General features: G+C 35.7%; 5 protein-coding genes, 1 long non-coding RNA gene and 1 pseudogene across 7 annotated transcripts; 1 reads left to right on the forward strand and 6 right to left on the reverse strand.

The window, feature by feature from the left end:
- Positions 1 to 2,766: 2,766 nt before the first annotated feature.
- LOC121985066 (transcription factor bHLH78-like) lies at positions 2,767 to 5,101 on the reverse strand. 2 transcript variants are annotated; one of them, XM_042538332.1, is made up of 9 exons: positions 4,874 to 5,101; positions 4,043 to 4,660; positions 3,764 to 3,979; positions 3,631 to 3,696; positions 3,493 to 3,561; positions 3,350 to 3,424; positions 3,105 to 3,287; positions 2,936 to 3,016; positions 2,767 to 2,846 (listed from the first exon to the last, which is right to left on the reverse strand). In XM_042538332.1, exons 2-9 carry the CDS (start codon positions 4,607 to 4,609, stop codon positions 2,811 to 2,813), a joined length of 1,293 nt encoding a protein of 430 aa, XP_042394266.1. In that variant the 5' UTR covers positions 4,610 to 4,660; positions 4,874 to 5,101; the 3' UTR covers positions 2,767 to 2,810. The 2 variants fall into 2 exon arrangements, with proteins under 2 accessions (XP_042394266.1, XP_042394267.1); XM_042538333.1 differs by lacking the exon at positions 4,874 to 5,101 and having other exon boundaries at positions 4,043 to 4,246; positions 4,324 to 4,462.
- A 75-nt stretch (positions 5,102 to 5,176) lies between these two features.
- LOC121986844 lies at positions 5,177 to 12,252 on the reverse strand (annotated as a pseudogene).
- Positions 12,253 to 27,183: 14,931 nt separating this feature from the next.
- Positions 27,184 to 28,261, forward strand: LOC121987652. Its single transcript, XR_006113685.1, has 2 exons — positions 27,184 to 27,269; positions 27,818 to 28,261. It is a non-coding gene; the product is annotated as an uncharacterized LOC121987652 (long non-coding RNA).
- Positions 28,262 to 29,364: 1,103 nt separating this feature from the next.
- On the reverse strand, positions 29,365 to 30,198 carry LOC121986845 (rac-like GTP-binding protein 2). The gene is made up of 5 exons (XM_042540779.1): positions 30,108 to 30,198; positions 29,948 to 30,015; positions 29,799 to 29,864; positions 29,540 to 29,646; positions 29,365 to 29,431 (listed from the first exon to the last, which is right to left on the reverse strand). The coding sequence occupies exons 1-5, from the start codon at positions 30,196 to 30,198 to the stop codon at positions 29,365 to 29,367; spliced, it is 399 nt and encodes a 132-aa protein (XP_042396713.1).
- A 375-nt stretch (positions 30,199 to 30,573) lies between these two features.
- LOC121986846 (protein FAR1-RELATED SEQUENCE 4-like) lies at positions 30,574 to 32,999 on the reverse strand. The gene is made up of 5 exons (XM_042540780.1): positions 32,203 to 32,999; positions 31,287 to 31,473; positions 30,978 to 31,173; positions 30,811 to 30,901; positions 30,574 to 30,673 (listed from the first exon to the last, which is right to left on the reverse strand). The coding sequence occupies exons 1-5, from the start codon at positions 32,997 to 32,999 to the stop codon at positions 30,574 to 30,576; spliced, it is 1,371 nt and encodes a 456-aa protein (XP_042396714.1).
- A 7,213-nt stretch (positions 33,000 to 40,212) lies between these two features.
- On the reverse strand, positions 40,213 to 40,704 carry LOC121986847 (probable E3 ubiquitin-protein ligase ATL44). Its single transcript, XM_042540781.1, has one exon. It carries the CDS (start codon positions 40,702 to 40,704, stop codon positions 40,213 to 40,215), a length of 492 nt encoding a protein of 163 aa, XP_042396715.1.
- Positions 40,705 to 42,633: 1,929 nt separating this feature from the next.
- LOC121985067 (glycine-rich RNA-binding protein 4, mitochondrial-like) lies at positions 42,634 to 45,777 on the reverse strand. Its single transcript, XM_042538334.1, has 5 exons — positions 45,620 to 45,777; positions 43,610 to 43,759; positions 43,332 to 43,400; positions 43,016 to 43,122; positions 42,634 to 42,907 (listed from the first exon to the last, which is right to left on the reverse strand). The coding sequence occupies exons 2-5, from the start codon at positions 43,740 to 43,742 to the stop codon at positions 42,740 to 42,742; spliced, it is 477 nt and encodes a 158-aa protein (XP_042394268.1). The 5' UTR covers positions 43,743 to 43,759; positions 45,620 to 45,777; the 3' UTR covers positions 42,634 to 42,739.
- Between the last annotated feature and the right edge of the window lie 26,058 nt (positions 45,778 to 71,835).

Genomic DNA, 71,835 nt, shown 5'->3' on the forward strand with positions numbered 1-71,835 from the left:
TTCGATTGAGGGTAACTTCAGTGATTAAGTTATACTACTAGGTAATCGATTGAATGTCTTCCTTGTGCAGAATAATTGCTCTGATCTGTTTGGGAGTTGATTGGGCACTCGACTAAAGAGAGTTCAACCGACTGAATAGCCTATAGAATTTCAGAAATGGCTTATCCATTTATCCTAGAACTTGAGGTTGGTAGGAACTCTCATCCATCCAAAGCAACAAGAGCAGGGATATCGAAGTCATAGACAGCTTCAACAAGGGAGAATGGTCCACACTAACATGCTGTTTCTCGCCCCTTGAAGTAGATCGAGACAAATGCTGCATATCTCCTTTGAAATGGAAATGCCAATTCAGACATCCCAACCAACCTACTCTGCTCTTTGCAAACCATGAGGAAATCCAACATGCTAAGGCTCTTATCATGCCAACTATAATCCATGATTCAGACACACACTTTAAGGCTTTGTCTGAAATCAATGCCCTTGTGGACCATCATCTCTCAGACATCGTAGTGTGAGGATTTGGCTGTCATCATTCCATACGAAATCTTTCTGCGAAAGCATGTAAATTGATTGGCGATGCTTCATCTTCATGCACAAGCCAAACTGTTCTGAAAGCAACCGCCAACCTAACCACTGACAGGCAATCACACTGTTCCTCAGTAAGCAGAGGAAAGCAGAGCAGCAAGAAGGAAGGGTCTGGATGGCGATGCCAACCCACAAGTTGTAGACGCAGCTGGAGAGCACTTGGACACTGCAGGTGAAAGCAATGATAATATCTGATTGTTGAGACAGGGAATGTGAGGGGGCAAATCATGACAGCCTGGTCAATGAACTCTGTTAGGACTGTTCGACTGTCACCGCCAAAATTATTATTATTGCTCCAAACAAATTGTCCTCTGTTTTGCACTTTTGTGAGATGGAATTCTGTTTTGTTTTGTTTTTGTTTTGTGGTCACTTTGATGCTTACTCGATCATATCCTTCCAATATAGTGATGCTGATATGACAGGATTTTCGGAATGTATCCAGGAAGAGTATCGAGGATGTAATAGTAGTCTCGTATAGTCATCTTAAAGATTAGTCTTTAAAAGGTCAAAACATGAATCAGAGTGTTGCTGTAGAAATCTAGAAATCTACCTCGTGCAACGGAGCGATGACGTCGAAGCTTTCTTCTCGTTATCTAATTGACTCTCGGAAGAAGAATACAATATCTCTATGATATCTCAATATCTCTCCGATATCTCAGTCTTCATGATTGCTTCAAAATAGGGTCGGGTGCGGCGGGGTGCTGGGCGAACGATCTTGTCTTTTTGTCACATGATTGTTTCAAAATAATTCTCTTCAGAACGATACAGTAATTAAGACATAAAATATTATCATATGAAATTTTTTGATTATATTATCATATAAAATTTTAGAATCAAAATTTGATGTATTTAAGTATGCCTCCTCCCATGTTTTACTATCTGTATTAATGGTTAGTAAAATTCATGATTTATCTCCTCTATATTGGACTAAGGACATATTAACGGGAGTATTAGGAGCGAGTGAATTACTTTTTACCACATGATTACTCCAAACTAATATAATAAAAATTAGAGAAAAATAAAGAATAACATCACCTCCCTTAAGAGATGCGAGGCTCCTCGTGGAATGGCAAAGTGATTTCATAGTTAACTATGCATCCACATGTCAATTTCTAGTTGCAGCGCACTATGGAATTAATTTGCTCTTGTAGGAAGACAATTCTGGGACATTGGCGCTTGGCTCCAGAGCCACGAGCAATTTGTATTTCTGGATTTATCCTTACAGCCAATGAAAAATTTTTATGGGATAAATCAATAATCTTTAGTATTAGTCATTTTTGGATACAGGATTAAAAAAAAAAAAAAGTGTGAGAGATGATGTTTTCCCAAGAGACACGCCTCATCAAAGGCAGTTTGGATCTCTGATCCCGAATCTTTAATCTCCTTTTGGTTCCTTATCAAAACGACACACTTCGGATGTTGTTAAAATGATAAATTAGTATTATTTTAAACTTAAGTAGGTTCAGTATAGCATCAATAAAATATAGATATTTTATAAATGTTAGGAGTTGTTTTTAGTTTTTTTTTATAGAAATTTGAAAACTTCATTGAATTTGTGTTTTCTTTTATAAATTGATGCTGTTTTAAACTTAAGTATATTTAAATTGATGCTGTTTTAAACTTAAGTATATTCAACGTAACATTTTTTGCCGGAATTTAGACTGTAAGTTAAATTCGGAATTTAGACTGTAAATATAAATTTAAAAGTGTATCATTTAGAGAGATAGGGGTTCAGGACCCAGAGATCCGAACTGCATCAAAGGGCGTCACCCCCCTTTGTAACTTTCCGTTATTGCAAGTCTTATTCCGCAATAAGATCCACATGTACTCAAATTCAAATTCTCGAATCCTCAACTTCCGACCGAGAGACAGGGCACTCGGACTCAGGTGACTGAGCTAATTTGGGGTGGCCCGAATTTGGAATGGACCACATAGGCGCATCCTGTATCACAATTTTCTAAAAACACATATCTTCGGACCACCATAAATTTTCTCAAGTTTATGGGCAGAATTTAATTTGTATAGTAAAAGCAAATTAATATAATGAAATCTGCTCTTCCTCTGTTATCTTACATCACAAATGTGGCACTTAAAAATATTTGGACCACATTATGGAAGTATTACGATCTTACATTTATCGAAATAAGATAGAGAGAGTATAGAGAAAAATATTTTGGCTGAATATAAAGCTGGATCTTTCTACTGGAATCCTGGTTGTTTAGAGCTCAGTTTTCATTTCGGGGCAGCAGTGGTGAGTATCCCTACATTGAAATAAGAATTTGAAGTCAGTAATGAGGAATTCATTCATCGAGTTTAACCAAAAACTTGTTCTTGAGATCGTCGGTCCCACCATAGATGAAACAATTTCCTGGCTTTGCCCTATGCCAATCTGAACAACACTCTGGAAGTCGTCCTCCCAGAAAGCACCTAACTGAAAAATCGAAATCGCCTATGTAAGACTTAAACATACATAGTGTTCTTGAAGCTCGCAATCAATGAACTTCCGAGACGAATTATACCTGAGATGAAATGTTTTCATATCCATTAATGCAAGGCTGATGATGTGCATTGAAGTCTAATGTGTTGATTGAGCTGTGCAAATTCATTCTATCAGTCACGATACAAGCGAGTGGGTTGCTTTGTTGAGGCATCATCTCAAATGGATAAACTGAACTTGGTGCGGCGCCAAAAATTTGAATCATCTGAAAGTTTTTTACTATCAGAAGTTTCATAGGTGACCAATGACTAAGGCAACCGATCTTACATGTTTTGGTTGGAGATTCATCAAGTTGTTGAAATCTATATCTGGATTTACAGTGGCCAACTTCATCGAAAGAAACTACAAGAAGGAATAACAGGTTAGACCAAAAAGAACAAAATTGAAGGAAATTTGAAAAGTCTTTCTACCTCGACTTGGCGTTGCAACGATTGCACATAGTTTATAATCTCGTCGAGCATGACGGCTTTGCCAGTTACCTAGAGAAGAACAAAACAGATTAGTAAATCATATGGAACACTCTGCATCAAGAGTAAGTGTTAATTTACTTTGCTGCAGCCAGGCACAAGATCTTGCAGTAACTTCATTCTTTGACTGATCTTCTCTCTTCGCACCTATACATCACAGGAAACCAATTCAACAAACAGTTGGATTGAGAGAAAAAAAAAATTCATCACGCACTCTTTCAGCTAGACTATGGCTATCGGTCGCTTGGCCTCTTCTCGCCCTGACATGGATGTAATCCTTGGGAGGATCAGAGGGCTTGCCCAGCTTGTGTTCATCATTCCCTGGATCATTACTTTGCTCTATCTTTCGTCGGACTGATGCATTGCCAATCTCCGCATTGTTCTCGGTTTGCCGATGTCTCTTTGAGAAGCAATCTTCTTCATCTGCCACCTGAAGTTTAAATCTTTAAGTCTATAAGCTACATGGACAAAAGTTGAAGCATAATTTGCATACCATAGAAACAGCTTCCTTTTCTTTGCTCTTCGGGCGAGCTTTCCTCTTCCTTGCATTGCTCCCTCCATGGCCTCCTAAGCTTGCTTCTCTACTTGCAGATATTGTATCAGACATGGAGGTTTCTTCTCTGCAAATCCCTAATTCAGCAGTTTTCATCTCCAATTTCATGCCTTTTGGCCCTGGAGTTTGGCTATTGCTCTCCAACTGCTCAAGTTGGAAACCATTAGCCATCAGAGATTGACTAATTGTTGAATTTAGCTCAAAATCGCTGGAACGCAAACCGTTCTCGCCTTCAAATCTGAAAACCCTAGCTGCCCTCTCCGAAAAGCCCGGCGCCAGGTCGCTTGCGGCAGTCAACTGACCTAGCTTCGACGAATCGAACTCATTTGGAATGGCCGCTCTCTGCAACCCTAGCCCGGGCTTACCGAAGCCGAAGCCCAAACTAGGCGACTGCGACGACATTAAGGACCCCAGCACCGATCCAAACTGACCGGCAGGATCCACGGAACGACTCCACTTAAAGTTAGGGAAGCACTGCGGCAAACGGTCCGACGACCATGAACTCATCTCTTCCCGGTCAGAAACACCCAAAGATCCGGCCTTTATCGACCTTAAACCCTAAAACAGAAAATCTAGTGATCTCAGTTGGTAAAGTAGGAATCTTTTCGAGAGCACAGCTGAAAACTTCGCCCCAGGTCGAAAACCCCAGAAAGGTGGGAACTTTCCAGGAAATCGAGAACAAAAGAGAAGCAACAAAGGCGGAAAGGAGGAGAAAAGAGGGATTGAACACAGAAGGGAAGGTAAGGGAAGATGAAACCAAACCAAACTCACTTGTTGGCCTTGTCTTCACACATTGAAGGTGGGCAGTTTGTGCAACAGGGAAGGGAAGGTAAGGGAAGATGAAACTGAACTACTTGTTGTCTCTGTCTTCACATCCACACGAGACAATTGGACACTGCACAGCCTGAGAGAGAGAGAGAGAGAGAGAGAGAGAGGATATGGACGATGGATCAGGGAAAGATGTGGGGTATTGGGTTTGAGCTTCCCTTAAAGATGAAGGCAAAGGAAGGTCCCCAATTATTTAAAAGAAAGGGAAAAGGAAAAAGACAAAAGGGTCAGCACTTGGTGGTCGTGTCACACTGCCCACAAGTCCATGGGCGACTGATGTGCAGCCTGCAGCTCCCTTTCATGCACCACCGTTCCATTCCATGTATCATAATCTTTCCAGTTAACCAGTAACCAGTAACCAGTGCGTTCGGATATCAGATGAAGCCACTGTCTCCTCGTTGCTTTGGCTGGTGAAATCAGGAGCTGGAAGAACACAGAGTGGTACGGACCTTGCTTGTGATGAGCTTTAAGCATGCAAAAATGGAGGTTGACAACTCCTCCTTCCTTGCATGACATCAAATGACAAGCAGCTGATGAGTTGAGAACCAGTTTGCTCGTGTTTATCTTATTGTAATGGCATGCAGTAGCTTGGGATCGTTGCTGCGCACCACATGCAAAGTGCCATTCCACTAATTGACAACTTCCTGTACATACTGAACTATTTATTAAATTAGAAAGGACTTTTTATTGGAATTTTAGGTACTCATCAATCTTTTTCTTTGAAAATTTACTGAAATGATATTGGTGGCATCTTCTTCATCCGAGCTAGCAACTTTCTTAGATATTCTATTTACCAATACGCATCGTATACTTTCGTTTATAAGAAGGCACAAGATTTTTTCATTCTCAATTCATTAGTTAATCGATTGAACCAATAGATAGTAGACTTGTGATATTATATTAGTGTCATTTTGCGCTCTCTCTCTCTCTCTTTTCTACTGATTGACACTGTAATTAGTATAGTTTTGGCAAGCATACCTTGATTATAAATCTGATTTTATGTTAACGGTGAAAGTTGCATAATTAGTAGTGTTGCGGTTGTTCTCCTTCTTCCCGCTTCACTATCTTCTTCGTGGGTTCTGACCAATAGAGTTGGCTGCTCTGCTAACATACTCCTTGCATGGTAATACCAGTGAGAGAGCATCGATGTCCCGACGGATTATAGAAGCAAGGTTTGAATCCCTTGGGAAAGGGAATAAGTTCATCCCATATTAGAGGCCGCTCACTATCCACAAGACCTTAGGGTGGGCGCCTGATATGAGAACGTTATCGCCTTTTGCATCACAGTAGGAGAGCACTCCTTCCTACCACTACCATCGAGATCAGGTACGACGATCGTGTAAGATTATGAGTATAGTTGTCGAATTGTCAACTGATCATGCCATGTGCATTATTCCTATGTGGCCAAGTGGAGCGGACGTGGGTCCACATAGCCAAGTGGGTAGGGGCGCAGTGGAAATCTAAATTTATCTAGGATTAATTATGGAGATATAATAAGTTAAATAATTTAAAAATATAAATAAAAATATGATTATTAATTTTTTTAAAATTATAAAATAAAAATATTTAATACGGAAATTACTATTGAAGTTACTATTCGATTCTTCTAAGAATTAAACTTATTAATTATTATATTATTATCAATTTTTTTAACCAACTCCCGTTAAATGTAGATGATCATAAAATATATTAAAAACTCTTCTTCTATTTTGTTATGAAGAACTATTTTAATAAGTTTCATAATTGAAAATGCTCGTTCCGTTGTTGCTGTAGAAACGGGAAGAGTTAAAATAAGATGAATTAACCTATCAATTAAATAAATATATTATATTTAATATATAAGTAAATGATATAATTATAATGTATAAACTATAACAAATGAGAAAAATTACGTGTAAATCAAATTATAGGTTTCTGGCTTAATTATTTCAACTAATCTTCAACATAATTTAGAAATAGTTGATAAATTTTGAAATATTTCATGGCCAACAACATCATACTTATAGTGATCCAATTGTATTTTCAAGTGGTGTAAATCTTGTGTATCAAAATCAAGAGGATAGAATTTCTCAGCAAGTTTACAAACGTGATCAACTTTAAATTGAGTCAAAATTAGAACTCTAAAAAGTCTTTCCAAGTTATAGTAAATTGTCAATTTGATTACATCTACTACTGATATCACGTTTACCAGTAGTTATCATATGTGCAACTTCAATTCTTTGAGCAAAATGTAACTCAGCATAGCATTTAGGAGATGCATTAATGAGATTACAAATTGAATTCAATTTTGTAAAAAAAAAATAACCAAGTGGATACCTCTATTTCAGTAGCTACAGTTAATGGTAGTTGAAGTCGATGAGTGAAACAATGTACATAATATGCACATGAACATTCTTTCAAGAAAAGAGCATGTAATCCATTTCAAGAACCACGCATATTGCTAGCACCATCATATCCTTATCCCCGCATATTTTGAATATGCAAGTTATAACTGTTGGTACAATTTTTCCTAGGTCAAAATTGATCAGGTTGACTAAGCTTGAGTTGGCTCAAGCTTGAGTCTTAATGGTTGAATTTTGATGTTTGACGAGATATATAGATTGATGGTCAAAGGTTGATCAGAAGAGTCAAGTAAGTCAATGTTGATCATATACTTGACTGGGAAGTCCTAACGGAAGATTAGGCAAGGGCAAGACCAACAGAAATATTGGCAGAAGAAGAAAATCCAAGTGAATCAGTGTTGACCAGACACTTGGTGTGGGAAGTCCTAGTGAGTGAAGGCAGGTGAAAATCCATAATGAGTTAAGCTAGGCAAATGTGAAAGTCCTATTGAGTGAAGTCAGATAGATGGAAAGTTCTAGTGAGTGAAACTAAGCAGATGGAAGGTCTTGGTGATGTGAAACCACAAGCGCATGGTCATCATCAAGTAATAAAATTTATATAAGTCGATCCCACAAAGATTAAGGATCATGTAACGTCCTTGCCCGGGGCGGGCCCCACCCGAAATGAACAGGGAACATTATCAGAATTGCCCATCAGGTTGACAACTAGCTCCACAGACCATCGGAAGTCCTTTCAGCGTACTTTGTCCTCACTCGCACGCACCTTGGAAATCTCCCCGGGAGGTCACTCATCCTCAGATTTCTCCAAGTCAAGCACGCTTAACTTTGGAGTTCTTAAGTTTGAGCTTCCGAAAAGGAAGGTGCACCTTGGTGATATGGGTAGTATCATCTAACCTTTTAAGTCATACTTAACCAAAATCTCAGAACTAGGGCATTACAATCACCCCCACTTAAAGACGCAACATCCTCGTTGTGTAACCACGAATCACACCACAGACAAATCTCGGAATCTCCCTCTCTAGGTGGTGCCCTGGGTGCTCCTGCCATAGGCGCACTCACGGTTGCAAGGTCGCTCTAATACCAAAATTTTACGTCCTAACCCGGGCGGGCCCCACCCGGACTGAACAGGGAACACTACCAGAATTGCCCATCAGGTTGACGACTAGCTCCACAGACCACCGGAAGTCCTTTCAGCGTACTTTATCCTCACTCGCACGCACCCTGGAAATCTTCCCGGGAGGTCACCCATCCTCAGATTTCTCCAAGCCAAGCACGCTTAACTTTGGAGTTCTTAAATTTGGGCTTCCAAAAAGGAAGGTGCACCTTGATGATATGGATAGTACCATCTAATCTTTTAAGTCATACTTAACCAGAATCTCAGAACTGGGGTATTACAGATCAAATGCTAATTAGTTTTGCACTTCGAAGTTAGCTAGACGGAATCGGTAATCGTTTGTTTTGAGGTTTTTAACTAAGATATGAAAATAAAAGAAAAGAAAGATAACTGAGGAAGTATTTAATTCAGAAGATATTCTGGGTTGTTGGTTTCATTATAATGGTCAATGTTATGCTATGAATTCGCCCATTCCTAGTTCTCCACTTGTATGTTTGTAGGGCAATCTAAATTACTGCCGATTACCATCCTACGACGGTGTATCGGAGTACTTCTCCTGCTAATAACCAAGTATGCTATCAAGTGAAGAAGTAACTTAGAGAGTCCAGGTTTTTAGTAGAGTACCTTCTATCACAAGACCTCCCCTGGGTGTATGTTTCTAGATTACGTAGGTCAATTGCGTAGCATATGATTAGGGAAAGTCCACTAGGTCAAGTGATAGACTTATCCTTACATGGAATTGTTCTCCCTTAGGAGGTTACGTTCTATATAGAAGGATAGTTACCTTAGATATTCAACGTTAAACAAGTATCCTAAAGTCATGCCGAGTTATATCGGAACTTACACTCAAAAGAGGCAATAATTCATGCATCTATTCAATAAAAATTTAGGTTCATGCCCAGATATAGACACACAGCAATATATCTAGCTCAAAAATTAGATCTACGCATATAGAAATGCAATCTAGATAGATAAATTCATGTTCATAAAGAAAGCCAACTTGCTAACATTTCATCAAATAAAACAAGTATCCTACAAACTTCATCAAACAAGAAAATTGACAATTCAATAGAGTTTACAACATCGGCACATCACAATTACTTCCTACGTCCTAAAACAATATAAATCTACTCCATAATTAGAAGAACTATAATCCAAGAACTCAAAATCATAAGAATTTCAAAACCCTAAGGAAGGGGAAAAGAAACTTATCCTTTGTTGTCAGGTGAAGCCCTTGAATGCAGATCTTGGAGTGACGATGAGGATGGAGTAGTAGAACAACCTCAAATCTCCCAGATAACGTCTCTAGATGCAAGCATTTGACCTAAAGGCACTACAAGCAAAAAGCTAATAAACAACGCTTTAAAAGTGTTGTCTATGTGGCTGAAAAAGCGTTGTTAAAAGCACTGTTGTTAAAAGTCTGCTCAAAGACAACGCTTTAAAAGCGTTGTCGTTTGTAGCAAAGACAACGCTTTTGCAACGCTTTAAAAGAGTTATCATTTTTTACAAAGACAACGCATAAAAAAATGTTGTCTTTGTTAAAGACAATACATAAAAAGCATTGTCTTTGTTAAAGATAATGCATAAAAAGCATTGTCTTTTTTAGTAAAGACAACAGTTTCACAATGCATAAAAAAGCGTTGTTTTTTTAAGTAAAAGATAAGAAGTTTAAACTATTGTCTTTTAATACCAAAGACAAATAAAAGATAAATAAAAATAAATATTTTTCAATCAACAACATATTATTAAATAAACAACTAAGGTCAATATAGAAAGTATCATCCTTACACTTCTATAACAAACATAACTACTTGCATACAAAGAAATTTTAATTAGGAGACACTCAAAATTACTCCTATCGACTACATCTTATTGCATGAACTTAAAGAATCTTGATAGATGCTACTTATCCTCTTGACTTGAATGTTCTTTATTCATTGGCTTTAACCATCTTCTCATTTAAATCCCAAAGTCTTCTTAATAGTTCTTCGTCGAAATACTTTCCAGTACACCCTTGGGGTTTGGATGCAGTGCCACATAGCATGTAGTTGTTGCTCCTATAATTATCCATATCCGAGCTATTTAGCTAGAGTTTCTAAATACCTTCATTCACCATTCAAAATATCTGAAAAGACACTGTATGTAAATTTTCCAAAATCTCAACAGAGTAAACTGACTAGGATAACTAGTAAATTTTAAAAAAAAAAAAGTTAAGAAATTAATGCATCAGAACAAAGCCAACTAGAATAAAACTATCAATTAAACATAAAGGCAAACATAGGAAAAGTAAATACCTTACAGATGACAAGTAAGATTGTTTCTGTAGTCCACATGGCAAGGTCTGACTAGGATAACTAGTATATGTTTTATGTAGTTGTTCATATATTCACAATGTTGAGATACAGACTCAATCAAAGTTCTGTCAGCTAAAACTAACTCCAGCAATGATGCAAATTCATTCTGTAGGAAAAGAAAAGAATATATGAACAAAGAAAATTCAAGTATCAGATAATAGACATGAAATATGAAATAGGAGAAAAAATAATATTCAAAATATAAATCAATTCAGTATGCTTACACAACTTTTAGAAAAATAAAAGAACTAACAAATTCAAGATAACAAGAATTTGAGCAGACTGAATTCTTAAAAGAACTATTATAGATGAGATAATCATCCAATGACAAACTATATATGCATGTCAACAATTTGCAAGGGAAAGTAGGAAACTCACTTGTTAGTAGTCTGGATTTTTGATCCAATCTAACCTGGAGCATGGAAAGTAAAAACACATCAAGTAAACATCTAATGAAATGAAAACTAGAGCATGTAACAAAACTTAAACTAATTGCATTCAAATAAAGAACAAACATCATGGGAACATAAATCGCTAAACTAGCAAGCATTACATGGAATTAAACTAAAGAAATTGTATCAACTAAAACCTATATAATGGAAGAGATATTTAATCAAACACTTGATGGGCATGAGTCAATGAAATCATAATGTGTGCAAATTGAAACATAGGAGGTCAAATTAAGACAAGCACTTAACATTCACATAAAACATGACTCAACATGAAAGACAACATGAAGTAAAACATAGAACGAAACCTAAAGCATGAAATGAAATCTAAAGCAAGAACGGCTCGTGAAGAATGGCTCGTGCTCGCCGTTTCCGGTGAACTTGTTCTTGAAGGTGCCCTTCTCCAGCCCCAGGTTCTCTTCCATGGTTTCCATCAATTTCTCGACTAACTTTTTCACCTCCACTATGTACTCCCTCATCGTCTCCCTAATGATCAATCGATCCATCAAATCAATCAATTTATGTAACATATATGATAATTGTCATGAAAAATTCATGGTGGTGTGATATAATTAAGTAATTAATTAATTAATTACTTGAATTGGAGAGGGTGGGATGGCCATTGGTTGTCGTCTTGGAGAACAAAGACGTCCTCCCAGTTCATGTTGTCCAACTTCTTCTTGTTGTTGTTTACTTCTCCAGCGACCTCTTGTTCTTCCCGAACGAGTTGGTCGAGGAGTTGCACTGACCTGGACGCCTTGAAGGTCTCGTCTCTATGCCTGTTGCACTCCATGCACACCTTCTTCACGCATTCAAGCAGCTCCACCGGGATCCCATGGTTCACCCGCTGCAAAAACATTATTTTTAGTAACATTAATTAATTCCCAAATTAACTGATCTAATTAAAACAGTAGCAATCTAATTAACAGAGTCATAAACAACAGACCTGGAAGAATCCCCACTGCTGGTATCCATTATCAATCTAAGCCAAAGTCTCAGCCCTCTCCTTCCCTTCCAGCTTGGAGAAGTCGATTACCGGAATAGCCATGGAGAGAGAGAGAGAGAGAGACAGACAGACAGAGAGCACTGGAGGTCTAGTCATTCTTGCTTTAGGAGCACGAGCCGCTGGAATCAAGAAGAAGGGTGGGCTGTGGAGGTCCGGCCGATGGCAGTGAAGAGAAGAAAGAGTTGTCGGCCGGTGGTAAGGAAAAAGAGACGGTCAGCGGTGGGAGGTCGCAAGCCCTAGCCGCGCGAGAGGAGATGTCGCGAACAGAAGAGGAATCGCCAGCACTATGTCGTCATGTGGGTAAAAGGAAATGAAGTTTTCTCCTCCTTTAATCTGGGTCGTCCATATTGTGATGAAGATGGATGAAGATCCAACCGTCAGATCTTGAGATAAGCAGTCCATATCACTTAAGATTAACTTGAGATTGATTCTATCTTTAGATCTGATGGTCCACATAGCTTCAAATCTTGATGGAGGGCTGGATGACTACATCGTAGACACTAAAAAATTGATAATAGACAACGCTTTTCAAAAAGCGTTGTCTTTGACCCACAAAATCACTAATAGACAACGGTTTTTAAAAGAACGTTGTCTATTAGTTAGAAAATAAAGAGATAGACAACGTTTTTCACTAAAAGCGTTGTTAAAAAAACACAACGCTTTAAAAAAAACGTTGTATTTTAAGTATTGTAAAATCTCAATCTTCGGTCTTCTCTCTTCTTGGATCTTCCTCCCTTAGCAAGGAGATGAAGTGCATGCTTAGAGACACAACCCAACTGCCTTCTGACCATTTGACACGGCTAGAGCCAACTTGTCTCTAGCAAATTAGCTTGGTCATGCCATTTGGCACGGCCAAAGCTGTGTTTGGCTTCTTGGTTGTGCCTTATAGCACGGCTAGAGCCAAGTTGGCTCTATCCAAATAACTTGGCCATGCCACTTAGCACTGCCAGAGTAAAGGCTGCTTTGTTTTCTCCTTCGAGGTCGTGCCATTTGGCACGACCTAATCTACAAACCTGCATTTCTGGAGGATGGCCGTGCCTCAAGCATGGATAAGTCCATTTCTGTTATGGTAAAAGGCATGGGCAGGCTCTTAGTCGTTCCTTTTGGCACAACCAACCCTCTTCTTGTACTAATTTTTCCTTCTGGTCATGCCATTTAGCACGGCCCATGTCTTCACTGCTTCTTTAGCCGTGCCTTTTAACACGACCAGTGACTAAAGCCTCTCCTGATCATGCCTCAAAGCATGGTCAGGTCCACTTTACCTCAGGAAATGGTTGTTGTGTGCGCCTCTTAACTTGGGCACTCCAACCTTTTGCCTTTCTCTCCACGAGGTAGACAAGGCTAGGTCATGATCTTTTTCAAATGATCTTCTTTTGCGTCTTTAGAATTTTTTTCCCCACTCCAAACTGCTCCTAAAAGTGAAAGCAAACACTGAGCAAATCTCTGGACGCAAAAATAGTAATTATACCAAAATTATCATGATAAAAGGTGCAAAAGCATAGATTATAGGCAATGAATACATAAAGATGTGTGTTAAATAATACAAAATAACATATATAATCTACATACATCACTTGGTGAGTGAAGTCAGACAGATAGAAAGTCCCAGTGAATAAAGTCATACAGTTGGAAAATCTTAGTGAGTGAAGGTAGGCAGAGGGAAGTCCTAGTGAGTGAAGCTAGACAGATGGAAGTCCTGGTGAGTGAAGCTAGGTGAAAAGCCCTAGTGAGTGAAGCTAGGCAGATGTGAAAGTCCTGATAAGCAAAGCTAGGCAATGGAAATCTAGGTAGGTCAAAGGTTTAATTAGACATCTGGTGAGAGAAAGTTCAAGTGGGTCATAGAGGACCGGATACTTGACATGAGATGGTAAGTCTAAGTGGGTCAAGGTTGATCAGACACTTGGCACAAGAAGAAAAGTCCAAGTGGGTTAAAGGATTGACTGAACACGTGGTGCAGAAGTTCCAGTAGGTCAAGGGTGATCGAATGCTATGCAATAAAGAGTCCCATCAGGTCACGATTGACTGAATGTTGGGCAAGGAACTCTAGGACTCTAATTAAGGAGCTAGGGTTGCCAAATCAATTAGGATAATTGATTTAGTAGAGCTTAAGCGATCAGGGTGATCACTTAAGAACCTTTCTATGAGGAAATAGAAAGATTGGTAAGTGATTAAGTAAGGTTGCTTAATCTCTTACGGGCCTATAACTATCGAACAGAGAGGACCATAATCGATTAGGATAATCGATTACAAAATTCTTAAGCGATTAGGGTAATCGCTTAAGCTCGGTAAGCGATCAAGTCGATCGCTTAAGAACTGTTCTTCATGAAGCATAGTGAGTTGTTGAATCGATTTGGCTAATCGATTCAGCATGGCTTAAGCGATTGGAATAATCTCTTAAGATTTGAAAACTAACTGTTACTGTAGGTTGCTGACGTGGTAATTGCTTAAGCATCTCCTTAAGCGATTAAGCCGACGCCCGAAGAAGCCCTAGAGAAGGGTTTTTTGTGACCGTTGCACACACCTCTCTTCTTCGCTTTTGCTCGCCAATTCTTACAAGATTTGGAAGACAAAGTGTTCCTGCAGTTTTGCACTAACGGTCTAATTCAGATTTTGATGAATGACAAGGAAGTCAAGTTAGGTTTTGTTGTGATTTAACCACTTGATTAAGTGTGCAGAAAATTCAGCTAGGTCAATGGGCCGACCGGATAGTTGGTACGAAATCCAGCTAGGTCAAAGAGTCAATCGAATAGCTGGTACGAAGTCCACATAGGTCGACGGGCTGACCAGATATTTGGCAAGAAGTGCAACTAGGTTAACAGGCTGACCAGATAGCTGACATGAAGTCCAGACAGGTCGACAGGCTAACCGAATGTCTAGCAAACTGGTAAGTTAAGGTAAGTCACTAGAGGAGAGTGACCAAGTGAGGACGCATTCCGGTTGAAGGGACAGTAGACGTCGGTCCAGTTTAGGTCCATTTGGGATCTCTAAGCCGAGACCTTGACTAGTTTCTAGTCCTGGGAGGACAGGAACTAATTAATACTGCTCATTATTATTGTACTAACATTTGTCTTACAAGTTATTATTTTATTTATTGGACTAACGCTGTTTTATAGAACAAAGGTATTGGATCGTGAATTTCGCTAGGGAGGGGGGGGTGAATAGCGATTAAAAAAACCAAGATATGTAGTGGAAAATAAACAAACCAAAGCAAACACAAAGATTTACTTAGTTCGGAGCCTTTAGTGACTCCTACTCCAAGGCCCGCACGCAAGGGTGCTTTCCATGGGCAATTACTAATAATTCGAAGTGTATTTACAAATGCAATATAGGAATTTTAGTAAAGGAAAATAAAACCGACAATAAGAGAATAATAAGAAAACCAAAACTTGTCGGAGAGCCTTCGCAGCGTCGCAGGAGCACAGGAGAGCAGATTGTTCGTTGATTTGTGACTCCAACCTCTACCCTCCTTATATAGGAGGTTCGGGGCGCCCTGAATATGACATAGCCGACCCAACCAGGATGCTCCACGTGGCGAGGCTCATTGGGGGATAAAATTTGCCTCCGGATGCCCGGACCCTTGTTTTCCAACAGTTTTCTTCCTGCAAGAAAACGTTAGTCCGAGGTAAATATATATCCTACAAAATAGAGTATTAGCACAGTTTATCATCAAATAAAATATTAATTAGATTCCGTATCCTCGAGACCGAAATCTAGTCACGATCTCGACTTAGGTATCTGAAATGGATCTAAGTCGGATCGAAAGGATATGAACTTAAGGGTTAGTTTCCATTAGGTTTTGCACCAACAATGTGCGAAAGACTTTTTGAAAGTGAGTTTTCTAAGTGACAAAAGTGACTTTTGAGAGTTTAAGTTACGTTTTGATAGTGTATTTTTAAAATATTTTTTAAAGTGTTTTCACAAAAATTTGTAAAGCAAAGAGTAATTTTGTAAAAGATTATGAAAATAATTTTTCAAACTTAGTTTCAAAGATTTTCAATAGTAATTTTTTAAAGATTACTTTTAGTCTTTTAATCAGGGATCCCCTTAACTTGACACATTCTTAGGATTTCTTGTTAACCACAAGTAAAACTTCCTATGTGTCTAGGGGTTTGATCCAAATTAAAAGAACACGAAGTTTGAAGGTGAGTTTTCAAAATATTTTTCAATACAAAAAAAATTTAAAAATGATTGTGCACAAAAACATTTTAAGAAGAGCTTGTCAATTTAAGTTTTTCAAATGTTTACTAAGTAACAAAATAATTTTTCAAAAATATGTTAATTCAAAATAATTTTTGAAAAGCATAGAGTATATATATATATATATATATTTTATAACTAAATTTGGACAATAGTTTTCAAAGTGATCAAAAAAGTTATGAAAATATTTTAAGAATATTTTTCAAATAAAGTGTGAGAGGGTTTTTCAAAATATTTTATAAAAATAATTTGTCAAAAGATTTCAAAAACATCTCCCCTAACGTCAATACTCCCCATGAAGTCAACACTCCCTCTAAAGTCAACACTAAGGTTTGGGAATAATTTCAAGGCTTTAACACATTTTCCTACCTAAGTGTTTAAGGGATTCAGTGTTAGTAATACTTATGTTTATCGAGTATATTAATTGCATAAGTACAGTTAATGTTTGAAGTTTTTACTTTAATTATTTACTTATTAATTATTTAATCAAATTTTAATTATTTAATAAAATTTAAGTTTTAAATAATTTTGATCTAGTATAATTTTAAATGGAGTTTTAAATTTCAAGTTTAAGTTCAAGTTTGAAGTTAATCAAATGCCAATAATTTCATTAGGATTTAGATTTAGTTTAACTTTAAATTTAATTAAAATGCTTTCTAAGTTTAAAATAAGATTTTTTTCAACTAATTTAAACAATTTTTTTAAAAATAATTTTTAATAAGATTCCTAAAATAATTTTAAATATATTTTTTTAATAGAATTTTTAAAAGGATTTTAAAATAATTTTTTAAAGTTTTCAAAATAAATTTTAAAAGAATTTTAAAGTTTTAAAATAATTTATAAAAGAATTTTTAAAGAATTTTTTTTAAAGTGAATTTTTAAACAATTTTTAAAATTGATTTTTAAAGAATTTTTAAAATTGTTTCTTTTTTATTTAAAGAATTTTTTAAAACGATTTCTTAAACGAATTTTAAGTTTAACAGATTTTTTTTTTAAAAAAAAATAAATTTTAAGTTTAAAAGAATTTTTAAAATAAATTTTAAGTTTAAATGAATTTTAAAAATAAATTTTAAGTTTAAAAGAGTTTTTTAAAAAAAGTAAGTTTAAAAGAATTTTTAAAATAAATTTTTTAAAATAATTTTTAAAGTTTTTCTTTAAATAAATTTTAAAGAATTTTTTTTAATGATTTTTAAAATAATTTTTAAATGATTTTTAAAGAATTTTAAAAGAATTTTTAAAATGATTTTAACAAGAGTTCTTAAATGATTTTTAAAAGAAATTTTAAATGATTTTTAAAGAATTTTTAAATGATTTTTAAAGAATTTTTAAATGATTTTTAAAAAAAAATTAAATGATTTTTTAAAATGATTTTTTAAAAGAATTTTTAAAATGATTTTAAAATAAATTTTAAATGATTTTTAAAGAATTTTTAAATGATTTTTAAAAGAAATTTTAAATGATTTTTAAAAGAAATTTAAATGATTTTTAAAAGAATTTTTAAATTATTTTTTAAAGAAGTTTTTAAAATGATTTTTTAAAGAATTTTTAAAATAATTTTTAAATAATTTGTAAAGGAATTTTTAAATAATTTTTAAAATTATTTTTAAAGGAATTTTAAAAGAATTTTTAAAAGAATTTTAAATAAATTTTAAAATAATTTTTAAAACAATTTTAAAATAATTTTTAAAATAATTTTTAAAGAAATATTAAACGCATTTTAAAATAATTTTTAAATGAATTTTTTTAATAATTTTTAAAATGTTTTTTAAAGGAATTTTGAAAGAATTTTTAAAAGAATTTTAAATGAATTTTTAAAATGATTTTTAAATAATTTTAAAATGTTTTTTAAAGTAAATTTGATTTAATTTAATTTTAATTTTAATTTAATTAGATTTAATTTAATTTTATTTAGTTCGATTCGATTCGATTTGTTTAGATTCTATTCGATTTGATTCGAATTGGTTCGATTCGATTCGAAGTCCTTAGTCATCTCACCTAATCTAGGTTTTCAATTAGGGAATCCTATAATTTTTGTGAGATGAGTTGGATTCAATTTCAGGATTTGGTTTAACTTTGTGTTAGATTCAGGTTTAGCTTTGGGCTCAACAAATAGGCATTTTCTGGATAAACTTCTGGGCTATGGTAAGTCACTTGGGCATCATTAAAGTAACCATGCCTTTGAGGTTTTCCAAATAGTATTATCCACTGAACTTAATACAAAACCTTAGTCTAACTAGTTAGGATCCGTACAGAGTAGCTTCGGTTAGTTCCACTAAGTCAAATGCACCAGATCGAAGTCATATCTTCCTAGACATGCATAGGCATAGTTTCCCTAACGTACTATCATCCAAAATTTTACCAGTACTGTAGGTTAAGTTAAACTATTATCCCTTTTTAAGCTAGTCCTAATTACCCTGTCGGGTAGGTTGGTTTTGGTTACCCTGTTGGGTAGGTTAATTTTGGAGGTGCCAGCTATTCTGGAGCCTCCCCTGAATTATTGGTCTGTTATTTTTAAATTTTAGTGAAGATTTAATGTTTAATTTTGAATTTAAATTTAAGTTTTAAGTCTTAATTCAATTTAAGTGTTAATTTAATTTTGAATTAATTAAATTGTTTGAATTATATCTTGTTGATTAATTTTATAATCAAAAAATACTTGATTATATCTTAGATTTGATTTAGATTTGTAATTAAGTCAAGATTTAATGATTTAATTATTTGTTCTTGTTTATTTTTCAAAAGATTAATTTGTTTTTCTAATTTCCTAAATCTTGAGTAAAAGATTAAGGAATTACATTCTAAATTATTGCTTAGATTTTTATTTGTTAATTTATTTGGTTGAGCATGTACATCTAATTGTTGAGGTACATCTAAGCTAGAGCAATGATAATTATCTAAGAGTAATGATGCTCAGCGCGAAGTTGCTCCGCGAATTTGCGCCGCGACTGACTTGGCATCCTTCGTGGCCAAGTCCACGTAGGACAAAAAACGCATACGAGGCATATGCCTCGCTCTTCCTTAATCGCGAAACCCCGACCAGTGACTTCCTCATTCGCGACCCGTGCCCTAACTTCTCCGCCGCCTCCGTTTTTTCGCGACCCACTTGTTGGTGCAACCTTAGGTCAAGGTTGACCTGGTTGACCCAACTCGAGGTAACTTGACTCGAGTTGTATTTTGATGTTTGACTTGGGAAGATTGTCGGTGCAACCTTAGGTCAAGGTTGACCTAGTTGAGTTGCATGTTGATGTTTGACACTCGTGGAAGAGTTGTATTCTTGATATGGGACAAGAATAGATGTTTGGGAGATTGTAGGTGCAACCTTAGGTCAAGGTTGACCTGGTTGACCTGAAAAGTCCAAGTGTGGAGACTTGGCAACGGAAAAGTCCAAGCAGGGAGCTTGGCACGCGAAAAGTCCAAGTATGGAGACTTGGCACGGGAAAAGTCCAAGTATGGAGACTTGGCACTGGAAAAGTCCAAGTATGGAGACTTGGCACGGAGAAGTCCAAGCAGGGAGCTTGGCACGAGGAAAAGTCCTAACTGGGATGTTAGGCAATGGAAAAGCCCTAACTGGGATGTTAGGCAGTTGGAAAGTCCTGGTGAGTGAAGCCAGGCAGTGAGAAAGTCCTAACTGGGATGTTAGGCAGTGTGGAAATCCTGGTGAGTGAAGCCAGGTGAAAGTCCTGGTGAGTGAAGCCAGGCAAGGGAAAATCCAGATGGATCAGGGATGATCGGACTTCTGGTGTTGGAAAGTCCAAGTAGGTCAAGGGAGTGATCGGATACTTGGCACGAAGAGGAAAATCCAGATGGATCAGGGATGATCGGACATCTGGTGTGGAAAAGTCTAAGTGGGTCAAAGGGATTGACCGGACACTTAGCGGGGAGTGCTAGCAGGTCAAGGGAGTGACCGGATGCTAGGCATGATGTACCAACAGGTCAAGGTTGACCGGATGTTGGTGTGGAAGCCTTAGGTTTAGGGCTGAGAAGTTTGGATCGGGCTGCAGACCGATCCAATGATACATGGCTCATCTGATCGGTCTGGTGACCGATCAGTGACTGATCAGTATGTACCGAACAGAAGCTCTCTGTTCGGTTACTGATCGGTCTGGTGACCGATCAGTAAGCGAACAGAGGCGAAAAGAAAGCAGGCTGATCGGTCCACAGACCGATCAGGCCATGTCCTGATCGGTCTGTGGACCGATCAGAGACGAGCATCGCGAGAAGGGGAAAGGAAGGGGATCGGTCTGTGAACCGATCCACCTCCTCTCTGATCGGTCCACAGACCGATCAGAGACGATCCACCTCTTCCCTGATCGGTCTGCAGACCGATCAGAGTTCTAGCCGTTGCGACGCAACGGCTAGTTTCTTCTTCGCAGGTATAAAGGGGCTGAGGGATTCTACAGGGGTTCTTCTTCTTTCTTCTGGAAGTACTCTTCTGCCTGAAGCTTCTGCTTCTTCTTCCTGCTGAGCTTTGTTGAGCTCGTTGGGTGCTAAAGCTTCGCGTGAGCTTCTTCCTGTTGCTGGTTTTCTAGCTAGGCTTGGATCCGAGAAGCTGCTGCTTCACCAGGGTTCCTGCTGACTTCAAGAAGGCAAGCAAGTGTTGTTTACATTTCTGTTCTTGTTTTCTTGTTCCTATTTGTACTCCTATTGCTGTTGCAAAGATTGTGGTGAGGTTTCTCCACCCACAAGGAGTATCTATTAGCCGGGTTTCCGGGGACTCATCCACCGACGGATTGGTAGGCTTCGTCCACCTTACGGACACGCCGAGGAGTAGGAGTTCATCTCCGAACCTCGTTATATGGTTTGTCTTTCTTCTCCTGTTTTCTTTCTACTTTGTATTTCCGCTGCGCTAACCTAATCGTAGGAAGAAACGAGAAAGATTGGGGTCGGCTATTCACACCCCCCTCTCTAGCCGTACGAAGGATACTAACAAGTGGTATCAGAGCCAGGTTGCTCTTCATCGGATCAACACCCGTGGGAGCAAAGCTAGAGATGGATCTCTATGGAGAAGACATCACCATTCAACCCTTCTACGAGTCTCACGACAACTTCACATATTGGAAGGTAAGGATGATGTATTTTCTTAGAACTAATATGTTAAATTGGTTTTGTGTACAAGAAGGGTTTTCCCCTCCGATGGATGAGGAAGGAAAACCTATCAAGAAGAAGGAGTGGACGAAAGAGCAAATCCGACAATCCGAAATCAATGACGAGGTAACAAAAATTATTGAATTTGCTTTACCTAATAATGTTTTGTGCAAGATAGATAGGTACAACAATGCCAAGGAGTTGTGGAACAACTTGGCCAAACTCCATGAGGAGAGCTCCACTTCAAGCCATGAAGAGGAGCCTAGTGAGCCAAGTAGCTCACATCATGGAAGAAGCGAATTGGGAGTTGAGGGCTACTCAACATCCAAGGAAGAAGAGGAGGAGAGTTCTTCTTCAAGTTCGGAGCAAGAAGAAGAAGCTTCTACCTCCGGGAGGGATGAAGAAGAGAGCTCGCATCCACCCTCAACCCTAGGTAACTCAAGCAATTTAAGTTCAATTAAATTACATATTTTGTGCTTTGAGTGTAGGGAACGTGGACATTACAAGAGTAAATGTCCAAAGAGGGTAAGAAAGACTCCACCGGCGCCAAAGGTCAAGGAAGCCGGAGTCCCGAAACGCAAGGGCAAGGAGCACATCGTGTGCTTCCAATGCAAGCAAAGGGGACACTATAGGAGCCATTGTCCAAGGGGGAGGCAACCTCATAAGGGCAAGAGATCGGGCACATCGATAGGGGGAGCTAAGGCAAACCCTAAGGTATCTTTTAAGGCTCATTCGTGCAATTCTAGTAGGATACATGCTAGTAATTTTATTGCATTAGTCAATAATGATAAGCATGTTAACACTAGAAATCAATACATGTGCTTAGGTGCTAAACATGTCAACCTAGATAGGGATACTACTAGGAATGCTAACCCTAGGATTAACACTTCTAAGGTTAAGGAAAACCTAGGTAAAAACCCTAAATCAACTAGACACATGCCTAGGAACACCTCAAGAAAGAATGACAAATCAAAACTTGAGGTATTAGAGAAAGAAAATCAAGCCTTAAGGTCAAGACTTGACTCTCTAGAAAAGGCTCTTAAGGATTTGACTCTAGGGTCTAGGGGTCAAAAACCCAAGTCCAAGGACAAGAAAGGTTTGGGTCACAAACCTAAGTCCCAATTGGTCAAGCCCACCTATCATAATGTTCCATTCGATTATGGAACAAAACCTAGGGCTAGGAAGACCACTACCAAGGTCACAAGGGAAGTCAACCCTATAGTTGACCTTGATGAGACCCAAATGACCAAGACTTTAAAGTCTAAGAGGGTCATTAGGAGGGTTGCTAGGGAAGTTATCCCTAGTGAATATTTAGTGAACTCAATGAGCTCTAATAGGTATTGGGTTCCTAGGAGCATCTTCTCTACCCCATAGATGGGTTAGAGAGTGTCAACTCCAATAAGAAGGGTAGTTAACCCAACTTTGAGGAAATTGACACTCAAGGAGCATTTTCAAGGTGTTTGGGAACCTTTGAAAATGAAATGGAATAATCTTTGTCATTCACTCCTTGGAAGAGTAAGTTGTGCCAAAGTGAGAATATATTAATCTTACTTTAAATTGACACAATTTTGAAAAACCTAGAGAAATATCAAATTGGGATTTTGATATTCTCTTAGGTAATCAAGGCAATCCGGGCCTTAACTTAGAAGTGCTACTCTTGTAGAATTTTAAATGGTATAAATCAAACAAGAGATCAAGAAATGCCAACTTGGGTTTTGACATTTTCTTGGAGCACTTTGGGCAATCTAGGATTAGAATTTAAGTTAGCTAAGTGATTAAGGATACTTAGATAGGTAATCTAGGTATTTTATTTGTGTTAACTTACCATGGTTGTTTGCCATATGCCATGTCATGACACCATATTTAATTTATGATCATTTGAAATGTCATGATAATGCTTAGGTTATTATATGTCATGCTTTATTTAAGTTTTCAAGCTTTATGCCATGACATCATGACATTGGCACATGTTTTTACTTATGATATCATTTATGCCATGTCATCATCTCTTGCATTAATAATCAATGAAATTGATTTAAGGATAAAACACATTTTGATATTGAGATCAAAGTGTAGTTTAGAAAATGCATGAGAACTTAGCCTAAGTTGACCTTAACCCATATCTCACATCAAATTGACTTGAATGTGGTTTGATACACCTTAGATGTGTGTGAGATATTAGGATCATGAGTTAGGATCAAGGTGCATAGTTCTTGTACCTAGATGAGCCTAATTCAAGAAATTGGGGATCATAGGGAAAGCTTGTGTACAAGTCATGTACATTTAGCCCTAAGATTGTGGTCCTAAATTAAAAGGTTTAAAATCATTTTGAAATTGATTTGGAAAACCTTGATGAAGCCATCTTAGTGATTGCATTCATCATTGAACATTGTGATACAAAGTTGAGTTAAAACTTGAACTATTTCAAAGTTTTTGAACTTTGTATCAAGATTGAAAAATGGAAGTTATTTTCATAGAAAACTATTTTTCCATGATTGTATATGTTATGAGGAGTGTATCCTCAAAGTTTCATAATTTTTGAAATTTTCTGGAATTGTTTATGGGTTTCTGAATTTCGGGTAAAGGAAATTCAGGAATTCTGATAAGGGAGCTTGGATCGGTCACTGGACCGATCCAGAAAGGAGTGGATCGGTCACTGGACCGATCCAGGGAGGTGTGGATCGGTCCGGAGACCGATCCAGTAAGAGGCAGTCCGATCCCAGTGAATGTGGATCGGTCTGGGGACCGATCCAATGGGATCCTGATCGGTCTGGTGACCGATCAGGGCGTGCCAGAAGCTGAATTTCGACTGTTGGTCTGAAATTTCAGCTGAAAATTGGGTTTTGTGGATTTCTAAAGGTTTGAAACTCTCCAAGACATTGTTGGTGCAATGGTCAAGGGGGAGTTGACCTTTAGGGGGAGTTTTATCTAATTGTCAAGGGGGAGTTGACTTTTAGGGGGAGTTTTTACTCCTTAAGACTTTTTGAGGATTAGTGATATGGGATTATCACTAAGTTGATTGTTAAGTTTAGTATCAAGGGGGAAATTAAGAGTTTGAATGAAAGGTATGAGACTTTCATTAGGAAGAAACTCTTGATCTTGATACTCTCCTTTTTCTTTTTGATGTGTGTCAAAAAGGGGAGAGTGTTCATTGGAGAATTATTGGAGAACCCAAGTTAGGTTATCGAGTTAACCTAAGCTAGGGGAAGAATGTCAAGGAATGTTCAAGGAAGAACATTGGAATTCTTTTTGATGTGTGTCAAAAAGGGAGAGAATTATTGGAGAACCCAAGTTAGGTTATCGGGTTAACCTAAGGGGAGAATGTCCAGAGAATGTTCAAGGAAAGAACATTGGGCATTGGAAGATAGTTGGAAAACCTAAGTTAGGTTATCGGGTTAACCTAACTTGATTATGGGTTTTGTCAAACATCAAAAAGGGGGAGATTGTTGGTGCAACCTTAGGTCAAGGTTGACCTGGTTGACCCAACTCGAGGTAACTTGACTCGAGTTGTATTTTGATGTTTGACTTGGGAAGATTGTCGGTGCAACCTTAGGTCAAGGTTGACCTAGTTGAGTTGCATGTTGATGTTTGACACTCGTGGAAGAGTTGTATTCTTGATATGGGACAAGAATAGATGTTTGGGAGATTGTAGGTGCAACCTTAGGTCAAGGTTGACCTGGTTGACCTGAAAAGTCCAAGTGTGGAGACTTGGCAACGGAAAAGTCCAAGCAGGGAGCTTGGCACGCGAAAAGTCCAAGTATGGGGACTTGGCACGGGAAAGTCCAAGTATGGAGACTTGGCACTGGAAAAGTCCAAGTATGGAGACTTGGCACGGAGAAGTCCAAGCAGGGAGCTTGGCACGAGGAAAAGTCCTAACTGGGATGTTAGGCAATGGAAAAGCCCTAACTGGGATGTTAGGCAGTTGGAAAGTCCTGGTGAGTGAAGCCAGGCAGTGAGAAAGTCCTAACTGGGATGTTAGGCAGTGTGGAAATCCTGGTGAGTGAAGCCAGGTGGAAAGTCCTGGTGAGTGAAGCCGGGCAAGGGAAAATCCAGATGGATCAGGGATGATCGGACTTCTGGTGTTGGAAAGTCCAAGTAGGTCAAGGGAGTGATCGGATACTTGGCACGAAGAGGAAAATCCAGATGGATCAGGGATGATCGGACATCTGGTGTGGAAAAGTCTAAGTGGGTCAAAGGGATTGACCGGACACTTAGCGGGGAGTGCTAGCAGGTCAAGGGAGTGACCGGATGCTAGGCATGATGTACCAACAGGTCAAGATTGACCGGATGTTGGTGTGAAAGCCTTAGGTTTAGGGCTGAGAAGTTTGGATCGGACTGCAGACCGATCCAATGATACATGGCTCATCTGATCGGTTTGGTGACCGATCAGTGACCGATCAGTATGCTACTGATGGTTATCTGATCGGTCTGGTGACCGATCAGATACCGAACAGAAGCTCTCTGTTCGGTTACTGATCGGTCTGGTGACCGATCAGTAAGCGAACAGAGGCGAAAAGAAAGGCAGGCTGATCGGTCCACAGACCGATCAGGCCATGTCCTGATCGGTCTGTGGACCGATCAGAGACGAGCATCGCGAGAAGGGGAAAGGAAGGGGATCGGTCTGTGAACCGATCCACCTCCTCTCTGATCGGTCCACAGACCGATCAGAGACGATCCACCTCTTCCCTGATCGGTCTGCAGACCGATCAGAGTTCTAGCCGTTGCGACGCAACGGCTAGTTTCTTCGCTGTTTCTTCTTCGCAGGTATAAAGGGGCTGAGGGCTTCTACAGGGCTTCTTCTTCTTCCTTCTGGAAGTTCTCTCCTGCCTGAAGCTTTTGCTTCTTCTTCTTGCTGAGCTTTGTTGAGCTCGTTGGGTGCTAAAGCTTCGCGTGAGCTTCTTCCTGTTGCTTGGATCCGAGAAGCTGCTGCTTCACCAGGGTTCCTGCTGACTTCAAGAAGGCAAGCAAGTGTTGTTTACATTTCTGTTCTTGTTTTCTTGTTCCTATTTGTACTCCTATTGCTGTTGCAAAGATTGTGGTGAGGTTTCTCCACCCACAAGGAGTATCTATTAGCCGGGTTTCCGGGGACTCATCCACCGACGGATTGGTAGGCTTCGTCCACCTTACGGACACGCCGAGGAGTAGGAGTTCATCTCCGAACCTCGTTATATGGTTTGTCTTTCTTCTCCTGTTTTCTTTCTACTTTGTATTTCCGCTGCGCTAACCTAATCGTAGGAAGAAACGAGAAAGATTGGGGTCGGCTATTCACACCCCCCTCTCTAGCCGTACGAAGGATCCTAACACCACTCTCCCCGCGTGCACTGCCCTAACTCCTCTTCTCCTTCCCGAACTCAGCTGCGCCTCTTCTTCTTCTTCCCTCCTCTTTCTTCTTCCCTCCCCCTCCCAGAGAATCGAAGCCCTCCGACGTTGCTCCCCTTCTCCTTCCCGAACTCAACTGCGCCTCTTCTTCTTCTCCCCTCCTCCTTCTTCTTCCCTCCCCCTCCCAGAGAATCGAAGCCCTCCGGCGCTGCACCCCTTCTCCTTCCCGTGCCCTGCCCTAACTCCCCTTCTCCTTCCCGTGCCCTGCCCTAACTCCCCTTCTCCTTCCCGTGCACTGCCCTACCTCCCCTTCTCCTTCCCTCGCGCGAACTCAGCTGCGCCTCTTCTTCTTCTTCTTCCCTCCTCCTTCTTCTTCCGGCGCTGCTCTGCTCGTCAGTTTTGTGGATTGGTGTGCGAAATCAGGCGTCCGCGAAGGACATCGCAGAGTACATCAACAAGGAGGGAAGAAGCAAGTACGGTAAAATTCAGAAAAATGGAAGGGTTAATTATGTTCATAAGTGGATTCTATTTTTGTTGAATTTTGTTTCTGGTTACATTGTTTCATTCATGGTCTGTTGCTATGTTCTAACACTGGACTGAATCAGTTGAAGTTTGTTGAATTTTGTTTCGTTCAAGAGAATTCTGAATAACATAATTTTCTGATTGTTAATGTAGTTGGATGGAGGAACAAGATCCATAGAAACAACCAATATCAAATAGTTGGACTAAATGATTTTTTGGTTCGTTTTAATATCACGTATGTTTCAGGGATCTATTCCTCGGAGGAGTTGGAATATTGTTGCAAAAGAGTAATTCCAATTTAACACTCCTAACTGCGAAGTTGTATGTTCGGTCTCTTAATTATCAAGCTGATATATGTCATTTTAGTGATAAAAAGTTTAAAATAATTCTCAATTGGTTTAGCATACAATCTCTCTGAATGTTGTAGTTTGTTTGTTTAATATATGAATGTTATAAATTTATTTATTTTTATTCTAAGTAAAGAAAATTTGATTATTAGGTTGTTATTTCATGGCAACCTCAAGTTATAGCAGCATCGACAATACAAGATTTGAACCTATAACATGTAGGGACTGCGGACGAAGAACATTTATGTGTGTTTCTAGATCAACCAAGAATCCTGGAAGACATTATTACAGATGTGAGCAACATGGATGGCAAAAGTGGGTGACGACCGATACTAGGTCATCGGCCAAAATTGAAAGTGAGCACAATGCATTTCATGGTCATTATCCGGGAATAATCAATGTACCGAAATTTATTTGGATATTAGTGATGGTGAACTTGATTCTCTTAGCCGTAATCCTTATTGGATTGTTAGTTCATATGGCAAGTTAGTATTAAATAGTATTGTGTTGTAATGTAACTACCTAAATATTTGTAATTCTGGACACAAATTTCGTTTGTTAGTTTATATCGTTAACTACTTTTGAATCTTGAATTATGTTGGTGTTGTACTTGTGTTAGGATAATTAGTATTGAGTACTGTTGGATGATTCAAAGCATTTTGTTATATGTTATTTTGTTGAAAGAAAAACATCTGCGGGAACTTACAAATGATTCAGTCTTTATTGGGCGAGTTTCAGTGGAGATTGGATGATGGAAACCATTTACATGCATTTGATATAATTTTTCAGTGTTCGGTATCAAGGAGTGGAGTTCTTTCTTGTCTTTGACCCTACTTGCTTAGGGCTTCTGTTAACTTTTTTGATGCTATCGGATGTTGTGGTTTTATTTGATTTCTTTCTCTTGAATTAGATGTGAAATGATACTTGTTCAACGTACTGCAAACTCGAGCAAATGGCATGTCCTTGAATAGAAAAAATTGTCAGATTGCCAACATGATCGTGGATATGATACTGGTATTGTTATTGTCCAAATAATCAGCAGTCGGCGTCTATCTTACTGTCTTTCATTCTTTTGTGCCTACTTTGGGTTCAGTACAAAATGATCTTACCACATTTTCAAAAGCATAATTCTTTAACACTCGTCAAAACCCCATTAAATCCCTTTCGATTATCAAGTTATCTGAAGAAAGCAACCAAAAACCTCTTGAATACATTCATTGCTCACCACCATCCCTTTTAAAATCACAATCATCGTTCAGTTTCACCTACTATGCTTTTGCATTAACTACAACATTCTTTTGCAGTCGCATAGTAAATAGTCAAGTTTATTTCCGGAAATTGATACGTTTTCAAGGACGACACAAAATACCATGTGAGTGCTATTTTTTTCCCCAAGGAGACAACAACACGTGGAAGATAACTTACACTATGTTATGAATGAGTTCATTCAATGATAAATGGACTACTGCTATTAAACATCAACAGTCATACGTGGGCAATGACAGATGCATTAATTCATCATCCCCATATAGATAACATGAGCCAAACATTGAACATGTTTAGAATAGAGCAGGTTTACGTCCTACAGAAATCAGAAAGGAACTGATTCCTACAACAAAACAGGAGAATTCCTACAACAAAATGGGAGAACCACAGGTTCCCTCTCTATTGAGCAAAAGCCAATTTCAACTAGATTCTGCTAACTTGCACAAGCCGTCACAGTTTTCAGCATGACGATAGAGTTTGAAGCTCCACATATGAGATTTCTGCCAAAACAGCCAGCAATCAAAGGGGTTTTTTTAATAAATAAAACTTTTATTCCTCCACATTCTTACATAAAATCGACATGTAAGGTTATGTAATCAGATACTTACGCCATTAGACAACCAGAGCTTCTTTTGGTTTTTTTCTTGGCTGTCTCCTTCGTTCGTGGGGGTTGAAGAACCACCTTGATTGCAGTATCAAATACAGCTTTGACATTCTAATCAATCCAAAATGAAGAACTGGTTTGAAATAAGTGATTTTAGGTACGTTACAATTTCCACTGAAGTGGTGAGAAATTTGATGCAACCAATATTAAAATGCAAGCCAAGAGTCATTGTTGGTTCACCACAATTTCCTCTAAGTTTATACCTGTTGGGTTTTGGAGGTACATTCAATATATGCTGCAGCACCAGTTTGTTTCCTCAGTCCTTCCCTCTATAAAGAAATATAATGCAATCTAAGTTTGTCAACATTCTACAAATAGAAAAACAAGAGAACAAAAATTGCACATAAGCTACTTGTGCTGGAGTTATTGTTGTTGCACCAGGATGATCAGCAAGATAAGCTTTGTCATCACGGAGATCTATAAATTCAAAAAAAATTAAAGTGTTTAGCATGATGATAACATGAAAATTTGTGCTAGTTAACATTTTCCTTCTCAAAATGATTACTGAGCTAATTTTGTTCCAACCAAAACTATAGGAACATTAGGCGCATACTGGCGTAGTTCTGGCATCCACTGGTGTTCATAAACCAAAAATGTCAACATCTTCCATCAATGGATTTGTTGATTAGGAAGCATAAATTCACAAATGAGTTCAGATTGTAGAAGACTATCAAGATGTTTAAGTACCTTTAACTTTACTCTGGAATCTCTAGAATCTGTCAAGTTCAGATTGTAGAATCTGCTCTCCAATCTCCACAAATGAGTTCGGATACAAGTATAATTAACTCGAAATGAAATGGAGTTCGGATACTCAAGAAATGGAAGTATAATTAACTCGAAATGAAATGGAAGTGTCCACAAATGGCTGCCTATGAATGACACAGATGGCTACTTGTCAAAAACCAAAAGGAAAAACAAAAGGAAAACAAGATGTCATATTTATATAAGTTGTTCTCAATTTGATAGATTCCAACAAATTTACAAAACATCCACAAGCATTATAAGATCAAATAAATTTGAGAAGACACTATCCAACACCAAGCCAGCAATAGGAGAATCTTCTGCTCCAAAAAGAAGACTGTTATACCAGAAACAAAACTAAGGATAAGTGAATGACATATGACAATAATAACTATGCAGCAAAAAATGAAATCTTGCAACAACACCTAATATTGATCGCCCCCAAAGTCCTATACAATTTTGTAAAAGTGATACCTTGCACTTTTCCATGACCCTTCCACAATCAACTCATTGACTTTCCAATCTGTACTGCTGCAAGATAGATTAGAAAAAAATGTTAGACTAGCTACAATCACATGAATCTACTTGAACAAAACAATACTGCATAATTATTTTAGGTATCTATTATATGTATCACTTACCTTCTTTTCGGGCCTTTGCAACTGATTTCTTCACAATTTGTTCGATCTTAGATTGTTTTCTCTTCGTGGGGGGACGACCTCGAGATCTTACTTTTAATGGAGAGTGTATTGCTTTTGCACCAAATGTAGATACTCCTTTCAGTTGCTCAGCCCTTGAATGTTCAAGATCATTAACAATCAGTTTTTCCTTCGTGTCCTTCAAGATTTCCACAACATAGAACAATTGTCGTTATTTTTTGCACCAAGTTGTTGAATCTCTTGTATCAATGGAGTGAGAATATTATACCGATGTCTTTCTCCATCACAAACATAATCATCATAGATGTTACTAATACTTTGATACCCACGCTTAATATCTTTGCGCCATCGATCCACAATATAATTCATAGGAACCTCAGTCACCTTCATCCTTATCAACACTTTAATCACATGCCTACATAATATTCCCCGAAACTCAAATAGACGGCACACACATTTCAATTTGCAATCTAACTCTGTATAATGTACCCTAAAGGAAACTTCTCTTACGGGTTCTCCATTTTTTCCCAAGATAGTTTCTACTACTTCAAATATTAAAGTGGTCCCTTCTTCCTTCAATAATGAGGCATCACAAAACATCAATCCTCTTATTTCATCTTGGAACAACTTAAATAAGTTGTTAGTGTAGGCATTTTGAAATTGTCTTTCAATAGAATGACCAAGAATAACTGGCATGGTAGAATTAAAAGAAATAAAATCCAAATGTTTTTCATTCTCAATCTTCTTCTTCAAAGCATTATCATATTGCTCAACAAATTGCTTCAAGGATGTTTTAGAATGGACGTAGTCATCAAAAAATGCATTCATACTTTCACTTCTTTGAGATGTGGACATACCTGCCCAAAAGTTATCTTTAACGTATACAGGTATCCATCTATTCCGTTCTTCATGCAAAGATTTCAACCAATCATTGTTTTCCAAATTAAACTCCTCAATCATTTTCAACCAATTCTCATCACACTCATCAACTGTAAGTGAGTTATAAACAATGTTTTTCAATTGTTTCTTTATCAATTTGTATTGAGCATGACCACCTAATTTTGCTGGAAGCTTTTTCATGATATGCCAAAGACACAGACGATGATGCAAATTTGGAAATACCTCTTGAATTGCAATTGTCATGGCACGACATTGGTCTATGATTATAGCCTTTGGAGCATGTCCGAGCATACATGTCAACCAAGATTTGAACAACCATATGAAAGTTGTTGAGTCTTCGCTTGATAATAATCCACATCCCAGCAGAATAGATTGACCATGATGATTCACCCCAACAAATGGAGCAAATGGCATATCATAACTATTAGTCAAATAGGTTGTATCAAAAGTCACCACATCAGAAAAGTACTCATACGCAGCCCTACATCTTGCATCTGCCCAAAAAATATTTCTTATTCGAGATTCCCCATCTAAATCAAGCACATAAAAAAAGTTTGAGTTCCTACTTTGCATGCGACAAAAATAAGTACTCAAAGCTTCAGCATCTCCATCCCCTAACCTCAACCTTCTAGCTTCTGAAATATAATTTCTACACTTTCTCTCATCAAATGTCAAATTCTCATAGCCTCCAGCCTCAACTACAAATGATTGAAAACTTTTGCTTGAAGTTATTCCAGCTTGATCATTTAACTCTAATTTTCTCTTTATAGCTGAATCCAATACTTTATTACATCTAAAATGTCGTGACTTCCCAGGACTCAAGATATGATTATGTTCAAGGCATAGACTAGTAATCACAAAGTTCCCATCATTTCGAATAGCAACATTAATCTTAGCTTTGCAATTCGTCTTGGTAGAAGGTCTAGGGTATAAAATATTTTTTGCTTGAGATACTTTCCTACCATTTTTTGCGCATCCAACAGAGAAATATTTTTGCTTTCCATCATCTCCATTTCTACCACCTAATTTGCAAATACCGAAACCAACATTCTGAGCATAGGAATTATAAAAAATACGAACTTCTTCTTCAGATGAAAATGTCATTCCAATCTCAGGAAGCTTAACTTCATTTACACTAGATGGAGATGGGTCTTGATCCCTATGGTCATTGTTATCCTCTATCTCATTTGAATCATTTTTCCCTTTTTCCATGATACTTTGTTCACCTACATTTATTAAAAAAAATTGCAAGGCCAAAAATAAATAGAAAACAGAGACATAATTAAAAAAAAATGAAACAATGACTACATGACTTTAATAGAATGCCAGCCCCGAATGAAACAATGTAACTACAGTAAACTAATTAGTAACTTTAAGTTGCTAGAACATAGTAACATGTCATGGTTGATTGTAATCAGAAATAAAATTCAACAAACTTCAACTGATTCAGTCCAGTGTTAGAACATAGCAACAGACCATGAATGAAACAATGTAACCAGAAACAAAATTCAACAAAAATAGATTCCACTTATGAACATAATTAACCCTTCAATTTTTCTGAATTTTACCGTACTTGCTTCTTCCCTCCTTGTTGATGTACTCTGCGATGTCCTTTGCGGATGCCTAATTTCGCACACCAATCCACAAAACTGATGAGGAGAGCAGCGCCGGAAGAAGAAGGAGGAGGGAAGAAGAAGAAGAAGAAGAGGCGCAGCTGAGTTCGCGCGAGGGATGGAGAAGGGGAGTTAGGGCAGGGCACGGGAAGGAGAAGGGGAGGTAGGGCAGTGCACGGGAAGGAGAAGGGGAGTTAGGGCAGGGCACGGGAAGGAGAAGGGGTGCAGCGCCGGAGGGCTTCGATTCTCTGAGAGGCGGAGGGAAGAAGAAGGAGGAGGGGAGAAGAAGAAGAGGCGCAGCTGAGTTCGGGAAGGAGAAGGGGAGCAACGCCGGAGGGCTTCGATTCTCTGGGAGGGGGAGGGAAGAAGAAAGAGGAGGGAAGAAGAAGAAGAGGCGCAGCTGAGTTCGGGAAGGAGAAGGGGAGTTAGGGTAGTGCACGCAGGGAGAGTGGGTCGCGAAAAAACGGAGGCGGCGGAGAAGTTAGGGCACGGGTCACGAATGAGGAAGTCACTGGTCGAGGTTTCGCGATTAAGGAAGAGCGAGGCATATGCCTCGTCTGCGTTTTTTGTCCTACGTGGACTTGGCCACGAAGGATGCCAAGTCAGTCGCGGCGCAAATTCGCGGAGCAACTTCGCGCTGAGCATCATTACTCATTATCTAATTTACTACTATGTGTAGAAAAAACTGAATTGTCATGTATAGTAAACTTACTAACCTCTGCTCCCCCTGGATCCTTGGGTCTTCTTTCTAGACATTGAAGTTTGTAGTGACCCATCTTTTTGCAATTGAAGCATTGGATATGCTCATTTCCTTTTTGAATTTTAGGTGTCGACTTCTCCTTTACCTCTAGTTGTGTGATTCGAGTCTTATAACTGGGGTACTTACTTTTGTAATGCCCTCTTTCACTGCATTTAAAACATATTAAATGATATTTAAATTTTAAAATTTCAAATTTACCTTTAGAATCCTTGTTAGGATTCTCCTTCTTGTCCACCGTCGTCTCACATTCGACTTCTGAATTTTTTTATAACTCTGATTCAGATCCTTCCATCTCTTCTTGTGTCATTAAGGCCATAAAGCTTGTTTGGTCTGACTCTGGGGATTCAGACTCAGATCCGAACTCTAGTTTGACTTGATCCTCTAGCTCCATCAGCTCCTCGTGAAGCTTGGTCGGTAGGTCCAAAACTCGTGGGCATCCTTGACTTTTCCTATCCTGCAATTAACTTTGTTAGGTAATAATTCTGAAACTAATTTTATTACCTTTTGGTTTGCTTCCGAGTTTTGTGTTGATCTTCTCAGTGCCAAGCCACTATCAAAGTGGTTCATGAAAATGAAGTTTTCCATCTGCATCCTCCACAAATTGAATTCATGTCTCTCGTACATCTCATATGGAGGTGGTTCGTTGATGCTTCGTCCTTCTAGAAGAGACATTAGTCTTGCACACAAGGAAACGAAAGAAAGATCCCAAGACTTAGTCTTGGATTAGCAGTGTTGGAGAAAAAAAATATGCATGAAAAAAATAATAATAATAAAATATTTAAAAAATATTAAAAGAATATTATTATAAATTTTTGAAAATGTGATATTTCGCTAATACCGACCAATGGTGAAAAGATGAAAATGAAGTTTTCAAAAATGGTTTTTGAGGGAAAAAAACGAAAGGCGTAAGGATAATTTTTTAAACCCAAACAATATCTATTTTACTTTAGAAAAGGACCCCCCCCTTGCTTGATTGGTGGTTGCACCAAATCAGAGCGGTACCCGCTCTAATACCACTTGTTGGATCGTGAATTTCGCTAGAGGAGGAGGGGGGGGGGGGGTTAATAGCGATTAAAAAAACTGAGATACGCAGCGGAAAATAAACAAGCCAAAACAAACACAAAGATTTACTTGGTTCGGAGCCTTTGGCGACTCCTACTCCAAGGCCCGCACGCAAGGGTGCTTTCGATAGGCTATTACTAATAATTCGAAGTGTATTTACAAATGCAGTACAGGAATTTTGGTAAAGGAAAATAAAACCGACAATAAGAGAATAATAAGAAAACCAAAACTTGTCGAAGAGCCTTCGCAGCGTCGTAGGAGCACAGGAGAGCAGATTGTTCGTTGATTTGTGACTCCAGCCTCTACACTTCTTATATAGGAGGTTCAGGGCGCCCTGAATATGACGTAGCCGACCCAACCAGGATGCTCCACGTGGCGAGGCTCGTTGGAGGATAAAATTTACCTCCGAGCGCCCGGACCCTTATTTTCCAGCAGTTTCCTTCCTGCAAGAAAATGTTAGTCCGAGACAAATATATATCCTGTAAAATAAAGTGTTAGCACAATTAATCATCAAATAAAATATTAATTAGATTCCATCTCCTCGAGATCGGAATCTAGTCACGATCTCGACTTAGATATCTGAAATGGATCTAAGTCAGATCGACACCTAATGTTTCGTTCCCGGGAACACGTCCTCACAGTCACTCCCCTCTAGTGACTTACCTCCACTTACCTGCCAGAAGTCCAGTCAGCCTTTTAACCCGTCTGAACTTCGTGTCAGCTACCTGGTCAGCCTGTCGACCTAGCTGAACTTCCCTGCAACACTGAGTTAGTACAGTATTAACAGAATTCAAGTATAACCTAGGGTTACCTCCTAGGGTTGCCTAACTTTACTCACTAGGACTTTCATTGTCTGGCTTCACTCACCAAGACTTTCTCCACCTAGCTTCACTCACTAGGGCCCGGCTTCACTCACCGGGTCTTCCACCACCTAGCTTCACTCACTATAACCCGGCTTCACTCACCGGGACTTCCACTTTGCCTAACCTTTGGTTAGCACTTACCTTTGCTAGTCATCTAGTCCTAACTAGACTTCTCTCTCCCAAACATCAAGTCCTGTTTGGGTCAACTCTTAGTCATATTGTCAAACATTGAAACCCTAGAGGTCAATTGCACCAACAAAAGGAGCACATTTGCCTTCGGATGAACAGTTTCCGAAGGCGCTTTCATACTATTCATAGAAGGCGCCTTCCATGGATATGGAAGGCGTCTTCCGTAGGCTAAATTTTGGCCAAAGTCTGGATAAGTGTCAAGCTGTTTGGGATCGAACTTGTCTCATTGAAGGCACCTTCCATGGCTATGGAAGGCACCTTCCATGCCTTTTATAAGGTTGTCTCAAGAAGACATTAAAATACAACTTGTATACAAGCTTCTACACTTCCGATTGAGGTTTCAACTGCTCCGGCTTCTTGCTGCTGCTCTGTTATGACCCTGCTGTGCCTGATTACTGCTGAGAAGCTGTCCAACACTGAGTCTGATCTGATCATCTTTGAGGGTGCTGGTAACGAAATTTGTAATACTATACTTAATTGTTGCATAAAGAAAAATATAGCGTGTTACACTCTTTCTTATTCTTTCATTGTACTCGATCCCCTCTTCCGACAGTTCTAGAAGAGGTATTTAGTAGATTATCCATCGATAGATCTGCGGGACCTGGGTCTTGGAGTAGGAGTCGTGGAAGGCTCCGAACCAAGTAAAACCGACTATGTTTCTCTGGTATTTTCTATTTTCATTTGTTTTGCTTATTTCTTTTTCCACTGCATACTTTAAATTTTAAAAAGAAAAGACGAGTTTTCGAAAACCATGTGATTCATCCCCCCCCCCTCTCACGTGCAACCCGATCCAACACAAAGTACTGCGGCATTTTCCCACCTTCAAGAGGCATTCAAATCAAGAAAAGTTCAAGGGATTTGAGGTTCAAAGTGTTAATTCATTTTCAATTTGTATTTACATTTATTTCGTTATTTCGAGTTGTATTTTCATGTCCTTAAGTTGTACGAGATTTTTCCACCTCCGGATTGTTCCAAGAAGGAATATTTACATAGTGGAGAGTGTGCTCGAGTGTGGATCCTTAGATTAGTCACCTCTTCTTGAAATAGATACCAAATAAATCTTTGTGTTAACATTGGTGGAGCTTCTCTTCGTGTTTTCCGCTGTAAATCATCATCGATGAAGTGAAACAAGCTATTCTCCCCCCCCCCCCCTTCTCTAACTCTCGAAATGTCCCAACAATAACGACCAAAAGCATTAAATATTTCTTTCTTAAGTGTTGCAACAATTGTATTAGTCGCTTTTGTAAAAACCCATCAATATCCATAAATGTTAATATGATAGTCATCTGCTCCTTGTTAGATGTATCTTTTTCTTCATCAACTAAAATGTAAAATTTTGCATGACCGATTTCTTTACAAATTTTGGTTCTCACTTCGTTGGCAAGAATATTTAAGATATCTTTTTAAATATCTAGTGAAATATACTTTGTATTTTTTTGGAGCTTTCTCTAAGACAATGCTTCCAATACTCTCATTCATTTCCCCCATAAATTTTATTATCTCGATAAAATTTCCACAATTATTAGAAGATGGAAACTCATCATGCCCTTTAAATGCACATGTTGGTAATGTAAGTCATCGAATGCTTTCAATAGTTATTGTAAGCCGCAATTTGTTCTTTTGCTTTTCTTCTAAAGATTGTGCATTCATTGCTTTGTCAATATGATAAGGAATATTCATCAAATTATCAAGATATTCCATAGCATTATTATGTGGTGATGTGTTGCATCCTATATGTATCAAAAATGCACGTCTATCTCCATCATTAATTCACTTCTAATAGTTGAATCCATCCATCATAAATGCAAGATTGAGAGGATGCTCATGTTCAAACAAAAAACATGGAATGCAAAATGTAGCATCTTTCAAAGGAGAGTACTCTAATTAAGTAAATTTTTTAAACCAATGACTTTGAAATCGTTAATTTTGACTTCCAAATTTGGTCGGTGGTTCTTAATAGGTTGATATGATCTCATCTTAATATAAGCTCGTCTAATTTCATCTCTTTGATTAATAGGATATTTTCATATCGGAGTACGTAATGCTGGATCAGGTTCAAGAGAACTAACATCAACATGATCACTGGAATTTGATATATCAATATTAGATGAAGAATTCGCTTGATTTGTCAATGTTTGTTCTTTTGTTTTAAAAAAAATAAGTTGATAGTTTTTTTCCTTCATTCCCTAAATTTTTTATATTAAAGTGAATATTACAAAAAATTATCATCGTCCAATGATAAAGAAATACTCCTTAATAATCGATTTAATATAACATGATATAAAGCCATACTTTTAATATCAAGCAAACAATAAAGAAAAGTAATCAATCATACAAATAAAAGTAACCAAATTGATTAATAAATCTATTATTTTATTAATAAATTTAATCAATTTATCAAAAGAAAATAATAGTAGTTAACTTGGAGAAATAATATCAAAAGAAAATAAACTTGTGTCGATAGTCACATACTATTTGAAAGAAGGGGTGTCACGATTGTACTCGTCGAGTCACTGTCGAATGTCTGTATATGATATGAATATGAAACATCAAGTGAAGAATAATGTGAAGATCTTCAAAAATAGAAAGATTAGACAGTTGAAAAAGGAGGTTGAAAGAAATCCAATCCAAAGAAGAATAGATCTGCTCAAACCAGTGAAGGAAAAGGATAAAGAGGATCGAAACCAAAATCTTTCGCACCTACGGCTTTGCGACTGCGTGGAGGAACAAGCAAAGTGGCGGCGCTGGTTCCTCTTGCGGCGTGCAATAGAAACATTGTGTGGGTGAGAGGTAAAGCGTTGCAAAATTTTTAGTTTAATTAAAGTTTAAGACGTGAAACTTTAATTAAACCAAATATAATAAGAAAAAAGTCGTTGGATTTTAACTAATAGGTAAAAAATTAAAAAGAAATTAATATTATGGTGGGACTAAAATTTTTTTAATTTTTTTTTTTATGGGTGGGGCTGGAGTCCATCCTAACCCAAGGATGGCTCTGCCACTGCTAGTGAGGAAATTCTCATAGAGCATATAAGTAATGGAGATGTTCTTGATCGGGATATTCTCATAGAGCGAATGAATCATAGCGAGAAAGTTCCCAATTGGGGATGTTCCATTAGAGTGTGTGAGTCGTAACAGGTATGTTTTTATATATCATATAAGTCACGGCAAGGATGTTCTTGGAAAACATATGAGATACAGCGGAGATGTTTTCAATCGAGAATGCCCCTATAGAACGTATAAGTCATTGCATAGATGTACCCATAGAGCTCATGAGTCACAGCAAGTATGTTCTTGATCAGGATGTTCTGATAAAGTATATGTGGTAAAAGGTGATTTGCTCGCTCCCCCTGCGCTCCCGTCAACTCATCCCTAGGTCAACACGGAGGAGGTAAATCACGGATGGCTACTAGCCATTAGTGTAAATGGCCAAGACATGAGACAGGTTATGCTCAGTCACGTCGAGTTTCGATCATAAAACTTTATGTGACAACATTTCATATCTTAACCATCGCACCGTCCCAAAAAAAAAAAGCATATGAATCATAACAGAGATGTTCTTGATGAAGGATATTCTCAGAGAGGATATGAGTCATAAGGAGGATATTTCCATAGAAGTGGAGGCCACGTCCTACCAATTTCACTTCTTAATTTGTTGAATTGGCTAAGAAGGAACGAGTAGATTTTTCTTTTCCATAAAATTAAAAATAAGAACACGGAATAGAAGGATCATTAACATGTTAACAATGTTACCATTACATGAGAGTTAATTGGATTAGGCTTAGATTTAGCAATTAATGCTAATTAATTCATTAATATTAATTGAATACAGTTTAAACTAGCAGGGATACGTCTGGCAGGCAGCCGCGTCGCACGCCGTTGCGCACGCGGCGGCGGCAGTTGGGGCACGACCCCTTCGACGCCAGCCACCGCTCGACGCACTGCCCATGGAAACCGTGGCTGCACGCCGGCAGCACCCGCAGGGAGTCTCCCTCCGCGAACTCCATCAGGCAGATGGAGCACCGCTTCGCCGACCAGGCCAGCTTCGTCGTCGCCGCCGAGAAGAGAACCAAAGGCACCTGCATTGCTGCCATCGCGGCCGACACTTTCTCGGGGGTAATCTCCTCCTCGCGGTGGTTGCGGTGGTTGTGGTGGTTGTGGTGGTGCCTGACGAAGAAGCCGACTGCGATGACGAAGTATACGGCGACGTAGATGAGGGCAGAGATCAAGACCATGGTGGAGGCGAAATCGGTGGGGGCGGTGGGGGCGGGTGCCGGCGGCGGCGGGCAGGCTACGAGGCGGCGGGCAGCGCTGGAAAGAGACATCACTGGATCCGAAGCTTCTTCTCAAATTGATTGTTAGGGATCGATTAATTGCGATTATAGAGTTGCATTTATTTCTAAGGGAATTGCATGTGTTTTAACATTAATATATATATTAACACCACATTTTAATTAACACATTCATATTTATTTTAACATTAATATAAAAATAAAATTATATTAATATTTTTTTACACCGAAATTTTTTTAAAAATTTATTAGTAATTTTCACAAAGGCATATTATTTAAAATTTGAGACTAAACTATGGTATATTATTAAAAAAATTTCTCACTAATCAATCAGAGATCTTGAGTTTGAGACTCAACTGTAGCGTATATTGAAAATTTTTTTTATTAATCAATTAAAAATCTAGAGTTCTCTTTAGACCCATATCTTAAAATTCACAACACTATTAGAAAGCATACTTTTCCCAGGTTTTTTGTTAAGATCGATATTAAATTAAGTTTTTATAAGTGGTAGTCTGTTACAGTAACTTGCTATTGGGATTCTTGAGCTTTACCTTAGTATTTTACTATTGCATAGGCCTGCCGCACCCTTACCCAATTTATGGGCAGCCTTTTAGCTAAGATTAAGTATAGCTAGTGGGATAGTTGTTCCACCTCAATTTTTTATAAGTACCCCTAAAGGTGTATAAAACTATAAAAATATTAAAGCTCTGTCCACTAAAAATATAAAAGTATAGGTAATACATAAAAATTAAAGTTATTTTGTATATGTCAATTCTTCTTCCCTCTGCATTGCCCACATAGGATATTCCTTGCTCATTAGTAGACAATCACTTATTTACAAATCCCATGTGGGGCTAATAGTTTTCTTTTCCCATCTCCGTTTAGTCCTATACCCTTCTAAAGGTATTTTAGTGATAGGTTCTATAGGAATTGGACAATCCTATTTGGTCAAGTACCTAACGAAAAACTCTCATGTTCATTTCCTTATGATATTTCTGAACAACTTTTCGTATTTGTATTGCAAGTCTGAAGGTTTTTTTTTGTTGATATTAGTGATAGTGACGATAGTGATTATCGTGACGATATCGATATTGAGATAGTGACGATATTGATGATGACCTTAATCTTGATACGGAGCTGATAGATATGACGAATGTACTAACTATATATATGCCGCCGAGCATATATGATTTTATATTAATATCACCTTTCAACTATTGCTAGTTCAAAAAGAAGAATTGAAAGTCGTTAATAAATTTCATCGATTTACAAAACTTAACTTTTTAGATTTTGAATTTATAATAATATATCCCTTTTATCTATATTTTTTAATATTAACTCTCATTATTTATAATTAACACATTTCACTCAATAATTTTAAAATTATATTATATTAAATAAATATATTTTAAATATATTTTAAAATTTTAAATTATTATTATTATTATTATTTGTAATAATAATCATAGTTTTAAAAAAATTACTATTTTTCAAAAAAATATTAAAACTTTTTAATATATTTATTTAATAAAATAGATATACGTGAAAAAAATGAAATTACAACTTAACTACTAAGATTATAAAATTAAGAAAATAAAATTTAAAATTAACCGTTAAATATAACCATTAAAAAACTTATGGATTCAAGCAAAAAGGGTGTTATAACATCCTTTTTCACTGCTTTAAATAACAAAGGAATGTTACAACACCCCCAATAACACCTGCATAATTATTTTTTCAAAAAAAAAATATTACAAAAGCCTCAAAAAATGTTAGCTAAAGTCAGAGATTTTTTGCAAAAATCAAGAACAATAAAACATTAACACAATTTTTTTTGAGAATTTTCATAGTAAGTAAACCAAATTTTGTGCATTACCGAAAAACAGGTTGAACCAAGCAGCAGCTTAATTCACAGCAAAAATCAAAATGGTGTCTAACCACATAAGCAAAAAGCGACTGCGCTCGCACAAGATAGGTTTTCCATTTCACCAAATGTAGACTAGCAGTAAGCATATAAAAAGAGTTGTCATAGCATTCATAGATTTCACAGAGAAATCCTCAACGGCTTTTAAAAGTCATTCTGCCCTGCAGATCCACCACCATATCCAGAATTGCCACCATAACCGCCGCCGCCATAACTACCGCCGCCGTAACCGCCGCCACCACCAAAACCACCTCGTGGACCAGCAGGCCTTTCATTAGCATAGCTAACTCGAACACTTCTGCCTTGCAACTCCTGATCATTAATGCTAAAATGTCAAAACACTTGTATCTATTTTGTTTTGGGAAGAACTTAAACATCACCAGGCTTTTGTAACCAATGTCATGAAAGAAAGGGTCATACCTGCCCATCCATGCCAGCCACCGCTTCACTTGCTGATTGATCGCTCTCAAAGCTGACAAACCCAAAGCCTCTCGATCTTCCTGTGTCTCTATCAGTAATAACTCTTGCTGCATAAATAATAAAGTTACTTCCCAGAGTTGATCACACGTCTACTTGATGTAAAAGCTTATGATTTTTCAGCTGTGAGCAATCATGCGGCTTGAGCATTCATTGCATTACAAAGGCAGTCGCATGACATGAAAGAAAGACAAGTTCATATGTAGTTTAGCTACCTTCAATCACATTTCCAATTACTAACTAGTTCATAGCTACTAACCTTCAATCACATTCCCAAAACTGGCAAATGCTTCCTTGAGTGTTTGGTCATCAGTACCCCAAGAGAGTCCTGACAGCAACAGGTAAGGAAAAAAATATAGAAGGCATCATACAAAAGATGTTCTAAAACATATTACTCACTACCAAGTATATCATGGGAAAAAAAAAGAAATCATACCTCTGACTAAAAGTTTCTTTACACATATAGATGTGCTAGAATGTATTGTATTATTCACTTATAAATAAATCATCGTGGAAGAATAAAAAAAGGAATAATACCTCCAACAAAAAGTTTTGTAGACATATAGCGAAAAGAGTTAAGCATCTGGAAAGCCTCATTTGATCTGCCTATTACACTATCTTTAAGAACTCCTTGCCCGACTAAGCCACAAAGTTTTCTGCAAAATGCCATCTTCCCCTTCTATTGTTCTGTTAAAGATGCATTATTAAAATTTTGAAATCAATGTATGACGAGTTCCTGTAAATCTGTAACACTAAGTAAACATAGCAATACTGCAATCACAGGACTATGATTGTCTAATAAAACCCAGCTGAAGAGTAAAAAAATAGTGCCAATTTAACAAGACAGATGAATCAACTATGTCGTCAACTATAATACCAAATGTTACATCTTTGATCAGGAAACTCTAGTATAGAACTTCACTGCTTTTTGTAATCTACTATCAGCTTAAGTTTGGCTTTAACATTCTTAATCCCAAGGGATTCTCATACTGCAAATTAACTGAAACCATATGGGACTTTAAATCTGCAACCTATGTGCATCTGGATTTAGCATAGAACATGCATATACAATGATAAGGAAATGTAAACCAGTAAATGAGACAAGTTGAAAAAACACTCAAGACATCCTAACTCAAAAACAATAAAAATTTCAACCTAATAATAGACCTGGGCAATCAAAATTATCCCTAACTCAAACATTATAAGAATACACCATGCATTAAGAAATTACTTCTTCGAATAATAATGATAGACCAGGAAAAGCCTCAACATTTTAATAATTAAAAATTGACCTTAGTTTGAGCTTTAAGAGACATAATCCATTGTACTTCTTTATGATCTTACAAAATCATTTATAAGTCCTTAATTTGCTGGAATCAAATCAACATTTTTCATGAATGAATCAATGCAAGACAAACATAATTAAAAATAGAAAATGAATCTCACAACCATAACATAAAATGAAATCAATTTAGTGGTTCTTGATGGAAAATCATCACAAAAATGCAATCATGATATGCTGTTACAACTTCATCATGCAGAAGCATTTCTTAAAAATAAATAAAGTTTAAGAATGAAGGAAACAATTACAAATAGGTCATAATTCAGGTTGTAAAGTTTAAGAAACAGTGTACCTAAAATAACAACTTTCAACTCGAGTAATAAAAATAAAAGTCTTCTTTTTTCAATAGCCAAGGGTACTATTCTCTAGTAAGGCCAGAGTAATCAATACGAACACAGGTCATCATTTTTAGTTTCTACAAAAAGTTTCTTGTAGCAAGCAAGGATACGCACGATACTAGAACAGAACAGTTTGGAACACAACTAGCTTTTGCAATCAAAAACATTTTAACCAATGCATTTGGGTAAATACTGGAAACAATCGTTTTAGAAAACCAGTCACTGCAACCATAAATATCTCAACCAATGCATTTGGGCAAATACTGGAAAATTTTAAGAAAACTATCCATCGCAACAAGAAACTTCTTAACTACTGCGTTTGAACAGTGGTTGAGGCAGTTCATTTGTTGAGGGCATGATAAAATAATCAGAAACATTTGTTTTTTCGAAGACAATAAAGCACATCTCATTCACTTGTTAAATTCCCCATCTGACTGCCTATTAAATTATTGCAACACCCTGGACTGAGGGTCACGCAACCAGCCCTGGTTTCACAATCTGGTCTGATATAATATATGACAAAATCTATCCAACCGTAAAGTCAGATAATCGACTTCAACCATCCACTAAGATATCAGACAAAGAAACACTTGCTACAATATCAACGATCTTCATATTTAGTATACAAAGCATAAGTCATGCAACCATTTATCTGCTCAATATAGAAATAGCAAAACGTTATCTTTATAGAGAAGTGAAAGAGGAAAATAGAGGGCGTCTACGCCGTGCTTACGAGAAAACACAGATTTAAGTCCCAACATCAGAAACACGGCTAGAAAATGAAGAAACTTATCGATTCTAATAACCATAAACGTTGAAAAAAGATAAAATCGACCAGAGACTAACAAAGGTAAGTAAAGAACGAACCTTGCAAATGCCTCAACCGGATCTAGAGAGAGCGATGGGATAAGGGTTTTAGAAAAGATATTATTAGAGAAACGGAGGCCGCTAGGGTTTATTTAACCTTGTCTTCGTCGGGATCTTTATACCTAGGTTTTGAGCGCCGCCACGTCTTTGCGAAAATATCTCAGGTTCTTTTCATTTTTACTCTTTATAGTTTCATTTTACAAAGTAAATCCTCAAATTTTTATTTTGTACAGCTAAGTCCAACGGATATTACATTAATCCATTACAAACCGATTACATACATATTCAAAAAAAAAACAAATTTAAAAGTTGAATAGATAAATATTTTGGCATACAATTTTAGATTAAAAAAATATAATTTATTGTAAAGAAGTATTAGATTATTTATTCTTTTATATCGTTTACTTGCATGAAATAAAATGATTAATTTCTCTTATTATCTATTGAAATAAATAGATGAAAGAGATTTATTTTTCCTTTACGATACTTAAATTATTTTATTTGTTCTATATTTCCACCAGATGTTATAATATATATTTTATTTATTTTATAAAAGCATGTCTAAATCTTTCAAAATATATAAAGTTATGATTCATAACTGAATAGTGTTTGATTATAATAAAATAAAATTTATTTGTTTGTAAATATATATATATATATATATACTATTTTATTAAAAATCTCCCCCTTTTACTAATTTTGGTGAAGTCTAAAATTAATTTGTGTTAATATCTTTTTTTTTTCTATTCACATTAAAAATAATTCCAAGATTTATTAATAATTCCACAAGTAAAATAATCAGTGATATAGAGTTCGAGACTCAGCTGCGTCTCATCATTAATTTTCTCTGGTTGTTTTATATAAAAAAAATATAGTTCTCTTTAGTTTCACATCTTAGAATTAACAACACTATGATCAACTTCTATAAATATTTTAGGCCGACAATGTTAAAAAAAATATACTTTTCTTAGTTTTTTTTACTAAGATAAGTATAATATTAAATTAAATTAATTTTTTTCATAGGGAAGCCCGTTATAGTAGTTTATTGTTGGGATTCTCTAGCGTCACCTTTGCATTATTGCATGGGTCTGACAAATCTTACCCAAATAATTAATTCTTGATTCTGAACGTAAGGGTGACACTCGAAAATTCAAACAATTCGGATTTTCAAAGACATAAATAATTCAGATTTTCAAAAGTCAGGTACTTTACCCTAATGACTCTACTAATAACTCTACTTTAGTATTTTAATGCTAAAATACTTTAATTAATATAATTTCATTATAAATGGTCAATGTGATTTCAATGTATTATATTACACACGCAACGCGTGTGCACGATCACTAGAATATATAAAATAATTATGGGTACTTGGATGACAACTTAGAGGTTCTACCACAGTACCATAATTCGGGGATAAAAAATTATAATGTATATAGAAAATTATACTAGTCGTCCTAAGATAAAATAAAATATATAATAATAATAATAATTATTATTATTATTAATGGTGATATATATAAATAAATAAATTGAGATAATATTTTTGAATTTTTCTTCAAGAGATAATTTTATTGGGCATTAGACTAGATAATTTTTTTAGGGATCCTAATTTAAAAAAAAAAACACACACACACACACACATATGTGAGATCGTCCCTGACATATGGCATCGATCGAATGTCGCCCATTGAGCCTTTCGGTGAACCGCTTGCCACCTCCGACCCCTGGTAAGTGACGTTCGGCAAGTGGCCTACTTGAGCCTTTCACTGGAACGGTGACGGCGTTGAGCTGGCACCACTTGTCCGATGTCCTTGTTCATGGGACTAGGCTTGCCTCCTCCGGTTGAATGCCACCCACCGAGCCTTCTGGTGAATCGCCTGCCACCCCCCGACGAGCAGTGTTTGCAAGTAGCGTGCATGAATTTTTCGTTGAAACTCGATAACCTTGGAATCGAGAAAAACCCCAACAATATGAGATAATTGTATTCTAGGTTGAATCCCTGAATTAATGATGTTTGTGTCAGTAATGCAAGATTATTCAAGAATCAATCATTACCTAAATCAAATAATTTTTTTATTTATGGATAATTAAGATTATCAATGATAACCTCTAATGAAACACATGATTCCAAAGAATCTCACAAATTTGAAAGATCAAAGGTTCTCAACTGAGTAATTACATCCGAAAAGAAAAAGAAAAAGAAAAAAAATAAGAATAAGGGAGGCATTGATTTTATCCTTGGGAGTATGATGTTGTTGCTTCGGCCAGGGCCAGCAGTATTCGAAAAATCTCCAATATCTCCATGGTGATATTTTTGACCTTAGAACCAGTGTAAATTGAACGATCAACTGAGCAAAAGTAGGATTAATGCAAGGCGGAACAAATAATAGTTGGAAATAATGCTCACGATGTTCATGTTTGCGCGAAGTTCCTCGAACCATGAGGTGAATCCTTGTCCTTTAGAACACAAGCAATGTAAATGCAGGCAATCATATGTGGCGGGTGTATAACAATAAGATCCATCTTGTAGGTATCAATGATATTTATGAGACCCCTGTCAAGCACATGATTCAAGAAACAGAGATGTTCTTATAAAATCGAAAATTTTTTGTTGCATTCTACTTAGTTTCACTCATTAGGGTTTGACTTTACTCATCAGGGCTTCCACTATCTAGCTTCACTCACTATGATCCGACTTCACTCATCGGGATGTCCACCACCTAACTTCACTCATTAGGGTCCGACTTCACTCACAGGGACTTCCACCACTTAGCTTCACTCACTATGACCCGATTTCACACACCGGGACTTCCACCTTGCCTAACCTTTGGTTAGAACTTACTTTTTCTAGTCATCTAGTCCTAATTAGACTTCTCTCTCTAATATCAAGTCCTGTTTGGGTCAACCCTTGGTCATATTGTGAAGCATCAAAACCCTAGAGATCGATTGCACCAACAATCTCCCCCTTTTTGATGTTTGACAATTTTTTTAAGTTAGGCTTGGGTCTTTTAAGGGTTAATTCTCAAGAGTTGAGAAATTTGAAAAAGTTTAAGAGGTTTTAGATATTTTTTTTTAACTTAAGACATCACTCTCCCCCTGACATACATCAAAATGATATAAACTTAAGGTTCTATTAGATTTTGCACCAACAATGTGCGCAATTTTTTCCAAAGTATTTGTAAAAATATCTTTCTAAGTAAGAATAAAAGAAGACTTAAGTAAACTTTTTTTTTAACTTTATAAAACTTTTGAAGAGAATTTTTTGAATTAAAGATTTTAAAAGTAATTTTGAATAAATTTTCTAAGTAAGTTTTCACAATTAACAACTTTTGAGAGTTTAAGTAACTCTTTGATAGTGCATTTTAAAAAAATTTCAAGTTGTTTCATAAAAATTTGTAAAGCAAGGAGTGTTTTGTAAAAGCTTATAAAAATAATTTTTCAAACTCAGTTTTAAAGATTTGCATAACTTAATTTTTAAAAATTACTTTTAATCTTTTAATTAGGGATTTCTCTTAACTTAACACATTCTTAGGACTTCTTGTTAACCACAAGTAAAACCTCATATGTGTCTAGGGGGTTGATCCAAATTAAAAGAATACAAAGTTTAAATATGAGCTTTCAATACATTTTCCAATAATAAGAAAAACAAATTTAAAAGTGATTGTGCACCAAAATCTTTTAAGAAGGGTTTGTTAACTTAAGTTTTTAAATGTTTACTAAGTAACAAAATATTTTTTAAAAAGTATGTTAAATCAAAACAATTTTTGAAAAGGATAGAGTGTTTTTTTTTTATAAAATAAATTTGTAAAATAGTTTTCAAAATGATTAAAAAAGTTTTGAAAATATTTTAAGAATATTTTTCAAATAAAGTGTGAGAAGTTTTTTTTCAAAATATTTTTCATATTTATAGATTTTTCAAATATTTTTATAAAAATAATTTTTTAAAAGATTTTGCAAACATATTTCTCAAAAATACCTCCCCTGATGTCAACACTCCCCCCGATGTCAACACTCAACACTCCCCTTGAAGTCAACACTCGGGGTTGGGTATGTCAATTTTCAAAGCCTTAGAGCATCCACAATGGATCTATGTTATAACACTCACCACTTCATCAAAAAACATAGAGCTCACTGTCATATACTTGTTATAACAACACATCTCTTCCACCCACATTCCTTTTAACGTTAATACTTATTATTCACTCAATCATCTTAAAATTATATCATATTAAATAAATAAATTTTAAAATATTAAAATTATTATTATTATTTTTAATAATAGCAGTTAACTAGTCGTTACAATTTTTTAATTTAATTCAAATTAAATAAAAATAAATTATAAATAAATAATATAATATAAAATGCAAGCCTAAGTTGGAAAAAAAGTATGTAAAAAAATAAATTATTACCCTTTTAAAAAATATTATTATTACTAAAAATACACTCATTATTTATTATTTACCTATTTTATTTGATTTTTAATTTTAAAATTTATATTTTTTAATCATTTTTTTTTTAAAAAAAATACACTTACCGAGGTGGGCCAAGGCTCGCCCACCCCATACCACATTAACACGTTCAAAGTCATGAACGTGTTAATGTGAAGGGGTGTAATAACACCCCTTCACATTGGTTTTAACACCAATGGGGGTGTTATAACACCCCCATTAACGAGCAATACGGATGCTCTTAGCATATTTTTCTACCTAAGTATTTTAAGGGATTTAGGATTAATAATATTTTCCTACATAATTATCTTTATATACTTGGTATAATTGTTCAATTATTGACCAATTGGTCTAAAAATAATTAACTTTATATTTAGGTTTATTAAGTTAAAGTTTAGGTTAAAGTTAAATAAAATAATTTGTTACTAATTCAATGACAGTTAATCATTATCAATAGTTTATTGATTAATTTGTACTTAATTCAATAATTTAATACTTATTTGATTAAAACAGCTTAAATTTTGTATTGATTGAGTTAATTTAATAACATTTTTAGTTATAATATTTATTTTATTTTTCTGTTTTAAATTTAATTTAAGTAGGATTAATTAAGTTTGAAGTCCGTATTAATTCAAAGTTAAATTTATTTAGGTTATGTTAAAAACAAAGTTAACAAATCAGTAGATTAATTAATCTGTTAAATAAGTTACATTAACTTTTTCTAATTAAGATAAGAATTAAGTAGATTTAAATTAAATAAGTTGTAAATTTCACGTCGTTAAATTAAGTTGAAATCTAAGTTAAGTTTAACTAATTGCAGTTAATTTAAATTAATTTTTAGTTAAGTTAATTTTAATTTCACTTTTAAATTTAAATTTTAAGTTTTATTTTTAAGTTAATTTAAGTTTAATTTGATTTTTAAGATTAATTTCTTAATTTGATTATTTTTAAAGTTAATTTGTAAATTAATTATATTTAAGTAAATTTAAAGTTAAGTAATTGAAATAATTTTAAAACTAGTTTTTTTTTAAAATAATTTTTTAAGTTAAAATATTTTTTTGAAATTATTTTTAAGTTAAAATAATTTATATAAGAAAATAATTTTATAAGTCAAACTGATTTTTTAAAATAATTTTTTAAGTTAAAATAATTTTTTAAGTTAAAATAATTTTTAATTTAAAATAATTTTAATTAAAAGAATTCTTTAAGTTAAAATAATTGATTTTAAAAGAATTTTTAAGTTAAAATAATTTTTTTAATAATTTTTTAAGTTAAAATTAATTTTTAACTTAATTTTTTTTAAAAAAATAATATTTTAAATAAAAATAATTTTTAAAATAACTTTTAAGTTAAAATATTTTTTAAAATATTTTTTTAATTAAAATATATTTGTAAAATAATTCTTAAGTTAAAACAAATTTTTAAGTTGAAATAATTGTTTTTAAAAATAATTTTTTAAGTTAAAATAATTTTTTAAAAGAATTTTTAAGTTAAAATAATTTTATAAGTTAAAATAATTTTTAAGATAATTTTTAAGTTAAAATAAAATTTTAAAGTAATTTTTAAGTTAAAATAATAAATTTTTGAAATAATTTTTTAATTAAAATAATAATTTTTAAAAATAATTTTAAAGTTAAAACAATTTTTTAATTAAAATAATAAAATTTTTAAAATATTTTTTAAGTTAAAATAATTTTTAAGTTAAAATAATAATTTTTTTAAAAATAATTTTTAAGCTAAAATTATTTTTAAGATAATTTTTAAGTTAAAATAATTTTTAAGTTAAAATAATTTTTATGTTAAAATAATAAAAAAATTTAAATAATTTTTAATTTAAGTTAATTTTTAAAATGATTTTTAAATTTTTAAAATGATTTTTAAGTTAAGTTAATTTTTAAAATAATTTTAAGATAATTTTTAATTTGAGTTAATTTTAAAATAATTTGAAATTGAATTGAATTTGATTTGGTTTAGTTTAATTTTAATTAGATCTAATTCAATTATAATTAGATTTAATTTAATTTGGTTCGATTTGATTTGATTTGGTTTGATTCGATTCGATTCGATTTGGTTCGATTCAAAATTCTTAGTCATCTCACCCAATCTAAGTTTTTAATCAGGGAATCCTGTAATTTCTGTGAGATGAGTTAGATTTAGTTTCAAGGTTTTGTTTAGCTTTGTGTTAAATTCAGGTTTACCTTTGGGCTCAACAGATAGATATTTTCTCGATAACTTCTGAACTATGGTGAGTCACATGGGCATCATTAAATTAACCATGCTTTTCGAGGTTTTCCAAATAGTTCTATCCACTGAACTTAGTACAAAACCTTGGTCTAACTAGTAAGGATCCGTAAGGGATAGCTTCGATTAGTTCCACTAAGCAAAATGCACCAGGTTGAAGCTATATCTTCTTATACAAAGTTTCTCTAACGTACTATCATCCAAAACATCACCAGTACTGTAGTTCAAGTTAAATTTTTATCCCTTTTTAACTAGTCCTAATTACCCTGCCAGGTAGATTATTTTTTGAGGTGTCAACTAATTTGGAGCCTCCCCTAAATTATTGATTTTTATTTTAAGATTTTTGTATAATTAAGATTAGTTTTAGTTAAGATTTAATGTTTAATTTGTAATTTAAATTTAATTTTTAAGTTAATTTAAGCTTTAATTTAATTTAAGGTTTAAGTTTTAAATTTTAAGTTAATTTAAGTTTAAATTTTAATTCAATTTAAGTTTTAAGTTTCATTTTTAAATCAATTTAAGTTTTAATTTAATTTTGAATTAATTAAATTGGTCAAATTGTCCTTCTTTGAAAGAGTGCATTTAATGTTTAAGTTTTTATTAATTTTTAAATTTGAATTAATTAAATTGTTTGAATTATATCTCCTTAAAGTTTTATCTTTTAACCTTTTATTAATTGTAATTTTGAATTTTCTAGATTATCTTTACCTTTTAAGTTGATATGATTAATTGAATTTATTAGATTAGTCTTATCTTTAAAATTTAATTTTTTTTGTCAATTAAATTATCTGGGTTTTGATAGGATTTTTTGGATTGATATTTTTTAGATTATTAAATAATTTATTAAGAAATTTTTAAATTTTGTCTAGATCACCTTGTCATCATTATCATTTGAATTTTCCGATTTATTTAAGTTTAAATTTAAATTTTTAATATTTAACTTTTTTAAATTTGTTAATTTATTTAAATTTTTGTGTAAAGTAATATTTTTAATATTATTAGTTGAATTTTTCTTAGAGGTAGAGTGATTCAAATTGATTTGGTTATCATTTGAATTTTTAGGGTTATTAATTATTTTCATATTTTCTAAATTTTCTAAATTAATTAGATTTATTTTATCAGATAATATCCTAGGGGTATTTTTGCATATATTATCAAATGCACTATTTTCACGTATATTTTTAGAAATATCTAAATTAACATGCATATTTTTTAAACTACTACTAGTAGGGGTATTTTGATAAATATTACTAACCTTGAGTGCAACCTCTAATTCAGTAGGCTTTTCGATTGGATTTGACTCGAGTCCAGATTTGATTTTGACTTGATCCTCTAGCTCTAACGACTCCTCGTGTAGCTTGATCAACTGGGTCCAAAGCTCATGTACATTCTTATACTTTTTTTCTAGTCTGCATAAAATATTGTTAGGTAAAATATTACAAATAAGTTTACTTACATTTTCGTTCAATTCTGAGTCCCGAGAAGGTTTTCTCAATATCAACACATTATCAAAATTTAGGCTTCCAAAGAACCATTCCATTCCTCGCCTCCAATAGTTGAAATCTTCTTGATCGTATGGTGGTAGTTCGTAGATGCTCTATCCTTCTTGAATAGACATTGATATATTTGCAAAAAAATAGACAAGAAACAATTTCCAAGACTTTGTCTTGGGGTAAGTAATGTGGGAGATAAAGAAATATGCGTGAGAAAAAAATTTAAAAATAAAATATTAAAAAAATATTACTATAAATTTTGTTAAACGCAATATTTTGTCAACACTAACCAACGGTGAAAAAATGAAAATGAATTTGTCAAAAATATTTTTGGAGGGAAAAAAACGAAAGGCGTAAAGAATATTTTTTAAACAAAAATGATATTTAATTTTTCTTTTTAAAAAAGACCCCCTTTACTTGATTGGTGCTTGCACCAATTCAAAACGGTACCTGCTCTGATACCACTTGTTGGATCGTGAAAGTCGACAGAGGGGGGGTGAATATCGATCTAAAAATTATCGTATCGAATTAGAGTAAGCACAGTGGAAGAATAAAAGCAAAACAATGCTAACACCAACCAATTTACTTGGTTCGAATCCTTGGTCGACTCCTACTCCAAGGTCCGCACTCGTCAAGTGCTTTCGTTGGGTAATCGCTAATAGTTCGCAAACAGGTTTACAAAGTTGAGTACAAGAACTATAAAAAAATGAACAATACTGACAACAATAAACAGAACTTGAGTTGCAGGTTGTCGGAGAAGCATCGCCGCAGGAGCATAGCGCAGTAGAGCAGTCATTGGAAGATGTTGTTGTTTTTTGCTCCAGGGCGAGACCTCCTTATATAGGATGCTCCGAGCGCCCGGATCCCTTCCGAGCACCCGGACTGTGACGTAGGCCCGACCAATCAGTGCACTCCTCGTGACGACAAGATAAAGTTTTGCCTTCCGGGCACCCGGACCGATTCCGGGCGCTCGGATCCCTTCCAGGCACCCGGACCACTTTTCTCCAGAAAATTATTCTCCTGCAAGAAAATATTAGCCCGAGGTAAAATAAAAGTTACATTACCCTGCAAGACAAAAGTTAACACAAATATAATAAAAGAGTAGTAATTAGATTTCGTCTCACCGAGACCGAAATCTAGTCACGATCTCAACTTAGATTTCCGAAATGGTTCTAAGTTGGATCGACACCTACTGTTCTCTCAAACGGGGAATGCGTCCTCACTAAGTTACTCCCCTCCAGTGACTTACCTTAACTTACCTGCCAGACGTTCGGTCAGCCCGTCGACCTATCTGGACTTCGTGCTAGCTATCAGGTCCGCCCGTCGACCTAGCTCGACTTCCCTGCAATACTGAGTTAGCACAATAAATGAAACAGTACAATAAACTTAGGGTTACCTCCCTAGGGTTGTCTAGCTTCACTCACTAGGACTTCCATTGTCTGGATTCATTCACCAGAATTTTCTCCACCTATCTTCACTCACTAGGGTCTGGTTTCACTCACCAGAACTTCCTCCACCTAGCTTCACTCACTAGGGCCTGACTTCACTCACCAAGACTTCCACTACCTAGCTTCACTCACTAAGGCCCGACTTCACTCATCGGGACTTCCACCACCTAGCTTCACTTACTAGGGCTCGGCTTCACTCACCGGGACTTCAACCACTAGCTAGTTTCACTCACTAGGGCCCGACTTCACTCACCGAGACTTCGACCTTGCCTAACCTTTGGTTAGAACTTACCTTTGTTAGTCATCTAGTCCTGACTAGACTTCTCTCTCCCAAACATCAAGTCCTGTTTAGGTCACCCCTTGGTCATATTATCAAAAATTGAAACCCTAGAGGTCGATTGCACTTACATGAACATGTTTGCCTGAATGTTAAGTCTGAGACATATCAAATCATATGAAATAATGGAAACAATAAAAAATATCACGATGATGAAGGGCAAGCATCAACATTATTACGGATGTTGAGAATCAATTCCTGATGGACGCATGCCCTCGAAAAAAAATTCCTCTCACTCACTAGTCACTTAGCGGTCGACAATAAGCTAACCACATGATTTACCTCCCTTCATATAATATGGGAATAGACTATGAGAAATACCTAGGATGAGCATAATCACCTTTATTGCTATAAGGTATTTACATTGTAATTGAAGACTCTACGGGAATCAATGGTTGACCACAATTTTCAACTTGTTTTCTCCTACCTCCTTGAAGAACCTCTTCCGCCTGCATCTCATATCTCGTCTCCAAGTCCTTGAAGAACATGATCATCTCTGAACCACTCCTTCACCTCATGCATTAATTCTACCATAATGTCGTTGTCATCGCCGCTGATGTCACCGCTGCTGCCACTGCTGCCATCGTCGTTGTTGTCGTTGTCGCTGCCATCACCGCTGTTGCTATCGCTGCCATCACCACCGCCACCGCTGCCATCGTCATCGCCACCGCTGTTGTTGCGATCGCCGCTGCCATCGCCACTACCACTACCGCTGCTGTAGTCTTCCACAACAACTATTTTCGCTTACAATTCTTCCTCCTCGATCCGAACTCCAGACTACCCCGGGACTCCTTGAATATCCCCTCCGCCTATGATGTCTGGATCCTTTGCTTCGCCGACAGTCTCATTTTCTAGCTGAAAAAAGACATTATTTTCTATAGAATATGCGGCTGGGCTATAACCACATTAGTGGCTAGTCCTGGCTCATCTGTATCCCCCCCCCCCCTCCCGACAGTGGCATCGCATTGCACTCCAGCTTGGCCATAGAGTTAACCAACGATGGTGACGATGTTACGAGTGACTATAAGCTTGTGTACTTGGCACTGGATCGACTAGGATTGGTCTAGCAGGCTTCCACAGGTGCCGCGCGTACAACTCGACGACCCAAGTTTGGACGAGGGATGAGAAAATCCACCACGGTGGCTACAACTTAAAGTTTGACAACCCTAGCTAGCCTGTGGTGCACCGAGGGGTCGTCATATGGGCTTCCCACTATTGCATGTCTCGCTTGCTAGATTTGACAGTGTGGGATTATGGTATGTAGATGTTTCTACAATATGTCATATTGGTGGAGGAAATCCTCAACTCTATTAAATTGGCGGAGGTTTTCTCCTACCACCCGCAAGAACCTCTTTTGCCTACATCTGGTACCTCATATCCAAGTCCTTGAAGAACATAATCACCTTGGATCCTCTCTTCTACCTCATGCATTAATCCTACCATAATAATGTCGCCGCCACTGCCACTACCGCCGTCTTCCACAATAACTATTTTTACCTACAGTTCTTCCTTCTCGATCTGGACATTAGACTCTCCCGAGACTCCTTAGATATCCTCTTTACCTATGACGCCAAGATCCTTTGTTCTGTTTGCAGTCTCATTTTCTAGTTGAAAAAAGACACTATTTTCTATAGCATATGCGACTATAATCCCATTAGTGGTTAGTCCTGGCTCATCCATATTCCCCCCAACGGCGGCATCACACTGCACTCCAACCTGGCCATTGAATTGACAAATGATGGTGGCAGCGTCACAGACGAATATAAGCTCATCTACCTGGCACTCGATCGATCAAGATTGGTCTAGTAGGCTTCCACCAGTGCCGCATGTACTACTCGACAGCCAAAGTTTGGACGAGGATGAGAAGATCCACCACAAAACTTTAGTATCTCGAAACATTGGTGTATAGAAACTTTAGTATATGCAAACTTTGGTATAGCGAAACTTCAATATACCAAACTTCAAGATACCGAAACTTTGATATCTCTATTTATAAGTTTGAAATCTTGATTTCAAGTCTTGACCATTAATATGTAAGTTTTAATTAGGTTGAGGTAGCACAAAATTAAATCAATTTCTCCATCATTCGATGCACATAGGTTATGCTCATACATAAATTAACTAGGTTGAGTGTAATTTAGATTTGCATCATCCGTCTGCAAATAAAACATGGTGCATTCAATGAATCAAAAGTCTAAGGCAAGGTGGACCATAAGGTAGCTCAGAATGAGGACTCATAGACAAGGAGGATCTAATGATATGGAGCATGCTTTGGGAATTTGAGATATTAGATGAATCAAAAGCTTGATGCTAACCATAAGGTAGTTGAACGAGGAGGATTCATAGGCGAGAAGAATCTAATGATAGAGAACAAGCACGGGTAGTTTTGTATATCTAATGGATTAAAGGCTTGATATTATGGAATTTAAAGTAAGAAGAAACAATGAGATTAAAGGCATGAAAGCACGAGAACATAAGAGATTCTGTGAGTGAAATAAAATCTGAGATAGTTTCATATAGAATGATATGTTTAGTAAAACTTATATCAATACTGTACTAAAAATTTGATATATCAAAACTTTTTTATATCAAAACTTTTATATACTGAAACTTCAATATATCAAAATTTTGATATACCAAAACTTCAGTATCTCTATTTATAGGTTTGAAATCTTAATTTCAAGTCTTGACCTAAATGTGCAAGTTTTAATTAGGTTGAGATAACATAAAAATAAAGTAATCCCTCCATCATTCGATGTATATAGGTCATGCTCGCAAAAAAATTTACTAGGTTTAGTGTAATTTAGATTTGCATCTTCCATGTGCAAATAAAGTATGTTGCATTCAATTAATTAAAAGTCTAACGCAAGATGGACTATAAAATAGCTTAGAATGAGGACTCATAAGTGAAGAGAACCGAATGACATAGCACACTATGGGAATTTGAGTTATTATATGAATCAAAACTTGATGCTAACCACAAGGTAGTTTGGGGAGCTTAGTATATCCAATGGATTAAAAGTTTGATAAGGTTGAATTTAAAGCAAGAATAGTCAATGAAATTTAAGACATGAAGGTTTGAGAACATTAGAGATTATGTGAGTAAAATAAAATCTTAAGGCTTGCATTTTTAGGTAGCATCATTTGTAATGATGTGTTTACAAAACTTTATCCCAGAACTATACTTTAACTTTGGTATCTCTATTTATAGGTTTGATATCTTGATTTCAAGTCTTAACTATTAATGTGTAAGTTATAATTAGGTTGAGTTAGCACAAAAATAAATCAATCACTCCATTTGATACACATAGGTCTTGTTCACACATAAATTAACTAGGTTTAGTGTAATTTAGATTTATATTGTCCATGTGCAAATAAAGCATGGTGCATTCAATGAATCAAAAGTTTAACGCAAGGTGGACCATAAGATAGCTCAGAATGAGGACACATAGGGGAGGAGGATCTAATGAAGTGGAGAACACTTTCGTAATTTGAGATACTAGATGAATCAAAAGCTTGATGCGGGCCATAAGGTAGTTGAACGAGATGGACTGATAGGCAAGAAGAATCTAATGACAAGGAATGAGCTCAGGAAGCTTAGTATATCCAATGTATTAAAGGTTTGATAAGGTGGAATTTATAGTAAGAAAAATTAATGAGATTTAGGACATGAAAGCACGAGAAAATAAGACATTATATGAGTAGAATAAAATCTTAAGGTTTGCATTTTTTAGGCAATATCAATTAGAATGATGTGTCGTACTATATCAAAATTTTGGTATACCGAAACTTCAGTATCTCTATTTATATGTTTGAAATCCTGATTTCAAGTCTTGACCATTAATATGTAATTTAGAATTAGGTTGAGTTAGCACAAAAATAAATCAATCACTCCATCATTCGATGCACATTTGTCTTGCTCACATATAAATAAATTAGGTTTAGTGTAATTTAGATATGCATTGTCCATGTGCAAATAAAGCATGATGCATACAATTACTCAAAAGTCTAACACAAAGTGAACCATAAGATAGCTCAGAATATGGACTCATAGGCGAGAAGGATCAAATGACATAGAGCACGCTTTAGGAATTTGAGAGATTAGATGAATCAAAAGTTTGGTGCTGACCATTAGGTTGTTGAACGAGGAGGACTCATAGGTAAGAATAATCTAATGACAAGGAACAAGCTCGGGGAGCTTAGTATATCCAATGGATTAAAGACTTGATAAGGTAGAATTTAAAGCAAGAATATTCAATGAGATTTAAGACATGAAGGCATGAGAACATCAGAGATCATGTGAGTAAAATTTTAAAGCTTGCATTTTTAGACTGCATTATCTGGAATGTTGTATTTAAAAATGTTTATATCGATACTGTACTTAAAATTTGGTTTCAAAATTTTGGTATACTGAAATTATAATATACCAAAACTTCGGTATATTTATTTATAGGTTTGAAATTTTGATTTCAAGTCTTAACCATTAATGTGCAAGTTACAATTAGTTTGTGGTAGCAAAAAATAAATCAATCATTCGATGCATATAGATCATGCTTACATATAAATTAACTTGGTTAGTGTAATTTAGATTTGCATCGTTCATATGCAAATAAAACATGGTGCATCCGATGAATTAAAAGTTTAACGCAAGGTCGACCATAAAATAACTCAGAATGAGGACTCATAGGTGAGGAGGTTCGAATGATATGGATCACTCTTTGGGACTCAGAAGCAACTACTCTATTCTTTTCTTCCACATTATTCAGAACTTGATAGTTATATTAAAAATGAAAAAAAAAAAAGTTTGGCTAAAGATTTGGATGTATGCAATAAGCTATCATATCGATCATAATTCATAGGTATAAGATTTATGGGTGGACTTTATAATAATTAGATTAATTATAGAAATACACTTTATTAAGTTTGTGTTATTAGGTAGTTGTCTTTCTATTAAGCTCTATAAATGATAATGTAACTAGTAATATCATATCAATGCAATCAATTTTTGTAGATTACCACATCACTAGTCTATGTTATTTACGTGCTTTATGAGTTTGAACATGTTTTACTGAATGTTGAGTTTGAGGCATACCCAATCATATAAAATAATAGAAACAATAGAAATATCATGATGATGAAGGGCAAATAATAACATTGTTCATGATGTTGAGGAACAATTTCCGACCGACGAATGCCCTTAGAAAAAAATTTCTCCTAAACCCCCCTCCCCCAGCCACTTAGTGGTCGGCTATAAGCTGACTATATGATTTATCTCCCTTTATATAACCTAGGAATGGACTCTGAGGGATACTTAGGTGAGTGTAATTACTTTTATTGCTACAATTTACTTACATTGTAATTGAAGACTCTACATGAATCAATGGTTGATCATAATCTTCAACTTGGAAGTAGTGTCGATGCTTCCACCTCTAGTGATCAGAAAATCCTCAACTATATTTAATTGATAGAGGTTTTCTCTTACCTCCCACAAGAACCTCTTCCACCTACATCTCGTACCTCATCTCAAAGTTCTTGAAGAATATGATCACCTCCGATCTCCTCTCCGTCGCTGTTGTCGTCTTCCACAACAACTAGTTCGCCTACAATTCTTCCTCCTCGATTTGGACACCGAACTCTCCCGGGACACTTTGGATATCCTCTCCACCTACGATGTTAGGATCCTTTGCTCCATCGACAGTCTCATTTTCTAGCTGAAAAAAATACTATTTTCTATAGCATATGTGGCTATAAGTCCATCAGTGGTGAGTCCTTGCTCATCCGCATTCCCCCGATGATGGCATCGCACTGCATTCCAATTTGACCGTCAAGTTGACCAACGATGGTGACAGTGTCACGGGTGACTATAAGCTAGTCTACCTGATTGACCAAGATTGGTCTAGCAGACTACCACCGGTGCTGCGTGTTCGACTTGACGACCAGGTTTGGACAAGGAAAGTCTAGCAGACTTCCACCACTGCAGCCTCAACTTGAAGTTTGACAATCCTAACTAGCCTGTTGTGCACCAAGGGGCCGTCTTCTGGGCTTCCGACCGGTACACCACAGTTTATCCCTACTACGTGATGTGATCATATGAGATTGCCACGAGGGCCATCGAGTTTCTCGCGATGGCTGACAACGTCAACGTTGTGAAGTTGGACTACAACATCAGCGTGGCAGTTTGGGAGGAATCGTGGCTATGCCTGGAGCATTACCGATGTTCCGGCACGTTCATGTCTGGATATGGTCTGCTGAATCATGGGTGAAGCTGAATGAGTTTGTTTACATCTTGGAGAAGGCAGATAGAGTGGGACGATGTTGGGAAGGAGAAAGAGATGATGTTGGTTGGTGTTCAGTAGTGTCAAAGATATGAGGCGTACGTTTACTCCATGCAGAGAGATCTAAGGGTATCCATAGTGGTTAAAATCCATTGAGAGTTACTTCGTTGTCATATCTATGTCACATCAAAAGTTAAAAACCTCACACCTCTCTCCACTATCAAAAAAAGTCTCTCAACAATTTCTCATGGGTCCACACTTTACATTATATATATTTCATTATCTCTCCTTCATATTTATATTTTATATAATTAAATTTTAATAAAATTTAAATTCATAAATAAAATTGTTAAATTTTTATACAATTATAAAAAAACAAAAAAAAAAACAAAAAGTCGAAGAAGCGGCTCCGTGGTTACAGAGCCGCTTCTTCGATTAAAGGGAAAAACCTCCCTCCACTTTGGAGGGAGCTTTTTTCCCTTACTGTCAGCTCATAGTGGGAGCTCTGAAAGAGCTCCCATTGTAGATGCTCTAATAAAGCTGAGGATGAGCACAGGTTTGTACAGGGATGTAAACGAGCCGAGTTCGAGCCTAATATTATTAGGCTCGAGCTCGACTCGTTTAAGTTATATTAAGGCTCGAGCTCGACTCGAGTTTGAATCGAGCTTTTATCACAAGGCTTGAGTTAGGCTCGTTTTAGAATTATCAAGCTCGCGAACAGTTCGAGCTCGGTTCGTTATTAACTCGATTATCAAAGTTAATGAGCCTAACTCGTTAAGCGAGCTCGGGCTCGTTTAGAGTTCGTTTTAGAGCTCATTTTTTGACTCATTTTAAAGCTCGTTTTAGAACTCATTTTTTGGTTCGATTTAAGGCTCGTTTTAAGGTTCATTTTTTTGGCTCGCGAGCCTATAAACGAACATGTTCGCGAGCTCACGAGCCGAATGTCCTTATGCTCGAGCTCGGCTCGATAAAACTGTCGAGCTCGAGCTCGACTCGATAAGATAAATGAACGAACTCGAATGAACTTTTTACCGAATCGAGCTCCGAATAGCTCACGAACCGTTTGATTTATATACATCCCTAACTTCGTACATATTTCCTTACTTTCATGGCCTAAAAAAATACTCTACAGCCCATTCACGGAGAACTACAGGAAGCCGATCAGATTACAATCAATAATATTTGATGCAATTTGCTATAATTTACTTTCTAAGGGCCTAATGTGCCTGAGCAACAACCATCCATAAAAATAAAAAATAAAAAACAAAAAATAAAAAATAAAAACAATCAGGATTTGGCAGGATTCTACCGTTATTTAAAAAATTACCGTCGATAATTTTTTTTTAAAATAAATAATTGGTAAATTTTTAAAAATCAATTACATATATATTTGGTTTGGTATTTTCAATTAAAATATATTTAACTATTAAATTTAAAAAATACTAAATCATTTTTATGAGTTTATCAATCATTTCTATAAAATAATAATCCATAAACTCAAAAAAACTAATTAAATAATTAATAAAAAATGAATAATAAAGATTAGTAAATTATCTAAAAATAAAAAGAAAGTAATGTCAAATAAAAAAAAAAGTATTATAATAAAATATCGTCTTAAATTCGCGTACTCTATTTGAATAAAATATTATATGGAGTCGTTGAGCATCCCGCCAACAAAGACTAACTCGGGTTTTCAAAATCCGACTCACCCATTATCATGACGCTATCTTCTCCTTCTCAATTACGTAGTACTATTTTTCTTCCAAATTCACTTGAGCCAAGATCTGAGATGTGACTTGGGCGTAATGGGTTAGCCAGGGAGTCGAAGATGTCACCGCGAACTCATCCACCATTCACAATATCTAAGAAATGAAATTGCTGGTACTCGGATGAATTTCACCTGACATTAACCCAATTCTGAGTTGAAATAGCATGTGTGTTTTGAGCAGTGTCGAGAAAATCGGACCGGACCGGCCGGTCCGACCGGTTGAACCGCGAACCGGCTTTTGATCTGGTCCGATCCACCATTAAAGCTGAAAAACATAAAAAAATCGATTAAAATCAGTCTAAACCGTTGAAAATCGGTCAAAATCGTTTAAAACCGGTTAAAACAGTTCGAAATCGATTAAAATCTAAGGTTTAATCAGGATTGAAATATGATTTTTAATTATTAAAACATTATATATATATATATATTTTTGATCCGGCATATATATATATATATTTGATCCGGCAGGAAGAACAGAACAGAATCAAAGATAACCCGGTAGAGAGTCGGGTTTTCGACGCTCATGGGGAACAAGGTCACCGAGCCGAGCGGATGGCCCGCTCGGCCGAGGCACCAGGCAACAATGCCGTGAACAGTCTTAGCCGAGCACATGACCGGGAATCTCTCGAGCGGATCAGTACATATGGCCGGTCGAGCGCGAGGGGACTGCCCAGCGGCCGGACGCTCAGCGCAGGAACAGAAGGGACAAAAAAAACAAGGGAAGCATCGGGAAACACCTTCTGACAACCAGCATGGTCGAAGATCAAGCCATGCAAAAAATCTTACGACAGAAGGTTCTGTCGTCCCATAAGAGATGTGCTCGGACTATAGCGGTATGGTGTCAGACAAGCTCCTCTGACAAGCTCATACTGAGGTATGGTAAGAGGACACGTATTCGCCTCGATATGTGTGCATCAGCCTCCTCATAGCTCTATATAAGGGTCCTCATACTTCGCGGGAGGTACGCATTCTCGCATCTTCGGAGCCACTTCTGCATTTCCTCTTGCCTGACTTGAGCGTCGGAGGGTCGTCGACGGGAACCCCTTCCCGGTCCGACTTCTTTGTAGGTTCACCGGAGAGCCCTACACCCAGCCGGAGATCCACGTCAGCAGTTCAGAGAGCGTCATGTGCCCAGCGTCCGTTAATTCATCGTTCGGACAGGATTATATATATATATATATATATATATATATATATATAACGGTTGAACCACCAATTCGACCGGTCAAATCTTAAAAATCTTGATTCGATCATCACATTGATTCAATGATCGATCTGATTTTCAAAACATTGATTTTGAGATAGAAAAGTAGGAATGCATGTAGTTGAATTCCACACCGAAAAGCAAGCCACACTTAAGCGAAGGCGGCAAAGCCGGGTTCCACCGTCTCCAAAGCTCTCCAGCATCCCCTGCTGTAGCCCCCGCAGTCATTTGACTGATGAATCACAGCAAAATTTTTAAGGAAAATACAAATAAGAAATAATAAAATTATATTAATAAAATTAAGGAATTCTTTAAAAGAAAATAAAAAATGATATAAATATAATTAAGATTTCATAATATAATTATTGATTAAAATTAACTTATAAATTAATTTTTATTTATTATAATAATTGTCTTCGTTTTTTTAAAAAATAAAAAATAAAATTCAAATAATCAAAATTTTAATAAAATATGTCATTATACTAATTTTTAAATTTTTTAATAATTAGAATAAATATAAATATTGATCATTATTATTCAAATATTAATTTTTATTTATTATAATTATTGATCAATTATTTTTTATTAATAATTTGATCATATATTTTATTTTAAAATGAAATTAAAAAGGTGATGAAATTTTACAAGAAAAAAGCATTAAAAAATTAGATGATAATTTTTTAGAAATCAAAATTAGTATATTTTATATATAATCATTGCTTATATTTTAATCATTGCTTATATTTTAAATGAATGAAAGATTTTATTTATGACTAGGTCGGAGACCAACAAATTTAAAAAAAAAATATTAAATTGATAAAATATGATCTTAAATTTATAATCTGGATTTATTTTTTATTTAAAAAACTTATATACAATTTTTATCTTAAATTACAATAAATAAATAAATTAATACAATATACTCTTAGGAGGTTCTCGATTGAATGATTTTCATTTATTTTTTTTAATAATAGATTTTATGGAGTTGATTGATTTTTATTGACTTGTACGCGTAGTTGTGAAACAAATTCTATGAAGTTCTATAGACTTTTTTTAGAAGACTTTTATAAACATTTATAAACTTTTTCCATGAAAACTTCTGGATTTATGAGAAAGAAAAATTCATTTCGTTATTGCTAATATGATAAACATCGTTTCATATTCGATTCGCTATTGTATCTCTTCATGTATTGATGTTCTTGAGTATCAGATAATTTATCAAAGTAATCGACACCATGAACTTATTCTGGTAAGGATGATGAAGCTTCATTGTCTGATTCAACTAGAAATTCATCAGAATTTGAACTTGTACCAAGTATTTTGGAGAGCTCTCATTGGTTAAAATTTATATCCAAGGAATTCTAAAAGAATCCATGAAAATTTATTAAAATTTTGGATACCAAAATATTTTCATAGAGTTTTAAAAAGTCGAGTTTGAATATCACTTTTTAAAAATCTATAAAAATCTAATTTGGATACCATTAGATTTCTATAGAGTTTATAAAAGTCTAGATTAAATAGACCTAGACTTTTAAAATCCACAAAAAGTAATTAAAAGTCAATACACCCCACCTTAAATTTGATTTATAATCCATATTTATTTCTTTATAAAAAAATTATATAATTAATTTTTTCTAAACTTATTTTAAAATTTTGTGTCAAAAGAAAGAAGGGGTGCTATACAGTTTGTATCAAAAATTTTATATCATATCGTATCTCTGGCCATCGGACCGCCTATAACTATACCGTGGAAGAAGGTGAACCCAGGGGAATCACCGTCGACACGATCGGTGCCGAAATCTCAACTGGATCTGAGTTTGACTTTCCTTTGCCATCGATCTGAGCTCCTATTCAGATCCGGTTAGATTTTGACGTCGATCACACCAGCGGCAATCCTCCTGGGTTCACCTTCTCCTAAGTTATAGTTCTAACCGGTCCGACAATCAGAGATCGTCGGTGATAGACTGTAGGCGATGAGTGAGAAAAAAAAGTAGAACAAAGGTTCGAACTCTTGTTTATTAATTAGATTTAGTTAATAGCTAATTAAGTGTTTATGTAAATTATTAAAATAGGTATCCAATTAATTAAAATCAATCTTAATTTATATTTTAAAAAATGATTAACCAAACTAGGTAACGTCGAGCCTGGGGTGATCGATCCGGTCTCACGAAAATTTCTGACAGGCCATCAGAGTAAATCGGAAAGCGCTCGCAGCAAAAAGCCCAAGAGCCCAACATCCTTTAGTTGTGTGCTCCATTTGAAGGAAAAATTCCTACAAATTCGTCATAGTTGGGGTTCAAATTACGAGTGCCTATGTGATAACCTAAATACCCTACCGCTGCACCATAACCCCCGAGACAATCTTAATTTATTTTAGGTATACTGGGAGGTATTTAATTAAATTTATTTGTTTACCTCATCTGTCTTATCATTTGGAGGAATAATTAAATGCTTCTTTCATGCGTCAATAACTGTTTTAAAAGTTACTAGTCATCCATGATTTATTTAATTTTCTCCATATTGATCCTGGGATAAATTAATGGAGATATTGGAGGCGAACATAATCAGCTTTTACCACCATTTAGAGGAATAATTAGTGTTAGTTTTACTAGAAAAGCGTCAGTTTCTGATACTAATGAAGGCATTGGAGGAGGCTAAAACTGACTCTTTACTCAATTTTAAATCCACAATAGCCATAACATTGCTTTTGGAGGATCGGACCTCCGCATTTTTTGTTATGTGACACTCGTTAAACATAAAGTAGTTGATATAAATATAACAGTTCTAGACAATACCTAAAGGACAATCAAGAGAGGTTTCGGAGGCGCTAGGGGCAAATATATTCAATGTTCACAATTAAGTTTGGAAACTTTGTAACGGTGCACCCTTAGAGCTTCGGCTAAAGCACTAAAAGCTGAATTCTCTCGCCTTAAGGGGTTGTATGGGTGAGTCAATTTCCCAACCAGTAAACAAGTGAATGAAGCAGGTGGGGGAATATTGACGTATTAAGTTTTCTCAAATTAATTATTTTTATTTATTATAATTAAAATTTTAATTTATTATAATTATTGGTCAATTATTTTTTATTGTTAATTTTACCATATATTTTATTTAAAAATAAAATTAATACGGTGATAAAATTTTACTAGGAAAATAAAAAAAATAGATGATAATTATTTAGAAATCAAAATTAATATAATTAATGAAATTTTTTATTTATGACTAAGTCAAAGAGGAAAAAATTTAAAAATTATTAAATTGATAAAATATGATCTTAAATTTATAATCTGTATTTTTTTATTTATAAAAATTTATATATAATTTTTATCTTAAATTACAATAAATATATAAATCGACATTATATATTCTCAAATTTTATTTATAATCCATATTTATTTTTTTAATAAAAATTATATAATTTTGTCTAAACTAATTTTAAAATTATGTGGTGAAGGTAGGGGGTGATATATGTTACCGTATCGACAAGTTTATATCATACTGAATATTCTAGTATTTGAAAAAAATATATATACCAAAATTTTTAGTATGATTAAATTTTATGCCGTACCAAAATTATTTAATATTTTAGATATATCGAAATTATATATAGAGAGTATGTGCGTTGGTTTTCAAAAATTAGTATGATGATGTTATTTTTTTTCAGAAATCAACATCAATTTATAAAAAAATTATTTATTTTAATATATCAAAAAGAAGGGAAGTCGGGACGAAATGATAAAATTATTATCATGTGATCAAAAAATCACGAGTTCGAATCTTGAAAGTCGTCTCTTGTAAAAAGTAGAGTAAGACTACGCGTACAATGGATCCTTTCTCGAGACTCCGTATGACAGGAACTTCGTGCACCAAACTATTTTTTTTTTTTAATATATCAAAAAATAATAAATCCCATACTGATATCGATATCGAAAGATTTAATATGGTATATATTGTGTTGTACAAAGAAAATAATCAAATTAAAATAAAACTATGGGTTGAAATTTCATGTCCTCCATTGGTACCATAGAAATTTATTAGGTTTAGGTAAATTACTAAAATATGTATATAATGAAGTGTTTGGGTAAATTATTAAAATATGTATCTAATTAAGTAAAAGGGATTAGAGAAGTAAAAATATAAAATCAATTTTAATTCATTTAGGCATGCTTGGAGTCGTTTAATTAAATCTATTTGTTTAACCTCTCTATCTATCATTCTCCTCATACTCTCTGCCGATTGTGATAAGCATTTTCATTAATGGAACAAAATAGAAGGATATGATACTATGGGGATGAGAGATCTCGCTTGCTAGATTTGACAGTGTGCGCTATGGTATTATGCAATATGTCATATTGGTGGAGTAGAGGTAGCTGTCGCCCTAGGAAGGAGAAATATGGCTAGAGGAATTTATAAAGTAGTTATAGTAGATGCGCTTGATATTATAACTATTCTGAAGAATCTGACCGAGAAATTAATTGTGTAGGGCGATTTATTTAGCATTTGATTAGAGAAACAACTATTTTTAATTCCTTTGATACGGTAATAGTCATGTTGGTTGTACTAGCTAATGAAGGCCTTGGGGGAGGCTGGAACTGACTCTTCACTCAATTCTACATCCACCGTAGCTATGACATTAATGTTGGAGGTGTTCGATGAAACAATATGTAATCGGAGATTTAGAAAACTTAACTGAATTTAAAATTATTCAGAATCTAAATTCAACTTACACAATGATACAGAATTAACAATCACGCATAGTAAAACTAAATAAAGTACCAAAACTAATTAACATGCATCATAAGAAAATAACAATAGATCAAACACGAAAATAAGCTAACAAATAAGCATTAAACAAACATAAGAACTTAATTACAAAATTAAACAAGAACAACAAATAAATTCTAGTTAACCAATCCAATTTTCCACGATAAAACACGAGAAGTGTTCTGCCTGTCACACACGAAATCATCGAGGAAAAAGACCGTTGTCACTCGGAATTCTCCTGACTTCGGTAGACGGCAATGCTGCTAGTCGAAGATGCAATTGACAATGGTGGAAGTGTGATATCCCTCAGAGGAACGCCTCTAAAGGGAAATCTACTATGCAAAGGGAAATCTAGTGAACTGGAGGAACGTCGCTGATGATCATTGATGTAAGGCGGATCCACTGGATCGGAGAAATGCCTCCTATCAGTGGCGAAAACAAGTGTTATTGGAAATCTGAGGATGGATGAAGGACCGCACCAGAGGAACACCCCTGGCTCTACCCTAGGGACGCCACCGATGCTGCTCCACTAGAAACACCTCCATCTTTCCTTTTGCATGGATTGATCGGGGAAGAGGAAGGGGCATCGACGTCGGGAGGAAAAAGAAATGTTGAGCACAGTAAACCCCTGAGCCTAGCCTTGGCAGAAAGAAGAAGAGAAGAGGGGACTATGAGGGTCGGCTGGCGACAGTGAAGGAAAAGATGTCGCCGGCCGATGGTGAGGAGGAGGAGGAAAGAAGAAGAGACGGTGCTGGTGTGGGGAAATCACTTGCCCTAGCAGAAATGCGAGGAAGAAGATCGTTCGATCACTCTTAATTAACTTTTGGTTCTTCTGGCAAAGTTGTCATTGTTAGCAATTTTAGACGAAGATCATCTTTCTCTATAATAGATATACTTCTGATATACATACAAATACTATATCTTAACTTGTCCTACAAAAATTGGGTTGTGGTTTATAAGCATGTTAAAGAAATAGAAATGCAAATCAACCAAAGTTATTAGATGTTTTAATAAAGATTATGATCTTCAAATACCATTTAATCTCAAAAGATCTTAACCATAAATCACAATCAAACCCAGGTGTTGCATCATGTACCATATCATTTTACTAGTGACCTTAGCGCTCAAGGATATAGTGGTGAAGACTAGAGAACTCATACCGTACAAGGTTGTCCATGATGTTCGAATGTCAAACATCTACATGTGCAGTGCACCTAAATTGCAATGGAATTATCAACTAGAGAAATACACTATCATTATAACTACTGCTATGCAGGCCAAAATATGATCACCTACATATTAAATATCAATCAAGAGAAAATGTATAGATTTGTAGGGCCCCACACTCTCAAACGAGCATTAAGAATAATGCCTAATGTCAGCTCCAACACAATGATGACTGGTGATTGTAAGCACAAGCATATGGCATAGAGCATCTCACACTTGTGGTTGCACGGTCAAGGGTAACAAAATGCTATAGATTGCTCATGGTTTTCTTTTGGCAATGCAAGTATTCCCTTCTGGTAAATGTGCATCATCTGCAAAGTTAGCTCATATCTGCAAAAAAGGTCATGATGATACAATGTAACATCCCTTGTCTACTTCTTTGGGTGAGACAGGACTGACCTATCTGCAAATAGGTCATGTGCCTCTTTGCCAAAGCCTCAGCTGGATTGCTCTCTTCTCAAACACTCAAAAACCGAGATCAGGATTTAGATCCATTCTTTCCATCACCAACAAAATAGCCCGCATGCAACGCTCCCATCTCCATCTGAGAGTGGCCACAAGCTACAAAGCAGTTCAAGAGAATACAAAGATAAATCCACAAATCGTCATAGCCTCTTCATTAATATATGAATATAGGAAGTCATAGTGATACCTGCATGGATGTTGGCAGTTACATCGTAGGAGTCAAATATTTACATTGCAATTGAGGCATGTTAAAATTGTGAGTGACATCAAAAAATTGATAAAAAAAAACCTGGTACTAAAAAACAAAAGGAGATACGTCATCTAGTCAAATTTGATAAACGCAGGGTCTCTCTTTTAACATTCGCAAGGAAAATTTTTAACCTCACAAGATTTCTATAAGATAAATGGTAAGAATAAAATCAGAAAGAGTAACCTAGATAATTCACTTATCTACGACAATTATGATTATAACAAAAATAGGATTTGCTTGAAAATTGCTTGGATTTGAAAGAATACCTCATGTATACTCGTCTGAAGTATGTA

The sequence above is a fragment of the Zingiber officinale genome, chromosome 5B (assembly GCF_018446385.1).
Source record: "Zingiber officinale cultivar Zhangliang chromosome 5B, Zo_v1.1, whole genome shotgun sequence".
Taxonomy (NCBI): domain Eukaryota; kingdom Viridiplantae; phylum Streptophyta; class Magnoliopsida; order Zingiberales; family Zingiberaceae; genus Zingiber; species Zingiber officinale.

Coding starts and splice junctions, on each gene's coding strand:
- LOC121985066 (XM_042538332.1), bottom strand. CDS start 4,609: ATGAGTTCATGGTCGTCGGACCGTTTGCCGCAGTGCTTCCCTAACTTT. Junction 3,980..4,042: donor AAAAGGAAGCTGTTTCTATG/GTATGCAAATTA, acceptor TTTAAACTTCAG/GTGGCAGATGAAGAAGATTG. Junction 3,562..3,630: donor TTGTGCCTGGCTGCAGCAAA/GTAAATTAACAC, acceptor GTTCTTCTCTAG/GTAACTGGCAAAGCCGTCAT.
- LOC121986845 (XM_042540779.1), bottom strand. CDS start 30,198: ATGTTGACATTTTTGGTTTATGAACACCAGTGGATGCCAGAACTACGC. Junction 29,865..29,947: donor CAACAATAACTCCAGCACAA/GTAGCTTATGTG, acceptor ATTTCTTTATAG/AGGGAAGGACTGAGGAAACA. Junction 29,647..29,798: donor GTACCTCCAAAACCCAACAG/GTATAAACTTAG, acceptor TGGATTGATTAG/AATGTCAAAGCTGTATTTGA.
- LOC121986846 (XM_042540780.1), bottom strand. CDS start 32,999: ATGACATTTTCATCTGAAGAAGAAGTTCGTATTTTTTATAATTCCTAT. Junction 31,174..31,286: donor GTAACATCTATGATGATTAT/GTTTGTGATGGA, acceptor GAAATCTTGAAG/GACACGAAGGAAAAACTGAT. Junction 30,674..30,810: donor GGGTCATGGAAAAGTGCAAG/GTATCACTTTTA, acceptor CTGGTATAACAG/TCTTCTTTTTGGAGCAGAAG.
- LOC121986847 (XM_042540781.1), bottom strand. CDS start 40,704: ATGTCTCTTTCCAGCGCTGCCCGCCGCCTCGTAGCCTGCCCGCCGCCG.
- LOC121985067 (XM_042538334.1), bottom strand. CDS start 43,742: ATGGCATTTTGCAGAAAACTTTGTGGCTTAGTCGGGCAAGGAGTTCTT. Junction 43,401..43,609: donor TACAAAACTTTTTGTTGGAG/GTATTATTCCTT, acceptor TGTTGCTGTCAG/GACTCTCTTGGGGTACTGAT. Junction 42,908..43,015: donor TGGCTGGCATGGATGGGCAG/GTATGACCCTTT, acceptor ATTAATGATCAG/GAGTTGCAAGGCAGAAGTGT.